Source organism: Quercus lobata, chromosome 10 (assembly GCF_001633185.2).
Source record: "Quercus lobata isolate SW786 chromosome 10, ValleyOak3.0 Primary Assembly, whole genome shotgun sequence".
Classification (NCBI taxonomy): Eukaryota; Viridiplantae; Streptophyta; class Magnoliopsida; order Fagales; family Fagaceae; genus Quercus; species Quercus lobata.
Window position 1 is genome coordinate 13987493 of NC_044913.1, and position 71634 is coordinate 14059126.

The 71634-nt window shown below is 34.0% G+C and overlaps 6 protein-coding genes and 1 pseudogene across 12 annotated transcripts in view; 2 read left to right on the top strand and 5 right to left on the bottom strand.

The window, feature by feature from the left end:
* Window positions 1-4482: 4482 nt before the first annotated feature.
* Window positions 4483-26136, bottom strand: LOC115965463 (serine/threonine-protein kinase AtPK2/AtPK19-like). The gene is made up of 7 exons (XM_031084694.1): window positions 26121-26136; window positions 7287-8057; window positions 6620-6702; window positions 6400-6520; window positions 6085-6258; window positions 5107-5214; window positions 4483-4962 (listed from the first exon to the last, which is right to left on the bottom strand). Exons 2-7 carry the CDS (start codon window positions 8031-8033, stop codon window positions 4678-4680), a joined length of 1518 nt encoding a protein of 505 aa, XP_030940554.1. The 5' UTR covers window positions 8034-8057; window positions 26121-26136; the 3' UTR covers window positions 4483-4677.
* On the bottom strand, window positions 9388-28178 carry LOC115965462 (transportin MOS14). 2 transcript variants are annotated; one of them, XM_031084691.1, is made up of 27 exons: window positions 27792-28178; window positions 25565-25642; window positions 25372-25434; window positions 24227-24274; window positions 23988-24134; window positions 21296-21427; window positions 21127-21167; window positions 19149-19240; window positions 18863-19005; window positions 18196-18271; window positions 17913-18033; window positions 17699-17798; window positions 17121-17202; window positions 15918-16000; window positions 15041-15160; window positions 14660-14711; window positions 14259-14414; window positions 12472-12595; window positions 12297-12378; window positions 12128-12216; window positions 11970-12044; window positions 11811-11865; window positions 11071-11190; window positions 10879-10971; window positions 10580-10725; window positions 10301-10478; window positions 9388-10193 (listed from the first exon to the last, which is right to left on the bottom strand). In XM_031084691.1, exons 1-27 carry the CDS (start codon window positions 27912-27914, stop codon window positions 9915-9917), a joined length of 2898 nt encoding a protein of 965 aa, XP_030940551.1. In that variant the 5' UTR covers window positions 27915-28178; the 3' UTR covers window positions 9388-9914. The 2 variants fall into 2 exon arrangements, with proteins under 2 accessions (XP_030940551.1, XP_030940552.1); XM_031084692.1 differs by lacking the exon at window positions 27792-28178 and adding an exon at window positions 26067-26088.
* Window positions 28179-32394: 4216 nt separating this feature from the next.
* LOC115965749 (anthocyanidin 3-O-glucoside 2''-O-glucosyltransferase-like) lies at window positions 32395-33912 on the bottom strand. Its single transcript, XM_031085043.1, has one exon. The coding sequence runs from the start codon at window positions 33893-33895 to the stop codon at window positions 32525-32527; it is 1371 nt and encodes a 456-aa protein (XP_030940903.1). The 5' UTR covers window positions 33896-33912; the 3' UTR covers window positions 32395-32524.
* Window positions 33913-40042: 6130 nt separating this feature from the next.
* LOC115963078 lies at window positions 40043-42749 on the bottom strand (annotated as a pseudogene).
* Window positions 42750-53627: 10878 nt separating this feature from the next.
* Window positions 53628-56473, bottom strand: LOC115963056 (anthocyanidin 3-O-glucoside 2''-O-glucosyltransferase-like). 3 transcript variants are annotated; one of them, XM_031081944.1, is made up of 4 exons: window positions 56288-56473; window positions 55978-56202; window positions 55329-55394; window positions 53628-55058 (listed from the first exon to the last, which is right to left on the bottom strand). In XM_031081944.1, exon 4 carries the CDS (start codon window positions 55051-55053, stop codon window positions 53680-53682), a length of 1374 nt encoding a protein of 457 aa, XP_030937804.1. In that variant the 5' UTR covers window positions 55054-55058; window positions 55329-55394; window positions 55978-56202; window positions 56288-56473; the 3' UTR covers window positions 53628-53679. The 3 variants fall into 3 exon arrangements, with proteins under 3 accessions (XP_030937804.1, XP_030937805.1, XP_030937802.1); XM_031081945.1 differs by lacking the exon at window positions 55329-55394 and having other exon boundaries at window positions 56318-56473; XM_031081942.1 differs by lacking the exon at window positions 55329-55394.
* Window positions 56474-59246: 2773 nt separating this feature from the next.
* Window positions 59247-66011, top strand: LOC115963755 (polynucleotide 5'-hydroxyl-kinase NOL9). The gene is made up of 9 exons (XM_031082897.1): window positions 59247-59600; window positions 60826-60923; window positions 61063-61096; window positions 62182-62351; window positions 62532-62712; window positions 63195-63375; window positions 63643-63742; window positions 64649-64776; window positions 65593-66011. Exons 1-9 carry the CDS (start codon window positions 59413-59415, stop codon window positions 65644-65646), a joined length of 1134 nt encoding a protein of 377 aa, XP_030938757.1. The 5' UTR covers window positions 59247-59412; the 3' UTR covers window positions 65647-66011.
* Window positions 66012-67452: 1441 nt separating this feature from the next.
* The window catches only part of LOC115963754 (probable myosin-binding protein 5), a 6045-nt gene continuing 1863 nt past the window's right edge, over window positions 67453-71634 (top strand). For 2 of the 4 annotated variants that reach the window (XR_004085908.1, XM_031082895.1), the window contains exons 1-3: window positions 67453-68588; window positions 68990-69898; window positions 70072-70303. Coding sequence is in view for 2 of the 4 variants with exons in the window: in XM_031082895.1 (XP_030938755.1) it covers window positions 67844-68588; window positions 68990-69898; window positions 70072-70280 (1863 nt within the window). In the remaining 2 variants the exon portion in view is untranslated. Of the gene's footprint in view, window positions 68589-68989; window positions 69899-70071; window positions 70621-71540 lie in introns of those variants that run through there. The other 2 variants (XR_004085907.1, XM_031082896.1) reach the window with 2 other exon arrangements.

A 71634-nucleotide genomic window follows, 5' to 3' on the forward strand; every position in this document is an offset into this window, starting at 1 on the left:
TCAGGTAGAGGAGGACCATGAGCCCCTTCTATTCAGCAAGGCATAAAGGTAACCAACAGCAAAAGGAGAATCTAATACACTTTACAAAACACTAGTCATTATCCTATCCAAGCAAGGAAGATACGCCATCTTATTTACTGGTTTATTCTAACCAAGATGACAGCAAGTAGATAAACAAAAACATAAACACACAACACAGATAAAGGTGGCTATTTAAGTACTGCATAAGGTTGAGAAGGTAGTATGCATGGAGAAATCTTTGACGCATCATAATGATTATGGCATTTCTCATGTACCTTCCTAATGTATGCAGAAGCCCTACCATCAATGTTCATCTCTTCGCAGATCACATACGTAGATTCATCGTTTTCACCGGGTTCAATCAAGTATGAAATTTTCTTTGACCTGCTCTGTGGTTCTTGTGACCTTTGGTTCTTGGTTGACGAGTCAACCATGACAGAGCTCATCACAGGTGCAAGGTTCTTATTTACTACTTGATTTCCACGTACTCCAAGACTCATCTTAGAAATACAGAAAGATGATAGCTTAATGATGTTCACTACCATCTTCATTGACTCCTCACAAATGGACTTGTTGCTCCTGCCCTTACTATTCATGGCTACAAATTTTTTAACTGCCACAGCTACTCTCTAATAGCAATTAAGACAATTGAGGTTAATTGGTGATATGATAATGGTATTTTGTATATAAATAAGCAAGTGATACTTGCTTCTGAAGCAATGTAGGGTTGTAGATGGGTGATTTTCTATCTGGGTCCCTCTAGGGTTGTGGAAAAAAACAGCCAAAGAAACACCAACTTTCTTTAGTGGATGCACCCCTTCCAAATTTTATGAAATGAAGTCCTATTCTGGGGGCCATAATGTTACTTAAAGAATATATCCCCCCTACCTATCTATGCTTTAACAAGAGTAAGCGTGAAACATGATATGCCATTGTTTTTGTTGAAAAATAACATGATTTGCCATTGTTGGGGTACTCATCACCAATCATGACTTCTTGTTTTACTTTTCCTACAGATGCCCAGCAAAACTCTTATCACTTGTACAACTAATTCTGACCAACACAGAAGGAAAAACAAATCAAATTTATGTCAATCATTTTCATAACAAAGATCAAGCTTCTGAGATGCCATCATTAGCTAAGCACATATTAATGTGTTGTCTAGATTTTAATGGTTAATTTTCTCGTTGTCTATAAAGTGAGTTGGAACAAGATTCTTCAATGTTGCTTTCCTCTCTATACTTTCTAATTGCATCTCTTACTTTTCACCGTTGCTTTGTGTCAACTTCCTAAGGAAGTTCCAGACAGAATCCCCCCTCTCTCTCTCTCTCTCTGAAATCTGGCAGAAGCCTAGCCATAAGCTTAGTTTAGTGATTTGGATTGGATATTATGATATGCTTCAATTAGTAACTATCTAAAAAGTTTGAAAGCCTCCATAAATTATCACGCTCTGCAACTTAGGTGAGGAATGTAACCGTGATCATTCACTATGCAATTAAGTATATTAGAAATTTAAAAATCTCAAGTTATTGAGCTCTCCAACCTCTACAAGGAGATTAAACATGAATAATTTGCCATCATCACGGGATCAACACAATTTCTTCACAAGAAAAACCAATATTTGTTCCACCCTACCAAGATAAAATATAAATAAAATGGATAAAAGTTAGTGCCCAGTAGGCTCTCTTTTTCTCTGTGTGTGAGTATGCATAATGTTCTATTATTTATCTCTTACTATAAGTATGCATAGCATTCTATTATTTGCCCATATGAGTGGAGATTCACTTTTTTTTTTTTTTTTTTTATATATATATTAATTTATCAAACCTTATAGCTTGACTTCACAATTGGATGGGTAGAGAGGTGAGGAGAGAGGGAGACGGGTGGAGATTTAACCTGGTTTGGATTTCTTTTTAACAGCAAGGGGAAAGAGTTTGAGGGGATTTGGGGCTTAGAGATGTCCAATTTGAGAGAATTTATAGGGGAATGAATTCTAATTTTATAAATTTTATGTATTTTCCCCCATGCGTTTTTTTCCCCTCTTAAATTGTAGAGTTTAACAAAATAAGGATATATTTATCCAATTTTTTACAAATAATCATTTCCTCTCATTTTCATCTTACAATCAACTCTCCTCCACTCTTTTAATTTTTAAAACATCCAAATAAGAGGAGGGATATCTACTCTGCTCTCCACTCATCTCAACTTCTTTGTTTTCAAACACAATTTAAGTCCACCCACTACTTGGAGCTAACGCAGATAATTGTTTGTTATACAATCCTATCCAGCATCTTACTATATAGTCTCTTATACCATAGCCTCACATAGACCAAAATTATTTGTGCTAAATAGCATATTCTTCTCCTTAGATGATGATGATTATTATTATTATTTTTTTTTGATAAGTAATAAAGATTCATTGAAATCAAAAAGAGAGAGACACCCAAGTACACAGGGAGTATACAGAGGTGAACAAATCAAAAACGAACATTACAAAAATCAAGGAAATCCAAAATAGAAGAAAAAGGATGGTTTCTCCACACAGAGAACCAATCAAGTAAGGTTCTAAAAAAAAGAAGCTTGAAATCAGGCATGGAACACTCCTTGTCTTCAAAACACCTACTATTTCTCTCCTTCCAAATACACCACATCAAACAATGAGGAACAACCATCCATATATCTCCATTACAATGGCGACCAAAACGACCTTGCCAGCAAGTCAAAAGCCCAACAATAGAGAATGACATAACCCAGCAAACTCCAAATAACCCAAAAACCATATCCCACAACTCCAAAACAACCGGGCAATGAAGGAAAAGATGGTCAATAGTTTCACTATTACACTTGCACATATAACACCAATCCAAAATGCAAACCTTTCTTTTCCTTAAGTTGTCAATTGTTAGACATTTCCCCAAGGCTGCGGTCCATACAAAGAAAGCCACTCTAGAGGGAATCTTTTGCTTCCAAATGCTTTTCCAAGGGAAAAACTACTCACTATGGCCAACTAGAAGATAGTAGTAAGCACTGACCGTGAACCCCTTACTCTTACAAGGCAGCCAACATCTCTTATCCTCCCCGTTCCCCCTTACAGGAGTGCAATAAATGGAATTGATGAAGCTTCTGAAAGCTTCCAATTCACAATTATGAACCTCCCTGCAAAACTGAAAATCCCAATGGAGGACTCCATTGGTGAACCTTATTATTATTATCATTAGCATCTTTCTTCTACTTCTCCTTCCAGGATCATTATTATTTGTTTAATGAACAGCATCTTACTATTTGATGTTTGACTTCTTCTACTTCTCCTTTGATGATCATTATTATTTGTTTAATGAATAGCGTCTTACTAGTTGATGTTATTTGTTACGATATTGTCTCTTTCTCCACAATAAAAATAACAACCAAAACTTTATCTCAAAATTTTGGGATCAACTATCAATCCTTAACAGACTATTTAGGGTCAACTACATGTATTCTTTTCCATCATTTTATACTATCCAAAGTATTAATCTTCTTTGTTACTTCCTTAATTAATATGCCACTTTTTTTTTAATAAGTCTTAAATTTGTTAAGATTTATTTATTTATTTATTATTTTTTAAATTTGACAATTGGGAGGGGGGATTTGAACCCTGATGTTTCCATTAAAAACACTAGGAGGTGTTAACTAGTTGAGCAACAATGCGTTTGGCCAACATATCACTTATTACTATTATTACTACTAATGTTCAACTCACTAAAGACCAATTGAGCTACAAGGCTTTTGGTTAACATATAACTTATTAAAATTATTACTACTAATGTTATCAACCCATTCTTCCTTATTAGTGCATAATTGCTCTCTTTTGCACATGACCAAATCATCTCAAACAACTCTCCCTTAATCTTTTGATCAATAGATGCCAGTCTTATCAATCTTAATATTTTCATTTTAGCTACACTAATCTTTTGCTTATTGACAGCCCAACATTTAGCATCATAGAACATAGATGTTCTTATAGCAATTTTATAAAATTTTCTACTTAATTTAATAAGAGCAAAACTCCTGATGTACTTCACCACTTCATTTACTCTACTCTTCCCATGATTTACATCATCTTTAATCTCTCCATCTTAATCAATTGTTGATCCAAGATATCATAAACTCACTCTTGGCCTTGGATATTTCTTGCATTAAGTCTTACAACCCCTTCATCTATATTTCCACTTTCATTAAAATTATGTTCCATGTACTTTGTTTTGGTCCTACTAGTAAAAAGCAATTGTGATAGAGAAATTGTCAACCTCGGAAAATAAATAAAACTTGTCATGCAGAGTTTGTATCTAACCGGACATGTTGTACCTGATATGGCTCTAGTGCAGAAGGAATGAAATGAAACATAAATGCCCACACTTCATCTCAAAACATTTTTTAACTGTAAGAATTTTTTAAAAGTTCACTAAAAATTTAAGACTAAGCTGAGTAGGAAGTGAAAATCCACAATTATTTATTCTAAGACGAGTTAGAAATATTGTACATGAGATATGAATGTGAACATATTTGTTTGTTTGATAGCAGGACTTGGAATCAGTTAAGATTACACTTGAATGGCAGCCCTGCTTCAAACCACCGTTCATATCATCCTAACTATGCTCTTGGCCAGAAGCTATAAGTTTATACAGATGAAAGCCAAGGGTTAGGTGCCACATAAGTATATCCTTGGAAATGTTCACCTGCAGTTGGCGTGGGAGCTGGCGAGTCATCTGCAGGCATTGCTGTCCAGCACCGGTCGAAATTGGCTGTACAGTCTTTACCACTCACATCTGGCTTGAACTTTGGTTGCAGTTCTCTGGCCTCTAATTTCTTCCAATTGATTGATTGAAACCACTTGTGACTTTTGATCTCATCCCCTCCATTAGGACCACTGCCTAATCTTCTTGATGGTTCCTTTTGCAGCAACTGGGAAAAAAAAATTGGAGAAATATTTATCTAAGTTTTATTTGACAGGAAAATTAAAATAAAAGATGCGCAGGGTCGGGGGGAGGAAGGAAAAGAAGAGAGACAAAAAAAATCACTTGGAAAGGAATAAAGAAATATACTTACTCCTTTAAGTAAGGAATGAGCGTCACTGGTAAGAAATGGTGGAAGTTTAAACTTCTCTTTGATGATTTTCTCCTGAAGTTTCTTTCTATTTGCATGTGTAAATGGTGGCTGCAGAAAGAAATAAATAGTTTGGGAAAAAAACAATAAAAATTTGGCAATTAATGTAATAACACTTCAGACCCCTAATAATTAGCTATTTGAGCCCGACAGTTCAAAGACATTTAATGATAAATTCCTCAACTATCAATATCAGCCTAGATATTAGCCAAAAAAGGAGTCAACTGAGTTCTATCAGGAGCAACTCGCAGTCCAAAGCAGGTGACTCCATAACATCTGTGCTATATGGAATAATGGTTACTAAAAGGCAAGTATCTGTGCTTAACTCAGGATGACAAGCACGTGGGCATAGGGTATGCACTCAACAAAACAGTTGGATATGTCCTCAACATGCATCTATGACAAAGCAAAAAGGAACAACTTGCTAGCAGACTGTAAGTTACCTCAATCATTCTGAAAATGATGAAGTAACCGTGCCTTACATGCTAGTATGTTACAGAGGCACTTTGTTTTTGCGTGAAGTATGGAAAGAGAGCAAATTCCAAAAATAGCTATTCAGTTAGATTTGTCCATTATCATTTTTTTTTTCTTATCCCCATTTATTCTAGGAATTAATATGCACTCCCTTTCCAGTAAAAGCCATGCTACCTAACTTTTGACCCTTTGACATTGGTGGATACAATTAACAGGTTACTGGTTTGGAAATCTAGCAATTATTTGGGCAACAAGAAAGCCATAATTGTTAAAAGAGTTCCTTTTCTTCAGTAAAGCCACTACTGACAAGAAGACTGAAACAAACCACTCCCAGTGACCACTTGGGATGGATGGATACAATGTTCATATTCAAATTAGGTACTCCTAAGGTCATCATAAGTTAAAATCTGGAAATTCTAAAGCACTAAAATTTTCACGTGGTATTACCTGTCCAGTTAGCATCTCAAACAAGAGTACCCCAACACTCCACCAATCTGCATCTTTATTGTGGCCTTTAGACAGCAAAATTTCTGGAGCCATGTATTCTGTGGTCCCACACATTGAATTTGATCTGCTTGATTCATCAATTTCCTTTGCCAGTCCAAAATCAGTTAGCATAACCTGTATCACAGGTACCAACATTAAGACAAATAAAAGCAAACTTATTTTAAGAAAGCATATCTATGCAAGAAAAGCATATTTCAAGACTTTCAAGCATATTTATATCTATGACCGAAATGGGTAAATGGGCACGGCCATTACATGGCCATCAGCGTTCATGAGAATATTTTCAGGTTTAAGATCCCGATGCACGATCCCGCACTTGTGAAGATGTGAAACAGCAGAAACTATCTCAGCAGTATAAACCCTTGCCTGATCCTCACTACTCAAGACACACCCAAAGCCAAAATCAAACAGGTGAACATACATACATACAATGTGATTAGAAATCCAGAATTTCAAAAAGAACTACAGAAGATACCTGAAGATTCCCTGCCGGTACAGATGAAAAAAGAGATGCCCTCCATTAATAAAATCCAGAATCAAGTAAAGCTTAGTCTTGGTCTGCAATGTCATCCACAAAATAATAATTACAACATTCCACATCCATGTAAATTCATAAGGATTCTCCACAAATGTAGAGGAACCAAAAAGAATCTCAAGCCTATTTTTGGACCATTTATCATGCCAAGCCAAATCTTCTACATGTAATGGCCATTTGGATTAGCTTTTAGCTTCAGCTTTTAAGCTTATTTGCTTATATATTGCCTTTTTAAAACCTCATATTTTCTTGGTTCAACCATTCGTTTGCCCACTTTCAACAAATCAGCAAAAAGCCAATCCAAAAGCAAATTAAGCAATACCCATTTGCCATCTAGGATTTCCTAGTAAACATATTATAAAAACTTTCAAATCATGTTACTAATGTGGGCCTGTAGAAAGCAACAACAACAAAGGTCAAATGCCCATCTCAAATTTTTGTGAGAATCTAGAATCTTTCATTGTTTCCACGTTTAATTTGTTTTGAACCCAATTCACAATTGGTAAACTACGACCAATAAAAATTGAACCTTATATCACAAAAATTGAAACCCATGTATAATAATCTATAAAATTTTGAAATTCACAAAGAAAAAAAGAGAGTATACCTGAAAGGAGTAGCGGAGCTGAACAATAAAAGGGTGGACAACTTTAGTGAGAATGTCCCTCTCAGCCTTCATGTAATCCACATGGTTCTTCTTTATAATGGTGTCCTTCCTCATCACTTTCATGGCGTAAATCCCATCTCTACTACCATCACTATCACTATCAGAACCACAATGAATATTCTCTTTCTTCTTCTTCTTCCTTCTGACTTGGAACACTTTTCCAAAAGCACCTTGCCCCACAACTCTCAGAATCTCAAAATCCAAAGGCCCAATCTTTCCCACACTCTCACTCTCACCATCACCATCATCATCATCAGTTGGGTCATTTCCGGGTTCGGTTTCGGGTTCAGAGTCGGGTTCGAGTTCGGGTTCAAGGGGGAGAGAGCGGGGGAGAGAGGTGGTGGTGAAGCGAGGAGAGGGACCCACGAAGGAGTGGGACCGGTTGTGGATCACAGGTGGGTCCACTGGGATTGGGAAGGTGGTGGTGGCGGCGGCGGCGGTGGCAGAGAAGGAGGGTGATGACGTGGACGGTGGTGATGAAGATGAAGGGTTGGGATTTGAAGTTGGGTTTTGGTTTTGGTGGTGATGTGGGGTTAAGGGACCAAACACTTCGGAGAAGTCGAAGTCATCTTGGGTGGTGGTGGTGGTGGTGTCGGAATACGATGGGATTGAAACTGTGAGCTTGTTGTTAAGGTTGGTGGCTAAGAAAGTGTGCAAGTATTTCTTCTTCTGAGAATTCGACAACATTTTTGAAGAGAGAGAGAGAGAGAGGGGAAAAGAATCTGTTAAGGTTGTGTGTTTGTGTTTGTGTTTTTTTTATGGGGTTAAGAGATTTGAGAGAGCCAGCCAAGAATTATTGATATTCAAGGCGGGCTGAGAGAGCTTGGATTACATCGTAGAGAGATAGAGACTGATGGTAGAGAAGAAAAGGTGACAATTATTGGTGCAAAGCAGTAACAATCTTAACGCAAATTTGCTTTTATAGAAGAACATGGAAGATCAGAGAATACATTGAATTCAACAACAACGTGGATATGTTTGACTGTGGCTGCCAACTCGCCTTTGGTGGCTCGTGTTCAATACTCGCAAGTAGCAACAATTTATGTGTTCATTATCCTACTTGTCGTTTTAGGAAACCTTTGGAGTATTATAGGGTTGAAAGACGGTGAAAAACTAGAGTTTTGAGTACGACATTACTTTGGGATAACACACTAGTAAGGGTATTTGGTTTTAGCCATTTTTGTAACACAAAATCCATGGACCCTACCTAAAAAAAATGTGTTTGGTTTAGTTTTTAAGTAGAATTTCCGTAACTCAAAATTCAAAATTTCGAGTTTAAGCCACAGAAATAGAAAACAACTCAAAATTATAGTTTGAGTCACAAAAATAGGAAACAAGTTTTGAGCGTTTTCAAGTTATAAGTTTCAAATTTTAGTGTTAGTCTTGTAAATAAATGAATCCGTGTGGGGCTTGCATCAGAGTAATTTCTCCATCAACTCAGAACTAACCATCGCTCCTCTCTTTCTTCTTTCTCATTACGCAGTTTTTACTCCAAACTCAGCACACTCACCTCTCTTCCTAACAAACAAAACTAGTTTGATATAGTTATATTTTTTTACCCAAAACTTAATTTTTAAGCAAATATAAATCAACGGAAATAAGTTTCACTTCACAAAAATGTAATACATGAACCCTATACGAAATAATCATCTGATTCATCACCTCTTGTAAAATTTTGGTATCCGTTTCTTGTTACACAACTTTCCCAATGCCGTTTCTTCTTTAATTCAATTTAAGCTAAACCTAATTTCTCGAAAATTAAATTTACTATTATTCAACAAAACAATTTTCTCAACAATCAAATTTACGCAAGTTACTATTAATTTGACATGGATAAAATTTGATACAATTCATTGGGTATATACTTTAAAGTCTTAAATGTTGTACTTTAAATGCTAAAATTAGAATCAACCATGTTAGCTAATTCAACCATGGTTCTGTATCAGCCAATACAGCACAAGCCACGTTATCTTCCATTAACAAAATTGTCTTAATGACCAATGCATTTTGCCCATCTAACATTCTTTCGTTCCTAGCAAAATTAAACAATTTCTTAACCGGAAATTATGAACATAGTCAATCCAAATAATGCAACGCATTTGAGAGGTAACTTGCCTCAATTTAACAAAGGCAAAGACGAGTAGACGACTAGTAAGAATAGCAATGGGTTCAAAAAATTCCAACATTGTAAAGGATGAAAGATCAATGACTCCTAAAGAATGCTTCTCTTTTTTTTTTTTTTTACCTTCTCTTTTTGTTTTCTTTTCCATTACAGTAAATTACAACTCTATACTGAATAAACTTGGTACCCCAAAAAATGACAAAGCCAAGACAAGTGAAACCACTCTATGATCCCAATTCCCACATCTCATCAACAGCTCAACAACGGTCGCTCCTCCAACCCAATGATTCTCCTTTAAAATGGGAGAATGAAAATTAAATACAGAAAGGGTAAAAAAAAAAAGAAAAAAAGAAAAAAAAGAAAACACAGCTAATACACAGACAAATTTGGCAAATTGACTATAGTGGCGTAATCAAAATGGCCCTTTTTTGACACTCACTAATCTCCTATGATACAGGTATCAAATTCAACTCAAGCGGCCTCAGAGCTCCTTGAACAATCTCCTGAACAGTACGATTGCGGCGGCAAACATCTGCCATCTCTTTAATTGCAACAGTCAGATTATTAATATCAAATCCAGAAGCTGCATCAGACAATGCTTTCAGAAATCTTGACCTCTCAACTTCTGTGACAGCTGTCAAGGGAATTAGAGAAACGCTCTCCTTAGCCCACTCCACTGCTCGTGCCCGATAGGCATGCGTTAATGCCAGTACTGTGTCAGTTACCTGGCAAAAGGAGGCAACATAAATTTCCAGAACTAAAAAAGTGAAAATTGGATACGTTCATGTGAAAGTAAATGCTATAACAGATTCAGAGTAAAACTAGGAGCTACCGGTTCCAATCGAGAACTTGGTAAAGCTCCTGTTAAAGAGGCAATCAAAATTCTGGTGATGCTGGCCCCTCGAGGGATAATCACACTGTCCCTGATAGGTAAGTATTGCTCTCCCTTGCTAGAGTTGGCAAGATCAAAGACATCGGATAAGAAGTTCAATATGGAATTGGAGGCCTCTCTGCAAGAGGAAGAAAAAGGTAAAACAACCATGAAATAGAAGTGAGTCACTGTCACTGAAAACATTATTTGGGGAGGGAGATAGATAGATAGAGGCTATACCTATGCTGTACCGTGATCCCAATCAATGAGCAATCTACTAATGGTTGAAATACTTCAGATGGAATAAATAACTGTGGACAATAGCGAATGCACCTTGATGCCAACAAAAAACAATCATCTGCTATGTCTGGTCTGGCAGTAAATTCCTGCAGAAAAAGATTCAAATAGGATCAAGTTTTATTTTTTCTTCCATCGTTATTTCTTTTTTTCCCCCTTCTTTTGATAAGTAGGTCAATTATCAACAAATTTAAAGACAGATCTGAAGAACCAAATGCAATGAACTGCTTTATAAGCTATACCTGAATATTTGTGAGAAGACGCGTTGTGTGTATGAAGAGTGATTCAATCAAGATTTTTAAATAGTTTGCGCAAGAAGGGTCAGAACCAAATATCTGCAACACAATATGAACTCACAGCCCAAATATTAAGATACTTAAAATAAATAAAAAAATACAAAATGAAAGTATCTTATTTTTATGAGGAATTCATACCTTTATGACTTCACTAGAGAGATAAAGAAAGCATGACTGATGATGCTGTTTATATAGGCCTTGAATCTCTTCCAGCATAGCTCCAATTGTGATTCCCATGAACATTCCAGAAGTTCTTACCTAAGAAAAACTTAGATCTTTATACAACCACTAATAGTATTGTTAAATTTCTACTCCCTCAGAACAAATATTATACTAACATAATAATCATTTCACATTAATCACATAATTCTAAAAAGCCACCCCAATAATTAATACATAGTTAAGAAGAAAGTGAGAACACACTTTAAAGAAAAAAATAGGAACAATTCAAAGGTGATACAAAGATTATTGGCACTTATAAGGCTAAGTCATCATTATAGAGAACCTAGATCAACATAGATTCCTTTACTTGAAAACTCAAACTTTATAACAGACGCAAATCAAGCATGCAGTTGATTATTGAGCGGCACACAACAGGAACCAGAACTATAATTATAACATCAGTTATTGGGAACAAACATAACCAAAAGTCAAGTTGCCAGTGCATAATATGCATGAAGATTGAAAGCACACAACTGGGAAATAATAAAATACTAAAATAACATAACATAACACAAAAGACTGGTTCTCAGCACTATTATACTAGGAAAATCTGTATTTGACATCCTAAGTTTCACCAGTACAACCTAATGTTTTAAAAATTAGATTTACAAATTTCATCAAGCTAACATAGAAAATGACATGGTTCAGAAACTCACAGCATATTTGCAAGCTCGGCAAAGAGACTCCATTGTTCGCATATCCCAAGCACGACTACACCAGAATCATTTAAAACATGGATCACATAAGAATGAGAAAATTCAGGTACATTAAAATATGAGCTCATAAAACCTAAGAAACAACATAAAATTACTTACAGGTCAAAGATTGCCTTAAAGATTGGCCACAGCCTATGAATTGCATCTGCTACTGCTTCAGGGTGATTTACATATCTGAAAAGGTTTCAGAAGCATGTTGAGGACATATAAATAGATTAAGAATATTAAAAGAAATTACAAAGGGATTTTGGTCAAACCTAAATATGTATGCAAATCGATCAATATGAACAGTTAATTCACGAGCAGGTTTCTTATTTAATATCTCTGGACCTTGACTAACTGCTTCCTGGATATTGACATTATAAAATTGGTTGAAATCATCCACAAAAGAAGTTTTAATGAATAATTACATTAAATAAAACCAACCTGTAAAGGAGTAATAACTGGCAAGCATAATGCCTCCAGAGCCCTCTTAGCATTGTCGGGAGGAAGTTCTGTAATGACCATGCTGCAATAATATTTAAAGGTTCAAAATAGATGCCCAATACAGACTCTAATTTCACCATGCAATCTTATTATTTCCAGTAAGAAACAAATTTACCTCAAGGCTTCAACTAGATGCAATGAGTCCTCAGCAGCCACTTTAAAACTACTTTCTCCACTAACTGCACTATGGTATATATGGAAGAGACCCTCTATGCATCCACAAAGCTTTTTCCGGCAATCTACAGTTAATATGAACCACTTTATTCCATAAAGAATATTATGAAACGAAATTTTAATTTGCAATGCAGCCACCAAAAGAGTGCAGCAAAGAAGACTAACTGATTAGTATCTTAAGAACCAAAAATAAATATTGAAGGCGTACATTTAAAAGAGAGTCAATACTACAAGAAACATAAATAAATCAATTATTCAATATCAAACAATCATACGAGAAAAAAAATAAAATAAAATAAAAAAGAAGTCGATGGTCAGAACGCACCTCCTCCCACCATAGGGGGATAAGAGGGAGCATACAAGTCATTGAGTTGAAGCTCAATTTCATTTTATCTTTGTTTGAGTGGATGACTGCTTTGGGTGGTATTCCTGTATCTTCTTTGTTGAATTTTCTAGATTTATGTAGTTTTATATAGCGCTTTGTTTCCCTTTGTACACTCTGTTTACCTGGCTAACTGTTTTTTTGCTGTTCCTCTTTTCATTTCCGATAAAGTTTTTTATTTACCGATCCAAAAATGAAAAAAGAGGGAGCTAAGTCCAATCCCTGACTTGGGTGTTACCTATACAAAGAGAGTAAATAATAAATAAGAGTATGTTTACAAGGATAGGAGAGGAGAGGAAAGACAAGGAATGGGGTGGGGGTTATCCTTCCCCTGATTGGATGTTTTGAGGGAGAGAGGATTTGAGGGGATTTCATAATATCATGAGTTGAAGCTTTTCTTCTTTCAGACTTTGTTTGAATGGACAAATACTTTGGGTGCCCTTACTTTTAATTCTCTGCCTGATTTGCTTGATTTTTGCAATTTCATTGTTATTTAGTTTATATTTTCTGTTGTCTGTATGGCACACTGCCTGTGTGCCTTGTTTTCATTGTATTTTCTTATTTTCGATGAAGTTCACTACTTATTAAAAAAAAGGATTCATACCATCCTCAAAAAATATCCTTTTTTCAATTCCTTCAAATTAAATAAATTTGGACAGAGAGGATACTGAAACTTAATAAATTTTTCTATGCTCTCCCTTTTTCCCTTAACAATTTATTGACAATTTAACAACACCTATTCCCTCTCCTTTCCCTTCTCCCCTTGTGCTTTCCTCCTTTTCCTTCAAACTCTCCCCTCCCTTCAAACTCTCAAACAGAATGTAAAACAGAAACAGACTAAGACCTTTGGGGAGATAACTAAGCATAAGGTTTTCTTTTCTTTCATTCCCATCACACTAAGCCCTTTAGATGACTTTACAATATGTCCCAAATATCTTAGACCAAAACAGAAGCATAAGTTATCAAATCAAATCAGGAGAATTATTCTTTACCAGCTTTCTAAAATCGAGGCAACAGCTAATCAATAACATATTTTCAGCCCATACACTGGGGATTCCAGAATTTGGAAGTCAGCTTGTTACAGTCCCACCAACAAATCTTAGTAGCTAAGATTCATCAGGCCTGAAATCCAGGTCTCACATCAGGTTTGGAATCAAGGGCTTGATTAAAAGCATCCAGAAAAATGAGTTTTGTCATCATTAGGTGAAAACCAAAGCACTCACTCACATATGTGAAATCACTGGACACCAAGATGTTAAAATCCTAGCAAGTGTGTTATAGATGATCCTAATGGCAAAAACACAGAAATCTAATCAAATACATACTTTACAAGACAAATTCCTTACCATCACAGATGTGTCTAAATGCCAAAGCTGCAGCAGCTGCAGAATCTTCAGATGTACCCATGCCACTCATGAGGATATCAATCAGTGAAGGCAATATAGCCGGTCCAATTGATGCAGAGTCAAGCCACTTTGAATATACTCCAATTGTTAAACACACTGTTTTCCATAAGCATGAGACAAACATCAATTATAAACAATGAAATTTAGAGAACACATGCTGTGATAAAATAGTAATTGCTATTTGATATGCAATTGCAAAGACATCCCCCTCAGCAGCCAGGTGAAGCAGGGTAGGTAGAGATGGCTCACCATCTCCATGCCATGGTAACCACCATGACCCTGGTCGGGGGAAAAGGTGGAAGGGAAAAGAGCAGCCTATTAAGCTATAACAGAAATATTACCCGTCTGAAGTAGTTGGGGTTGTTGAGGAAGTTTGGGAAGCAATCCCATAACCTGCAAATAGCAAACACACCCAAAAAAAAAAAAAAAAAAAAAAAAACCCTTAAGAGTTCTATACTGATAGACATTGTCAAAATATATATATATATATATATATATATTACAAAACAATATAGAAGGAAGGCACTCTTCAATTAGAAAATTATTTTTTTACCGAATTCCACATGTACAATAGTTAAGCACAGGCCACATGAACAAAAAGAACTTTGGCAGGAAGATATTATTGTAGATTTATGTCCATATTCTCACCAGCAGGGAGTAATTAGTATGACATGGCAAATAGTTAAGAACCAAGAACATGAGGAAGTTGATTGACACTATACCTGAGGCATTACTTCAGCTTCAACAACTGAAACATAATTTGATATAGCTCGAATGCAAAATAGAGCAGCCTCCACTGGGCGCCATTCATTATTTTCACCATTTCCACAGCGAGCTACGGCCTTAAATAATACAATAGATAGTGAATATACCATAGCAAAAAGTAGAAGGATCTTCAAACAACAAAAAGTATAAAATACAGGATATTGAAACTTTCTTAAAGTTTTGACCTACAGGCCACAAATCCATAACCCACCATTTCTAGGAATAGAATTAATGAAAGTGTGCTAAAGAATACTTGAACTTTGAAAAAGTGAGAAAAAGTAAGAAAATGTGAGGTTTTAAAAAGCTATAAATAAAGCCTAAAAAGCAAAAAGCTAGCTTATAAGCTAGTCCCAAACACTAAAAGAATTTTTTTACGCTCTTTCCCTCCTCTCAGAGTCCAAATGAAGGACAAATGGTCACAAAATTTTGAAATACTTATTCTATTTCTCCATCTTTTTTAAAAACATGTCTTCTCAATAAGTTTGACACAACCCCTTTATTTTTTTGTTAGGCCACAACCCTTTTATATATGATAAAATCTATTATCAGAGAACAAATTAGTACTAGCAATTCAGGTTTTCAGCACCCAGAATAATTTATGATGACACCAAAAAGAAAAACAAACTTAGTAATAGTAAAAATCCAAATTGCAGAAAAAAATTTAAATAAAGAAAATAACAGAACAGTTCATCATTGCCAATTTTAGATACCTTAGAAGTTGATAAATTAAGACTTACTTTTAAAATCAGTTCCAAATTTTACAAAATTTAGATCTTCTGTTATAAAGATGGAAAATACTATTTGAGAATCCAAAATAATAATAATAACATGCACCTCAAGAAGCTTCTTGTAAAGGATTTTTAGCGTTGCATCACCACCTAAAACTGATGCTGCATCAGTCAGGACATCGGCAACAGCTAGCAACATTACAGATTCAGTTAGCATTATAGAAGAACAAGAAATGAAAATCAGTTGGTCAAAGACAGGCATTAAAAAAAAAAAAGCTCAACTAATCAATGGAAGGTTCAAGTTTAAAAATCTAAAAAATTATTTTAATGAAAGCATTTCTTTGATTAGGATTTCTTCAGGTTGCCAATGGATAGAATACTCCAGAACTCCAAGCAACAAAGAAAATGGAGATCCAGAGATCTATTTCATTAACCACAAATTATTAATTCCAATCAACTATGATCTCTTTGCACTTGATGAGATGTTTCACCATGACCTGAAATGAAGAACATTAATCCTTTGCCTATACCCTGCCTCTCTTCAACAATTGTGTATAGTACAAACTTAATCATTACTTCATCAACCACAAAATTCTGGTTCATGTTTTTTGAAGATTCTCCACACACACACACACACACACACACACACACACAAAAAAAAAAAAAAACAGCTAGAAATCACTTTAAAAATTTTGCATGCTACCATAAGTGTTACAACTTATGAAATTTCTTTAATCAATGTTGCATGTGCAGATGCAGTGGTGAGACTGTTGATCATCTGTTGTTGCATTGTGAAATAACTTATGTAATGTGGACTTTTATCTTGTCAGTTTTTAGAGTATAATGGGTATCGCCCAAGAGAGTAGTTGAACTACTTTCTGGATAGAGGAATTGGTTTGAGAATTATTCTACATTTGGGTGGAACTTAGCTCCTTTATTCCTTCTGCAAACTTTGTGAAAAGAAAGGAACTGGCATACTTTTGAGGGAGTAGATGCCTCAAGCCCCTCAAGCCCTCGACTATTTAGCTAAGATCTTCTTTCACAAGAACTTTGTTTGAGTGGTATTGTGTTTTGGGTCATAGTGAGACGTTGCATTGTAGATTTCATTCTTTCTCTTATATTTAGATTTTAATTATCTCTTTAGGATACTTTGCATACTGTTGTGTAAGCAAGACAGTTCTTTCAATAAAATATTATTACTTTAAAAAAAAAATTCTTGAACAACATAAGTGTAATATATGAACTTGTATGAATTACTAATGGAGAATAAACAAAAACAAAAACAAAACACCAAAAAGCTGATAATTACCATATCTAGTCTGTTTAAACTCTCTGCGGTCCTCATGTGAGAGATCAAGATAATCTTGAGGATATTCAACTCGGAAGCTAACCTGTGAAGAAAACCATAGCTCTCTCTAAAAATCTTATAGGCAATTAAAAGATACTCGTGAAAGTAGTCTTCAACTCAGTTTTAAGCTTAGTTGAGAGACATATTTGTCAATTCTTCTTCCATTTCACAACACTTGTGATAGAAAAAAAAATGTATCAAACTGTTATTCCATTGTTCATAAGGAATCATTTATTGGCAAATGCAAAAGTGAAGGGGGTGCAAATAGCAACAATTCAAGAAAAGCATGTGCTTCTCCAGACCAAAGATAAAAGACACACCTTACTCTGCTAAACAATAAGATCAGGAAACATTTTACGAAATTATTAAGATGACAATACTACCAATGTAAAGGAGACAAGTGAATGCCACTAAGCTACAAGATTCTTGGCAAAAATGAAGGATCAAACTTTAGATGAACGAATACCAAGAAAACAGTGATTTTATCACATTACACAACAAGAACATGAATATTTGAACTTCTAACCCAAAAGGCTCACCAGAGAAACAAGTGACTCATATGATGGAACAAAAGCACCCTGCCTCCGCTTTCTATCAGCTTCAATGGATGCTTCATTACCAAATGGTAAACTAGTATCCCTGGCAGGTTGCAATTACTGAATTTATTATTTTGTTTTAAGCACAACTGAGTAGCATTGATGTCATTACCAACCAAGTAAATAAGAATCCCTGGCAGATTACAGAAGGATTTACCTTTTGGTCAAGATCACCTGAAGACTGTGCCAAAAATTAAATGTCATTGAAGCGATATAATTTTCTGGGTGAGAAGCAACTTCCAATAATGCATTTACTATTATCATTGATTCATCAGAACCTGAAGAAAAGAAATAATTAACCAGAAAAGAGATTTATCAAATAGAAGACAATTGATAAGATCAGGAGCACTTGGCAACACTACAAGGTACTTTGCTCCAACACGGGAAGAAGCATCCAAAAGTTTCTAAAAAGGGTTTCAATCATTTGTAGATATGCATACCAGTGGCAATCAGTTCAACGTATGAATCGCCCATGTCAGCAAATAATCGAGCAATAGCCTTGACATCCTCCTCATCCTAAAAGTACAAATAGAATAAAAAGTTAATAATTACCCTTAATGCAATAACTTTTTGAGATCTGAACATATATACTTTTTTTGAACTCTTTGATGGGAAAAAAAGGGTCTTCAACAATTTGTTTACCCTCAAAGGAAAGCATAAAAGAGAAAAAGAAATAGAACAAAAAAACCATTTAATTCTCTGTCATCATTTCATTTAGTAGAGCAATTTTAAAATATCTAATATTACGCAATAATCTCATTTCCCATATCATCCATGACAACCATGCTAAATTTCACTCAGATTTAGCAAAATCCCTTGGACCAAACACACCCAGTGTATATCTTTACCAATGTACATTGCCAAGGTCATGTTCCCAGTTTGGAGAACACTAGCAATAAATATATGAATAAGTCAAAACATATCAAATCTTCTGGTTTATAAGATATTCCCAAGTGTGTGTGTGGAGAGGTGACCTTTCAACCAAGAATTGTTACTCAGACAAAAGTAGCCATAAATTGTAAGATGATACGTTCTAAAAAAAAGACCACTAGTTTAACAGGAAGCTATTTATTTAATGCTATTACTTTTCTCAAATACATGTAATACCTTTGAAGAATCTTTAAGAAGTGCCTTTAGACTCATAACGTGAGGTACAAGCACTTGAATCAAGGGTACTTGAATCAAGGGCATCTGTACAGCAACACCACCAGAGCTTCCTGCCGCTGTGTAGTGTATTAATTCAGAAATCACTGCAAAGAAGAGAGGGTATAATGAAAACAACAATCTCATTAGATATTATAGAAATAGACTATGCAAGTTTTAAACTCAAATCGGAAAAGGAACTTTTCTAATAAATTCCCCAAGAAATATTAGTACTTCCCAACTACGATACCATTTACGGATGCTTCTGAAAGAGGCTCAGAATTCAAGCTTGAAAGAGCTGTGAGCACCAATGGGTGAGAAGCAAGCACAGATCCAGGGATCCTGAAACCAAGACAAGATTCACTTTTCATGTTATTCACCCACTCCGCAAAATTCAAAAGCTGTGCATAAGAATGGCACACCAAGGACCCATTTGCAAGTTGAGGCATATTAAGTCAAGTAAGATACCTTCTTCTTTTTTTTCTTTTTCTTTTTTAATAAGTAATAATTTTTATTGATATAAAAAAAAGGACACCCTAGTCAAGTAAGATACATGATACACAAACACAGGAGTACAACATATTTAAATGCATAACAAATGGATTCATAGGATCCAACTCAACAAAGCCATTGTCACAACTATTTCAAGAAGGATAAAAGAAAATGTTATGTCTTATCATTCTGTTCTGAACTTCAACCCATTTCCTTCAGCTGTCTAATCAAGTATACCCTTAAGTATCACAATCTCTTTACATTTTGTCAAACAAAAAATTAAAGTCAAGGCCCCAATATCTCGAGTCTTCATACAATTTCCAATCAGTAAAAGCCTTGAAATCTTAAACCTCTATGATTCACTCTATCACATAATAAATAAAGCACAGTCCCCCGCATCTCATTTGTCAAGTAGTGATTAAGCCCTCCTAGAAAGCCAATATTAGAAGACCCAAAGGATAAGAAAACTTTCCATTAAGTTCAAGGAGACTAGGCCCTACTTCAAAAAATAAAAAATCAACAACAATGGAGCAACAGTTTGAAGTTGTTCGAAGGGCAAGCCACTTCCATGACACTAAGGGTGTGTTTGTTTAGAGGTGAAATAAGGTGGATGGAAAACTTTGGAGAGAAAATAGGAAATGAAACTTTTTTGGAGTGTGTTTGATTGGGTGGGGAGGAAGGAAAATAAATGGTGGGGCCCAAGTGTTTTCTCCCTAAGCCCACCAAAAAGTTCTCCCCAAAATGGAGAGAAAATTGGAGGAGGAGCTTCCAAAAATACCCCTCACACTGGAATTCACCTTCCAAGTCTCCAACGTGTTGGCTTTTTTTTTCCTTTGATTTTTTCTTTCCCTGTACTAACGTGCTGGCTTCCTTTTTTCTTTTTCTTTTTTCCTTTGAATTTTTCTTTCTCTGTTACTAACTTGCTGGCTTCCTTTTTCTTTTTCTTTTTTTCCTTTGATTTTTTCTTTCTCTATTACTAATGTGTTAGCTTCTTTTCTTTTTTTGGTGCTCATATGTTTATTTTCTAATTAATTTTGGTTGGTTTTTGTTTTTGTTCCCTTTTTTTTTTTTTTTAGAAAACAGTTTTGGGTTAATTTCTTATGCTATTTTTTTTTCCTTTAATAAAGTGTCCATCTATACACAATTTTTTAAAAAGTATAATGTGTTAATTTTTGTTTTATTTAAAAGGGACGTGATAGTAAATTTATACAAACTTCATTTTCAACCAAACAAAAAAGTTTTCCATCTCTCCACTTTTCCACCCTCCCAACCAAACACAAATGAGGGAAACTAAAATCTTTTCCATCCTCCCAACCAAATAGACCCTAAAGAAACTTTCCTATCATCTATCACACAAATAGATGGACTCCCGCCTATTAAAAACTTCTTATTCTTTTTTTTTTTTTTGAAAGTGCAATCAATTTAACAATTCTTTCCCAGGTGGAGGATCAGAATTTATCAAACTACCCCATGAACCCAGAAAATGCAAACCCTAACTCTTTACATAAACTCAATGCTAATTTCGCCACCCATGCACCACTTTTAATGAACAATGCCACAACAACATAATTTGTCCCAGAACCTCCTTTAGATTAGAGGGGTAAGAGCCACCAACTGATATTTACTACAGAATACATAACTTGCACGAAGTACTCCCCTCTCTGTATAGAAACAAATTCTGAATGAAAATTTTAATTACATGTATGTACAAGATTCAAAGAAGAGGAAATACATACCCATGCTTCAGTCGAAGCCAAGATGCAAATGCCTCAAGAACCTGACAAAGGCATTAGGTTGAAATGATCCAAAACCAGTTAGTAAACGATCCAAAGTGGGCACCTATCATGTCCTGAACATCAAAACAAACTAAAGAATTACAAAAATTCTAAAAAGAACAGCTCTTACCTGCTCCTTAAGTTCATTGATACTCAAGCAAGCTGTCAAGATACTTAAAGCAACCTCCATTTGAGAAGTGAGCTCTTTTTCAAATTGACGGCGTCTTTCGGGACGAGCTGCTATTTTGTAATTATATACTTCCTGATTGCAATAACAAAACAGGTAGAGAATGCATAGAGGAAGCAAAGTTACTACCTATGCATTATTAGCTTTTCAATAAAGACCACTAAAAGAAGCATTCCTGCGTTTTTTTTTTTTAATGTCCGACTCAATGCTATTACTTTATCTCAAACCATGGTAATATTATTATTTTATCAAATCATTAAATTATTTATTTCTTTTGTAATTGCTTCAATGTTATATTTGTGTTAGTATTTAGCAACAACAAAGTCTTAACCTCAAAACTTTGGGGTCGACTATAGATCCACAACAAACTAATCAAAGTTAGCCACATGTATTCTTTTCTTTCATTCTACCCAATCCAAAATCATACTCTCTATTACGACCTTAATTGACATATCATTTTTTTCCTAGATAAATAGGGAAAGGATTGGTGGAAGTGCAAACTCTAGTGCCCAAGCACCACAAAAGATGTTGGAACCACTAGGGCCTTACAACTCTACTAATGTTATTTTAAATCTTCCTCTTCCTTTTTTCGTTTCCTCAACCTTGAATCAACTCATTTTTCCTCATTGATGCATTAATCTCTCTTCTTTGCACATGAAAAAACTATCTCAAGTAACTCTTCCCCATATTTTCATCAACTGGGGCCACCCTTATCATTAAAAAAATTTCTTCTTTTGGAATCATATCTTTCCCTGTATTTCCACTTATCCATCTTAACATTATCATTTTAGCTACACTCATCTTATGAACATGCTGCTTCTAAATAGCCCAACATACAGTACCATAGAGCATAGCTAGTTTTGTAACAATCTTAGAAAATTTTCCCTTTAACTTAAGAGGCAACTTAAGAGGCATTTTACGATCACACAATACTCATGATACGCTTATCCGCTTCATTTAACCTACTCTCATTATATGATTCACATCTTCTTCAATCTCTCTATCCTTATAAATTATTTATCCCAAGCTATCAAAAGAACTCATCTTTAGCTCCATCATGCTACTGTCAGAACCTTCAAAGGATCTTATTAAGTTCCCCCCAACATAAGATAAACAGGTACAGCTCTCCAAATATCACCATTATCGTGATTAGCAAATCTCCCCTTCCAGCACTCCAGCAACTTGACTAGAGACACTGGCCATAGGCTCGCTCTATTTGGGCACGCAACGTCTGTGGGGGTTAGTATGGGCTGATGACCTTGCAATGAACCTATTGTATCACAGGTCAAAAGAAGATAATTGAGGCCACACAACTCAAAAATTTGATCATGTGAGCATTGTTTACTCCAGAGTCTTCATGTTTTGTTTTTTTTTGAAACATGGAATTCTCCAAGCAAAACCTCAACTACATAGGAGTGGTCTGCAAGACCCAATTGGTCCTCACAACAGGTCTCAATCCCAGCAAAGATCAAGCAGCACAATGGTTGCCAATGGAGTTTTGGCAGTGGTGCGGCATGTGTCTCATGGTGTTGAGGTAAGTTTGTGTGAATCTTGAGAGGTGACAAGGCCAGTTGGTGACTGGGTTTCACAAGAATTAAGTCTAATGGATTTGAGGATAACTGCTGCCCCAGGGGTGGGGGGCGCAAGCAAGTTTGGCTTTCGGCGATCTTCAGTTCAATGATAGGCTTGACAAATTTGGGGCCAACAGGTTTGCTTTAGCGAAACCTAGGTGTTTTGGGTAGTGGCAGTGAATGAGAATATGTTGGAGATTGGGTTTGAGAGAGGTATGACTGGTTTTTGTGGCTTTTTTTTTTTTTTTTTTTTGATGGTGGCGGGATGGGTTATTGCGAATGGTAGAAATCAGATTTCGGCCTTAACTTGGTTGTTGATTTTTTTGGTTGTGACCCCATGGCAATGCTTCGAACGGTCTGATACCAAAACCGATGCAGATAAAAGCCAAAACAAATTCAAAAACAGAAATGGAAGCAGCACCTAGGCTTGGTTGGAGCCAATACCTAGCATGAGAAAACAAATCCAGTAGTAGGTACCTAAAGTTGGCTAAAGTTAGCACCAAACCATTGGAAAATGTCCAGGATAAATTTTATTTTATTAATCATAAACTTGTTTCATAGGAGAAAAATAGCATGAATAAATTTCTTATATAGAATACTAAAACCAAACCTTAATTCTAGTTGACTTGGGAAAGACAATTATTGAGTTACAAAAATAACCTTGACTCTAGGAAATTAAATAAAATTCTTCACACCTCCGGCATCACTTTCCCTACAACCATGTTAAGCAAAGAGTGCTATAATTAATTTATTGTTTCAAAGTTTTCAGGATCTGCCTTACACTTAATCATTTGTTTTCAAGATATGCTAGCAGTTGTTTAAAATTTTGGAGTAAAAAAATTTACCTATAACAACCCTACCCCCCCGAGCGCAAAAAAAAAATTCCAGTACACTCTCAAACCAAGCACATTCTACTTGGACTCAAGGGCATTACTTAGCTTTTCTGTGGACAACATTCTCATCATTTAATTCTTTTGTAGAAAACATTTCTGTCTTTCTTCTTCCTAAAAAATGCTGAATACATCACAGATATAAATTCCCAACACGCGTGATTTAATATATACCTCAGGCAAAACTGTAAGTAGCTCCAAGAATCCTGGTATGTATTCTGGATGAGAATTCATCTCATCTCTAAGCCAATTCACAATACCACCATCTCCCCAATCTTCTGCAGGAACATATACAGCCAAAGCAGCCACCGCAATGCTAATCTACAAAGCAAGCCATTTGAGCATAATAATATCCTCTTGGTTTCATAATATTACAAGATGGATATGCATGAGAAAGGAATTTCAAATAATACCTGAGTTCTAACTTTAGGAGGCCCTTTGTGAAATTTTTTCAGTAATGTCTGCATTTAAAACATCCATGCAGCCAAATTTCATGAATATGATAAGAAATTCCTTAAGTATTTTGTGTGCATGCATATGAATGCTTGTGTATACGGATAAAAAAATAACACTGCTTCTTCATTGACTAAATCTAAACAAAGCAGTAATAGGAGACAATAGCAGAAAAAACTACTACAACCCAATCAAATATCTGGCAAGAGAAAGGAGTGGTGAAATCCACAGCTTGACAATAATGAGATGTGCTACTGCTACCACAAGATCCAAAGTCATAACCTAGATAGCATTATTTACTTGCACTTCTTCCTTTGCTATTACACATGAGCTAATCAACTAGATTTCTATCACTTGCTTCCGTCCATAAAAATGCAACATCCAGATAATGATTGAACATTTTTCAAAGTGGTATGGACACCCAAAAATATTTTTTTGATGCAAGGGATCAATAATCCCGTTTCTCATGCTAATACTAGTAAAAACATGAAATTCCAGTATATGTTTCACAGGCATGTAAAAATGGTCTTAATTTGCCTCACAGTTGCCACAATCTCAAAGATTAATAAATAAGGACCGATCCAATTCAAGTGCTTCATTAGAGAGATACTGTCTTCTGTTGAAAACAGAAGCATATAACTTACAAAAACAAATCATTAAGATCTGTAACATCCATTGATGAGATGTTCACCCATCTTAATTCTTTTACTTATTGAATTTATAAGAATCAAGGGAAGATAAGATTTTCTACCATTTTATACGCATAAAAAGTGTTTCGCACAATTGACTACTATTAAGAAGATGCAGCAAAAAAAAATTCTTTGTTTTTTTTTTTGGGGGGGGGGGGTGTTGTTCTATTAACTAATCTAATGATTACACACACACACACACACATCCAACTAATGAAACAATTCAATAGCATCTTTGTTTTGTTACATAGACAAAAGAACACGTATCATATATTTCAAAAGGGAAAAGTAATGTTCCTACTAGCACAACCAGCAATTCATGCTTTATTTATCCAGCAACATTAGTAGTAGTAAATATGATATCAAAATCCAAGCTTCTTCCATGGTCAAAGGTATAAAAAAAGATACTCACTCACATTTAAGGAATCCCGCAATGGACGAAAAGCTTCAGAAGGTAGTTCTTCAAAATCTCGTTGTACCTAAATCAAATGCAAAGTGCATGAAAACTCAAAAAGAGCCAACATCACATGCTAAACAAGTTTTTTCATTGTTTAGAGTTTCACATATCTATAGAATCAAGCAAAAAATATTCACAAGTGGTAAGCTTACCTTGCTTCTAAGGGTCTGAGAACAAAAGATTAAGGTTTCTAGATTGCTTGTGGCGTCGTGAAGCAAATTATCAGCAACCTAAATAGGAAAACAAAATGTTATTCCATCTAAAACAGAACACTGACACATATGGCTTGATGGGCAGAAAAGCCAGATAACAAGAAAATAACTATATCACATAACAAATTCTAATTAGAGTGAAATGACATATAAATATAATAGCATCTAATATACTTAATAAATAAATAAAAAAACCATGTAATAGCATCCAATACAAATGGAACCATCACACAGGAACACCAAAGCTTTTTGAAAGATTCCATTTCCTATGTACGGGGCTGTGTTCTTTCAATAAAATTTTAAGTTACTTAACAAAAAAAAAAAAAAAAGATTCCTTTTTCTTTTTCTTTTTTTTTTGGGGGGGGGGGGGGGGGGGGGGGGGCAGGGATAACAACTGCTAGAATTGACCATTTAACTTCAGTCTATAAATTAAAAAACATGCCTTAAATATAATCCAGGAGGAGGCAGTTCTATTAGAAAACAGGAAGCTTGCTACAGAGAGAGAGAGAGAGAGAGAGAGAAAGTTAACTGCTACAAATAAATCAAGTCCAAAGCAATTTTCATACTAAATAATGATTTCAGAGGGTAGTGTTTGAAATATGATGAGTTGAGCAGAAGAATGAGATTCATCTTTCAACTGACTTTGAGAATATTTGCTTAAAAGAACTCATAATTGATATGCTGTCATCATAAGTTGTAAACCTTTAACTGACTAGAATTAATGTAGTGCCCGAAGTCAGGCCAAGCCCAGCCCAAGCCCAAGATACCAGGCTTTGATAGTGAGCATGAGCCTTCAATCTCAAGCCAAAGTCAAAGCAGGCAACACTGTGGCTCATTTGCAGCCCTATACCAACACATATCAGTTAAAATTTAAAACTAAACAAGTATGGAAGAAACAAATTTCTTTGATAATTAACTATTTGGAATTCAAATTCTTCTTCCTAAAACAATTCTATAGCAACAATACATTCTCTAGTTGATGCACAAAATTAAAATTACAGTGCTAAATTACATAAATTTTCATCGGTCAGAAATATACAGTATGAGATTTCAAACACTTCCAGTATATTATTTTTCCCTATTTCTTTCTCAGAAACCAAACATAATATAATTAATTCCGGTATACAACATGAACTTCATGACATTCCCAACATAAATTCTAAAATTCAAACTTGCCAGTTTCTTTTCATTTCTCCACATTTTCTCAGTAACCAGACAAAGCATATGTTCATTTCCTTTGCCAGGCATATAACCAAAATTGACATACACACATAAAAAATACAAAATTCAAAATAAAAAACAGTGAAGCACTACTCAAATTTCAAAAACAAACCCTAAATGAAAATTCAACTCCTTCACATTTAAAAATAAAACACATGTAAAATTTGAACGTGTGCTTGTGAACTTCTTAGAATCCAATTCTCATCGAAACCAAATATAATACAATTAATTCCAGTATAGAACATGAACTCCATACCATTCCCAACATATATTCTACAATTCAAATTTGCCAGTTTCTTTTCATTTCTCCACATTTTCTCAGTAACCAAAAAAACCATACCTTATTTCCTTCCTAGACATATAACCAAAATTAACATACACACATAAACAACACAGAATTCAAAAAAAAAAAAAGAAAAAAGTGAACTGCACATAATTTGAACATGTGCTTGTGAGCTTCTCAGATCCAATTCTCATCGAAACCAAACGTAATACAATTAATTCCAGCATACAACATGAACTTCATACCATTCCCAACATATATTCTACAATTCAAACTTGTCAGTTTCTTTCAATTTCTCCACATTTTCTCAGTAACCAAACAAAGCACACGTCCATTTCCTTTCTAGAAACAATACAAATACAAATTTCAAAATAAAAAATAAAATAAAATAAAAGGAAAGTGAACCACTACTCAAGATTTCAAAAAACGAACCCTAAAAAAAATTCAAATTCAAATTCAAATCCCTCACATTCAAATTCTTCACACATGCGCTTACGAACTTCTCGAAATCCAATTCTCAATCCACAAAACAGTAAAAACATCAACCAAATTCATCTCGCAACAAAAAAATAAATCAAAAACACACAAATTCTTCGCACGAATCGAATCCAAAACCCTTCGAATCTAAGAAGCAAAGCAAAAAAAAAAAGTCGAGAGCAGTACCTGCCACGCATCGAGTGTGCGCTGAAAATCTTGCAGCCACCGATCGGCTTGCATACGCAAAGTATCGCCTGGGTGATGGTACAGTGCATTTAGGGCTTGTTTCACTGTGTTCTGGAGCTCCATTTTTTGAACTCACAAAATCAACCAAAACCAAACCAGTAGCTATTCGATATAATAATATACCAGTAACAATATATAAATATTTCTCTGTTTGTTTTTTTTTTTTTTCTTTGTTTGTTCGTGTTTGATTTTTGTATTTTTTTAATTGGGCTTGGGTTTTTGGATAAAGGGGTTTTTGGCGCCCGGGGAGTGAGAGTAATGAGGATGATGATTGATTCACGATCAGGAATGGTTTTTTTTGAAGGGAAATGGAGGTGATTTAGGCCTCGTTTGTTAGGCAAGTTTAAACACACAACATTATACATATTTTTACACACTTTTTAAATCACATTTATTTTCAAAAAAACTGCCAAACGAGCGCTTAGTTTTAGCCGTCAGATCTGTGCGTGTTTTTTGACTATTGGTCAACTCGAGCTGGGAGTATGGACACGTGCCAGTGATTAGATTGGGGTTGGGTTCTTTGGGTCCCACTCAACAGCTTGTCAATGTTGAAATCCTCGAACATTTGAACTAGAGAAGAGGAAGCTTTTTAGTTGTATTTTTCCAATAAGTAAATGTGTACATAATTTAAGTATGCGTTTGGGAACGTGATTAGATGAGTTTGTTTTTTATTGATTTATTTTAAGTAAATAATTGTGTGTAAACATAGTTATACTAAAAAAAAAAGATATTAAAATACACAAAAGAGCATTGTTTGTACTTGACATGTTCGCAGATTGACAATGTAGCAACATTTAAATTTTTTTGTAATTTTGTTTTGAAGTAATGACAATGCCAAAAAAAAATTAAATATTACTCCTAATTTCTCTTCCATGTAGTAGTGTGGTAAGAAAACTATAGCCCTAATCCACATCTCATTGAAAAACAGAACAAAACAAAATTTGAATTATTAGAAATCGAATCATTCATGAACCATCAAACTGCTTAGCTCACATGGTACTGCTTGACTCTCCCTTATAAGAGAGCTTAGGTTTGATCCCCAATAACTTGTCCCCATTAAATATTATTATAGAAAAAAAAAAATTCATGATCTAGTTAAGGGAAAATGCATTGGTTCGTAATAATTGTGAACTAAACATAGAGAAACTATTTTCCTTCTCATTTGCAAAAAAAATAAAAATAATATATAATATATAATTAGATACAAATATGAAAATTTTGACTATATTTTTAGCGTGGTATCATGTAGATTTAGATGTTTATTTTGAAAGATTTTATTAAAAAGAAAATGTGTGGATCATTTGAATTTTGTCCTTTTTATTTATTTGCTAAAGCTATATTTGTGCCATCAAATCTTAATGCCTTGACTGTTAAAAGACGTTTGTTTGCTGTGATGTGTCTTTAATGTGATACACATTAAGATAATGTGAACATTAATATTTTTGGTTTATTTTATTTTTTCTAACATTACCATAATCTAAAATTACAAAATATTACATCACCTTAATCTCACTACCTTCCTAAATAATGTAATATTACATTCTTATATTGAGATTATATTAATTTAAGATTATAATAATGTAATATTACAATGTAATGTAACATTATGGCAAACCAAACACCCCCTTAATAATTCTACTTAAGAAAGAAATGGAGAAGGAGAGGAAGATCATCGAAATAAAAGTCACATCAATGAAATCCAAATAGAATTGGACATGCAATGGATGGAACAAGTTTTAGTATTTAACATGGTGTACACTGTACAGATCTAGTACTTTAATTCTACATATTTTGTATCTCATTCAACATTTTTAATTTATAGAGCATTCAAATATTTGAATTTTTTATTACAATAAAAGTTATAATGTATGAATTTTATTCCATTCATTGCTTCGTGTTTTTTAATATGGTGTCAAATGCCAATAACCCTTATCATTGGATAGCACAATTTTGTGAGTGATTGATGTGTTTGATGTGCACCAAGGATTTTGTGTCAAGTGAGACTCTCCTTTACCAACAAAATGAAGATTTGAAGACTAGTGATTATTGGGAAGTTGTTGAAACTTACACACGGTCAAGTTGTTGCTTTGAGAACATTCAAATTGATACTTGGAAGTCATAGACCTGAGTTTTCGTGTGAAGAGATCCATTGTGGAAGAGTTCAACGGAGTTAAAGTTACATGCCTGGGATCACGGCAGTAAATTCTACTGGAGGTATGTAGCAAATTAGTATTGAATAATTCTAATTGTAAAATGTCAATGTCATTGATGGATTATTTTGTTGGGGATGACTATTATCATTTGTTGATTCTACGAATAAAGTGAATGGTGCTCTGCATAGAAAAATATGAAAGTCACTTAACATTTGTGGAAAATGTATGTTCCACCTTATTAACGTTGTATGAGCATTTCCAAATGTTATTATTCCAATCATGTATTTTATTCCTTATTTCAATTTATTAAGAAATAGAGAAAGTTCAAGAGATAAATTTTTGTGAATTGATTGCCTTTAATTGCAAATTGCTTTTCAAAGTAGTTCTTCACCTTTTGTTTTTTATTTCATATTGTATTAGAGGTCAGATGTAATTATAGTCATGTTGGGTATACATGTGTGAGAGCAAAGTTCCACATTGAACAAAAATAACAAGAGGTAGTGATTAATATAACATAATTAGTAGGGGTGTCCAAACTCGATCGGAGCTTGAAAAACTTACCAACCCACCCAACGTCAACCCGATTTTAGCCCAAACCAAAGATCCAATCGGTGGGTGACGGATTTTTGATTCCAAGAATTGATGCCGACAGGTCGAGTGGCAAGTTTGCTTCTCCAAAACCTGAGCAACACGAACCCGATTGGAGCTATATAAAAAATCCGGCCAAATCAAGCCAGATTCGGCAAGATCTTGACTAGATCTAGTGACTGTTTGGATAACAATGAATCTCACGTCTGTGTTTTGTGTTGCGTTTTCTCTTCTTCTTCTTTTTTTTTTTTTTTTTTTTGTCAGCTGTAGTAGGGGACAGCGGCTACTGTTCATGAACAGCAGCCGCACTTTTCCTACTTTTTCGTCACTTTTATCAGTCCTATGGGTCCCGTGAACAGTATACGGGACCTACAAATATCACTTTTCAGCAACTTTTTCATTAAAAATTGGTCCCACAGCACTATTCACACATTTAAAAATTATTTTGCTATAGTATTTTCAGTTTTTAGTTTTCAGTTTCAACAAAATAAGTTTAATCCAAACAGGCCCCTAGTGAGATCTTGACCAAATCTAGTGGGATTTAGCTAGATCCAGCTAAATCCCAGCAATTTTTAGAGAAAAAATGTAGATTCCAGCAACATTTTTGCAGATTTTAGTGATGTTTTTGCTTATTCTAGCGACGTTTTTGTAGATCCCGGCAAGTGACCAAACCAACCGACGCTCACCCTCACCCAAAACTGACTCGATCGATTGATTCTAGTGGTCGAGTTCCTCTGCCCTCCACTTGATGGTGGCGGGTTGAGTCTGGGTTAGGTCCAAAACTAACTCGACCCGACCCATGAATAGGCCTAATAATTGGGCTCAAACTCATGAACTAAAATCTTTTAGGCCAAGTGGTCCATATATGTTATATTAACTACTCAATTAGAGTCTCCTCAATATATTTTCTTTCCAACAAGTCAAAGAATGGTGAAAATTGTTTTCCAAGCATTTTTGTACTATGTCTTCTGTTTAAGATATCTCATTTTTGTAGCAATATGAGAGATCTAATATCTCATCTATTTGGTTCTCCTTGCATGTTTTGTAGAGTATCTTGCAACTAAATGTGTAGAGACTTTAAATTTTGCAAATGAAATGTAATAATATAGAATTATTGTTAGCTTAAAAAGCTAGTGCATATATAAAACTAGCCTCACCACACGTGCTTTGCACGTGTGATGAGCAATAAAATGATATAGAACAATCAAAGAGAAAGAAGCAACGAAAAATCATATAGAACAATCAAAATCATATGAGCAATAAAATGATTTTTTTTAAAAAGCACTAAAAGAATTACCTTGTAGGAAATGACTACTCCTTCCTCTGAGAGAATAAAGAAAGAGATTAAAAAAAAATTTAAAATTGAGGAAGAGAGGCATTTATTTATGTTTGATTTTAAAAACTGAATTGACGGTTTAGAAGGAATAAGGAGAGATGGAACTGCCTAATTTAAAGGGATATGGATAAGTATCTAAAATTTAGGGGTTTAAATTAGTATTTTTATATATCTAACCTTATTATTTAAACTTTTTAAACATATGAATTTGAGAGTATTTTGGTAAGCAAAATAAGAAACCCGAACATGGAATCATGTTCTTAATTAGTAGCATAGATACAAGAACATTTATCACACATTCAATCCAGTGCATAATTTTTAGATTAAATTATTATCTAAATGGTACAAATTGCAATTAATCCTTCAATGATAATCATTATTAGAAGCCGCAATACAATATAAGTCATCTTTACCTTCACAGCTTCGTCACTCAAATTTAAAATCATACATTCATATGTCTTGCATGTTGATTTAAACCAAACTAAATAACTTCAAACAAGATCACTTAGCAGAAATTGGCTTAAGAGCAGTCATGATGAAATAGCCATTCATCTTACATATATATAGCTAACTTCCAAAATAAAAATACCATAAAATCATTTGAGCAGATAGTGCAGCTTTTGAACAAAGTTATCTATGTAGGAGTTTTCAAGACCTTTGCTGGACAAGAACTCTCTCCATTTAGCATGGTTGGCTCTCACCTCTTTCCCCACTTCACTATCATCATCCATTACAGCTTTCACTGCCTTGCACACACCTTCCCTAGTAAACAGCCCATCTTCCTCACCTTTCTCAACTTCAACTCCCACTTTTAGATCTTCACTCATCAGCCTTGCATTGATAATTTGATCCCCAGCGTGTGGTAGCAGCACCAATTGGCACTCAGTCACCATGGCCTCTGATAAAGAACCAGACCCACAATGTGTCACAAAGCACCCTACAGAAGGATGCCTCAGTATTAATTGCTGCTGAACCCAATCCCCATGAACAACCCCTCTTCCTTTTACTCTCTCTTCAAACCCTTCTGGCAATGCAGAGTCAATTGTTTCAGCCTGCATTGGTTTTTTAAGCGCAGCCAAAAAAGGCAAGCCTGTTAGCTCAAAACCAAAAACCAGTTCTTGAAACTGATCTTCCTTTAAAATGCATTCAGTTCCAAATGCACAGAATATCACAGTTTTGGCCTTGAAGCTATCCAACCACTTTGCCCATTTCTCTTCTAATGCTATAGTTGGTGGCTTAGGCACTGTTGGCCCTGCAAGAATAACGGGTTTTTTGAATTGTTCTGCAACATAGTCACAATAAGGCCCTTCCATCTCCGTGCAACTTTTGAAACTAATCGCATCAGATTCATTGAAAGACATCAATTGGCGTTCCATGAATGTTATGCCTCGGCCATATTGTTTCACCCCTCCAAAGGTTAGATGTCGATTTTCAAAAGGAGTTAACTTGATCGATGAAGGTGGGAAACTTGGTGGAGGTTCCTTATAACCAGCAGCTGTTAGGGGTTTTTCATTTTGTCTTTCTGGACTCAGCAAAAACCCTACAGTTGCCGGGCTAATGATGCAATGAAGTACCGACTTAATGCCTAGCCGGCGTGCCAGTGCTGGTAACCAGTGAGTGAAATCATAGAATACAAAATGGGGTTTGAGGTCACGAAGAGAAGCTTCAATGAAGGGTGCAGTAAGGTCCATAGCAGTCATGAGGAGGGGATGCATTGGGAGAGGAACATCAGCGGTTGTTTCAGCACCAGGAGGGAGGCCATCTACATGTGGAACACTGATTGGGATGAAAGAAATGAGGTCTTTGTGAAGATTGAGAGGTTCTAGCTTAGCTTGAGCTTTGGTTGGCAGGAAAAAAGAGATTCTGTGGCCTCTCTCAGCAAGATTGTTGGAGATTTGGAGGAATGGAATTAGATGGCCCATGGCAAACCATGGGTACATAACTACGTGAAAGGTTTTGTCACTCATATTTGCTGCAAAACAAAAATACACGAGCATGAGTCAACTATATAGAATTCTATCCCTTGATTCCTTTCTTAAAATATGCAACAACCAAATAACAAATGAGCGGATTTTTAGAGCGGTATTGTGATATTGTCACCCAAAAGATATTTTTTGATGCGTGGATCAAGAAGAAGTAATAAAGTATCCTCTATTGTTATGATATGAGAGCCTCCTATATAGTGTTGTGACATTTAAAATTCTAAATGACGTGTAGGAGGCAAAAATTTATTCACCCAATTATAAAATCACACGACACAAAATTTAATAACAAATTTCAAATCTATGTGTCATTAAATTAAATAATTTTTTTTTTGAGAAGGAAAATTAAATAAATTAAGTATTGACATGTATCATCCAAGATGACATTACATTGGTAAATTAAAATTTACCATGTGTCATTTGGGCCCCATGATAATTAAATTTTTTTAATCAAAATTGTGGATAATTATCTTTATTAAAATGAATAAAAATAGAGATAAATATTAACAAGTCTTAGTGGACTCTTTGATTTTGGGCCAATCAAAATATACTATATAACCTCAAAGAGATCAATTTAAAGTGGAACTCGTCTTAAGAAACCACTATAAATAGACGACACCCCTTTCATTCTACATCAATTTTTTCTAAACATTGAAATTAAATTTGGATAAATTCTACCTCAAGAGCACTTGAAAGACATTAAAAAAAATTCATTTGAATCTTTCTTCTAAAACTTGAAGTTCATTAGAATCAAGTTCAAAAACCTCCAGAAACTTCAAAAAGCCCTCTATAAATCAAGCCTCTAAAACCCTAAAAAACTTCCACCCAAAAGCCTTCAAATACAAAGAATCTTTCAAAAACTCGAAAAATATTCAAAGAACTTGAAGAACAACAAATCTCTATCAAGTTAAAAGCCAGAGATTCATTATGAAGATTGTTCAATCCATCTTCCAAACAATGTAGAGAAGATTTCATGTTCGAATCAAGACTTTGTCTACACAAATTGTGGAATGAAGAACTTTTTAAGTAGACTAAGTCATGGGATCATTCTTTTGCAAAAGAATAAAAAATAGAGAAATGTACTCATTTATCCATATTTGTAAAACATTTTCGATTGTTTGATTTTCAAACTTGAGATTTTGTATCCGTTAGGGAACAATTTATTTAGTTTTTTGCTGAAATGTGTTCAAATTTACTTGTACTTTTGAATTAAGGTTTTAAAAAATTGTATATAAAAGCTAAAAATTAAAAACTGAGTTTATAAACTCTAGCCAAACAAACACTTTGTGTTTACAACGTGTCATTGGACACTTTTTAAAATTTGTAACATTTTAATTAGAATCATAAAATAAATCCATTTTAAATGGATGTGATTAGTGGCAAAGCTAAGATTTGACTTGACAGGAGGCAAAATTTATATTTGACATATGCACATTTACGCATATGTATGCAAACATGCATATTTGTATAGTATTTGGGGTCATTTTGAAAAATAACAATTCATTTAGATAAATGCTAACCGGTACTCAATTGCCCCAAAAAAAAAAAATTTCACATTAAAATAACGTATTCATTATATTATATTTATCGGTGAGGGGTTTATGCACATGAAAATCTTTTTTCAAAGTCATAATTCTACTTACAAATGAAAATTAAGGTTTTTAAATGTTAGAAAGATATCACGTACAACTTACATAAATTTCTATTCTTTTAGCAAAGTTATATTGTAGATCTATTTATTTTAGCTTAATTATCATGTCATCTTATTTTTATCTTTAACTATTGTATACTCTAGTTTTTAAAAATCTCATTCTTTTTCTATATATATACCCTTGTGCAATTACATAATTATTTTTTTTTTTAAACAAAGTATATCAAGGAAAATATTCTCTTCCAAAAAGTAAAGTGAAAAACCCACCTTATAATTATATTGACCATTTATTCATATTTATCTGGCAACGTAATTAGTAATTTAGTATACGTAGTAGTAATTAGAAAATATGATATTTATCCAAGCCTCTTCCATGGTCAAAGGTATAAAAAAGATACTCACTCATCTTAAGGAATCCCGCAATGGACTAAAAGCTTGAGAAGGTAGTTCTTCTAAATCTCATTGTACCTAAAATCATATACAAAGCTCAAATAAAGCCAACATCACATGCTAATTAAACAAGGTTTTCATAGTTTAGCATTTCACGTATCTATAACATCAAATTTTAGGATTATAATAAAATGATTAAATTCATAATTTTCTAATAACTTAATCTTTTAAGATTATTGATAATTTGGCATTAGGAAATATTCACGAGTGTTTAAGTTTAGGTAAGGGAGTCTAGCTGTCTAGTTCCACATGTGAGACGGTGAGGGAATGTTAACATCATAATTAATTATATGAGTAAACAATTCACTATTTATTAACTTGTCCAAAAAAAAAAAAAAAAAATCACTATTTTCTTATTTCTTTAAGCTTTTAAGACAATCAAGAAATATTCAATTGTGTGTAAATTTACTTGCTATTAAACGTAGGGTCTAGGGGTATTTATGAACCACATAAAAATCCAGTCCAAAGAGAAAAATCAAGGATGGAGCCAGAACTTAGAGTTGGGGGACGGCTTTGCTGCTAGTTGTGTATAGTGACTTCGGCTTCTGTCTCTGCTCCTACTTAGTTGTTGGTTGTTTAAAGGGTCAAATTGTTTGTTTTAGGTAAAATTAGTTGACTAGGCTTAATTTTGTTTAGTTTTACTATTGGTAATTTTGTTGTTGGACTAATTTTTTTTGGCTTGTCTATTTTGTTTTAGATTTGGTCTTTGAAATGAGGAAAATGCTAGAGTTACAAACTTTTTTTCAAATTATTGATGTGATGAGTGATTATTGGTAAGTATAAAATAATGTAAGTGGTAGGCCTAAATGCGGACCAATAAGAATTTGCTATCTTAACAATTTGTAAAAATATTGTAAAAAAAATGGTGACTATAACAATAATCTTAAAAGAATCAACGATATTATTAAGGAGTCAAAAGTGTAATTTTGATAAAACAAAATTGCTAAAATTGCTACCCACATATATAAGAATATATTTTTAAAAAAATTTGGGGGGAGCCATTGCCCCCAAGTCAAACCATGGCTCTGTTCATGAGGAAAATCCTCTTATAGATAGTATAGATTAGTTATAACTCTAGTGGAGAGCTTAATTTGATAAAATTATTTAAACATAACCATTTAATCAATAATAAATTTTAAAATGGACAAATTTTAGTTACAAAATTGGTTGTAACTTTAGGCTACAACCTTACTCAATATCTTTTTACTGGAGGTGAATTTTGATAAATCCACCATTGGATTATATCTTCTTCTTATATCCTTTATGCTTGCAAAATTTCTAGAAAATTAAAGATCAATAGCTATGTCATTAATAAGTTGTTTAAATTGCAAGTTTTTGTAGCTTAAAATTATGCATAAAATATAAACTTATAGATAATATAGTAAATAATATCTGATTGACACAAAATTTGACATGTGTATTAAGAGCGTAAAAAACATGCAATTTAATGATTAAAATTTTAAAATATGTGATAATGCTTATTTTCAAAATATAGTAAATAAAATCTAATTTTGTAGCTAAACTTTGTCAAAAAAAAAAAAAAAACCAAACGGGTAGTTTAACTTCTTTTTTTTTTTTTTAAGAGAGTTTCAACCTATAGCGTACGCTCCTGATAATAGCTCTTTATCATTAGACCAAGACATCAATTGGTTTTTTATGTAAGTGGGGATTGAACCCAAAATTTCTTATTCAACTATGAAAGATTTTACCAATTAAGTTAACTGGAACCCACGGTAATTTAACTTGTTTTGACAAAGTCTGCAAAAGAGAGAGATGCAATTAATGCTTGAGAGAAATCAAGCCACAATAAATGGTCTTGTGATGATTCCTGCGAACATGGTGCCCGTGTCACTTGTGTGGCTACTGTAATGCCCTGTTTCCTTGCATAGTCTTTCATTCAACCATGTTTATATACCAACCACTTCCCAAAAGAGCTACTCAAATTATAATTGGAGTTCCTCATAATTGTTTATATAACCCAATTTGCCAAATATTTGATGTGAGACTTAAGACATACATATAGAACACCTAGTTATTCAATCCAATCCAATTCAATCCACACAATTTTGACCATAACATGAAATTTCTTGTACTAGTTCTCAAATTGGTATAAGTAAACCTTAGTTTTTGCACCAGCTTAATTAATACATTCTCACAGATTTCTAGCTAGGCGCAAAATGCATTTTGGAGAAATTTTAGGTGCTTGTATGACCCTTTAATGTTTTTGGTTTGATGGAAAATGTTTTTCAACCATAAAGAAAATATTTTCAGGTGTTTAGTTGCATTTCGAAAAATACTATGTAAAATCGGTGGTGATGGAGACCAAAAACTACCGACAATGGCAACCAGAGATCGGGGACATTAGTGGGTGGGGGGGGGGGGATGGTTGAGGCGGAAAATGATTTATGGAATACAAAAGTGTAAACAAATTTCTACCATAAGTTCCATTATTTTACAGTCAACCAAAAATTGATTTCCAGTTTAATTACCAACATTTTCAGTCACCTCAAACACCTACAAATGCTAAAAGTATTTTCCAAAAATTACATCAAACCAAACACATCCTACAATGCATTTTGCAGATCTCACATTCTAGAGCATAAATAAGTCCAAAGTAAGGTAAAAATGTGACTTCTCGCTCTAATTAGAACCCACCACACTTTTCTCCCTATTTTTCTTCCTCTTTTAGTTCTACGACTTTATCCTCTCAACCCAAAATCATAACAGCAACAAAATTCCAAAATCACAACAACAACAAACAATAACAAAAATCTCAACAACCAAAAGAAATCCCAAAGTCATAAGAAATGATTGTTGGCTCGAGTATATAGATTTGAAAGCCAGTTAACATTTGATGAAAAATGAACCACCTTATGAACATTGAAGGCGCATTTTCTCATGTTACTATCTCAATCACGTATTTTATATATCATTTCTTTGATTTTGTTTTACAAAATATAGAAACTCCAATTAGGAACAAAGCTAAGAATTGGAATTAGGTAGGTGGCTTTATTGTTGATTGTGTGCGGTGACTAGCATCTTACTATGCTATTTAGCCACTGAGGGTTTTTATTTTTATTTTTTTTAAGTGTATTTGATGGGTATTGCTGGGCAATGACAAAATTATTTTGTTTAAATTTTTTTAAAGGGTCGGATTGTTTGTTTGTTTTTAGTGAAATTGGTTGATTGGGCTTTATTTATTTTTTCTATTGGTAATTTTTGTTGCTGGGCTAATTTTTTGGGGTTGTTTATTTAGTTTTAAATTTTAGATCTATATATTTTTTTCGGCCATTAAAATGAGGAAAATGTTAAAGTTACAAATATTTTTATAAATTACTAATGTGGTTAGTGACTATTGTTATGTAAAAAATTTATGTAAGTGATGGACTTAAATGTAAACCAATAAGAGTTTACTACCTCAAAAGTTTGTAAAAATATTTTAGAAAAGTTTGTAGCTATAGCTTCACTCTTAAAAAAATTAATGATATTGTTAAGGGGTAAAATGTAATTTTATAGAACAAAATTACTAAAATTAATACCTATATATAGTATTTAATAATAATTTTAGTCCACCACTTAAAAGAATTAATGCTATTGATAAGGGGGGCTAAGTATAATTTTATAGAACAAAATTACTAAAATTAATACCTAATATATACTAATAATTTATGATAAAAAAAAAAATTTTGGGGGGGGGGAGAGGATTGCCCCCTATTTTCCAAGGCTGGCTCCAAGTGCATATTTTACAAATTCATTGCCTTTGTCAATTGCTTTCCAAAGTAGATCTTCACTTTTCTTTTTTCTTCCATCTTGTAACCCCCCGCCCTGGGGGGTGTTTTGGTGGTGGTGTGAATATTGTTTTATAGATCATCTTGTAATGGAAAGGATTTCAATCCTGTAAATGAAATGCCATGATGTAAACTATATTGAAAACTTTGAAATTTGACCTTTCTTTGTAAGAAGATTCTCATGTAGATGTTATCTCATTCTTGTGAACTTAAAAGGTGCATAAAATGCAAAGAACATTTCCATATGGAACATAATCTATAGATTTAATTATTATCTAAATTGTACAAATCAAAATCAATCCTTCAAAGATAATCATTATTAAAAGCTTTAATACAATATATTTCATCTTTACCTTCCTATCTTCATCACTCAAAATAAAAATCATGCATTCATGCCTAACATATATGCTTCTTTAAACCAAACTAAATAACTTCAATCAAGACCATTAGTTAGCAAATATTGGTTTGATTCATGAGAACAGTAGTCATGATGAAAATATATATAGCTAACTTCCAAAACATGATCATCATAAAATCATTTGAGCAGAGAGTGCAGCTTTTGAACAAAGTTATCAATGTAGGAGTTTTCAAGCCCTTTGCTGGACAAGAACTCTCTCCATTTAGCATGGTTGGCTCTCACCTCTTTCCCCACTTCACTATCATAATCCATTACAGCCTTCACTGCATTGCATACACCTTCACTAGTAAACAGGCCATCTTCCTCACCTTTCTCAACTTCAACTCCCACTTTTAGATCTCCACCCATCAGCCTTGCATTGATAATTTGATCCCCAATGTGTGGTACCAGCACCAATTGGCACTCAGTCACCATGGCCTCAGATAAAGAACCAGACCCACAATGTGTCACAAAGCACCCCACAGAAGGATGCCTCAGTATCAACTGCTGCTGAACCCAATCCCCATGAACAACCCCTCTTCCTTTTACCCTCTCTTCAAACCCTTCTGGCAATGCAGATTCAATTGTTTTGGCCTCCATTGGTGGTTTTAGTGCAGCAAAAAAAGGCAAGCCTGTTAGCTCAAAACCCAAAACCAGTTCTTGAAACTGATCTTTCTTTAAAATGCATTCACTTCCAAATGCACAGAATATCACAGTTTTGGCCTTGAAGCTATCCAACCACTTTGCCCATTTCTCTTCTAATGCTGTAGTTGGTGGCTTAGGCACCACTGGCCCTGCAAGAATAACAGGTTTTTTGAATTGTTTTTCAACAGTCACAGTAAGGCCCTTCCATCTCCATGCAAGTTTGGAAACTAATCGCATCAGAATCATTGAAAGAGATCAATTGGCGTTCCAGGAATGATTTGTCTTGGCCATTTTGTTTCACCCCTGCAAAGGTTAGATGTCGTGCTTCAAATGGGCGTAACTTGATCGATGAAGGTGGGAAACTTGGGAGAGGTTCCATATAATCAGCTGCTGTTAATGGTATTTCATCAAGTTTTCTTTCAGGGCTTATCAAAAACCCTACAGATGCCGGGCTAATGCTGCAATATTGTACCGACTTAATGCCTAGCTGACGTGCCAACGCGGGTAACCAGTGAGCAAAATCATAGAACACAAAATGGGGTTTGAGGTTACAAAGAGAAGCTTCAATGAAGGGTGCAGTAAGGTCTATTGCATTCCAGAGGAGAAACTGCAATGAGAAAGGAACATCTGCTGTTGTTTCAGCACCAGGTTGGAGTCCGTCAACATGTGGAACAATTATTGGAATAAAAGAAATGAGGTCTTTGTGAAGATTGAGAGGCTCTAGCTTAGCTTGAGTTTTTTTTGGCAAGAAGAAAGAGATTCTGTGGCCTCTCTCAGCAAGTTTGTTGGAGATGTGAAGGAATGAGGTTAAATGGCCCATGGCAAACCATGGGTACATGACTATGTGAAAGGTTTTGTCACTCATATTTGCTGCAAAACAAAAATACACTTCTATCACTTGATCTCTTTATTAAAAAATGCGACATCCAGATAACAATTGAACCGTTTTTTAAAGTGGTATGGTTACCAAAAAGATACTCTTAGCATGGGGGATCAATAAGAAGGAATAAAAATCATCTTATCTCATTAGTGTTCTGACCTAAGAGTCTTCACAGTGTCATGTTATATAAAATTTTAAATATATAGTGTTGCTAGATGCATATTTATATTTGTAATATTTAATCTGAATCAAGAAATGAATCAATTTTAAACGAAGATGATCCTTACACCATATGTTCTACCAACTACCACATAACATGTGTGAATTTTTTTTTTCTATTTTCAATGTTGGTAATTACTTTATAAAGGGAAAAAAAGAATTCATAAGTTGTGATTAGTAATCCATAAAGTATCAAATTAGGACTGGATTTTTATTCAATAAAGAGTAATATATACTGTTTTTTAGGCTATCATTGCTAGAAACATAAAATTCCAGCATATGGTTCTCCTGCATATATACGGCTTGATGAGCAGAAAAGCCACAAAACAAGAAATTAACTACATAAAAAAAAATTCTAATTAGAGTAAAAAACATGTAATAGCATCCAATGCAAATGAATTATGGAACTAGCACACAGGAACCAATAAAGAACTGTACAACCTGAACTTTGAAAGGGCCTTGAATATCATTAACAAGAAGGAGGTAGTTCTAGTAGAAAAACAGGAAGCTTTATAGAGAGAGAGAGAGAAGAGAGAGAGATGAATAAAAAGTTTACTGCTAGAAATAAATCAAGTCCAAAGCATTTTTCATACCAAATAACTAGCGATTTCAGCATATATAGTGTAGAAGAATGAGCTTCAAGTTTCCATTGATTTCGAGAATATTTGCTTGGAAGAATTCATATTTGATATACTGTCATCATAGATTGAAAACCTTTTATGTTCAGTTAACAACTGAACTGATGTGCATAGCCACAGATGAAGAGGGAGATCCCTTATATGACCTGTGATTTTGCAATGTAAAATCAGAGTCTTCTGGAAATTTGAAGACAAGTACTTTGTGGTTGTTGGGTGCAAGCACCGTGTGGGTCCAGCCCACTTGCTTGCCACTCTTGTCAAAACTGAGCATGCATGGGAAGGTCTGACTTTTCTTAATGAAAAGTGATGCAAAGCTGAGCAGGACACGCTGCAGGAAGAAAAAGAAAAGAAACAAGCAAAGGCCATCCGGCCTTGAACAAAGAGCTGAATTAGAGAGCCACATTTGGCCATTTGTTGTGAGTTCCAGAGGGAGCAAGAAACCCAAAAGGAGAGACACAGTGTGAGTGTGAGAGAGTGAAAAAGTAAAATGATGCATTTTTTTTTTTTGCTCAAGTTATATATAAGGAAAATAAATTGGTGGAGTTCTCGTGGAGTTTTTGATTACTATATCTATGGAGAGTTAGAGTATTCATAGGAAGATTTTGTTACTGGCTTTGTGGTAAGATTGTATTTACTTCCTAAGATTATATCCAATTTATTTTAGACTCAAGTTTAGCATAAACTTGATAGTTATAATCTCTATTTTATAGTGGATTTTTTCGAAACTGCCCCGTGGTTTTTCCCTCTATACCGGAGGGTTTTTCACGTAAGATTAGATGTTCTTATGTGGTTGTGTTTATGTGGTGCTTGTTGGAATTTTTTTGTTTCCATAATATTGATATTGCTTGATAGTTATATATTTTAATTCATACATAGACATAGAGGGGATTGAGAAATTTCCCCAACAAGTGCTATTAAAGCTTTTGGTTGCTTGGGTTTGACTGTCTTGTGTTGGATTAAATGGAGAATATGACTATGAATACTATGGTTAAACTCTCGGCATCGAATTATTCGATTTGGAGGTCGATGATGGAGGATGTCCTTTATTGCAAGGATTTGCATGACCCTATTGAGGGTGATAGTGTCAAGCCTAGTGATATGTCAGATAGAGATTGAGAGAAATTAAATAGAAAAACTATCGAGTGTATTAGACAATACATCGATGTTAGTGTTTTTCACCATGTGTCTTAGGAAACAAATGTAGAGGCGCTTTGGGAAAAATTAAGGACTTTTTATGAAAGAAAGACAGCTCAAAATAAAGCTTTTATTGCTAGAAAGCTTGTGAATTTGAATCTTAAAGAAGGTAAGTCCATTGTCGAGCACCTTAGTGAGTTCCAAGACTTGGTTAATCAAATGGTTACAATGAAGCTAGTAATAGATGATGAGTTGCAAGTTTTATTACTTTTAAGTTCCTTACCTGATAGTTGGGAGACTTTGGTAGTGTCATTTAGTAATTATACTTTGAATGGTGTGTTACAATTTGTCATGGTTAAAGATAGTTTGCTATATGAAGAAACTAGAAGAAAGGATATGGGTAAGGATATTGCACATGCTCTTACCACAGAGAACAGGGGGAGAAGTAAGAGTAGAAGTTCTAAAGGGCGAGGTAAATCCAGAAGTCGATTAGAGTCAAAAGGAAAATTCAAGTGCTTTTACTGTGATAAAGAAGGTCACATAAAAAGAAATTGCAAGGCTTGGAAGAACAAACAGAATGAGGATAAAAATCAGAAAAAGGCGAATGATGAGAACATTGTTGCTGTTAGTGTTGGAAGATGAGGTCCTAACCATAGGACAAGAGCATTGGTGTTTGCTAGAGGAAAAATTTGTTGTACACTTTACAAGACACAAGTAAAGTTGTGCAAGAATGTTGTTAGTGCAGCTCAAGAGGATTCTTTGCCTAACTTGTGGCATAGGCGGTTGGCTCACATGAGTGAAAAAGGGTTGCAGATTTTGGCAAAGAAGTCTCTCATTCCCTTTGCCAAAGGTACGTCACTAAATCCTTGTGACTTTTGTTTATTTGGTAAACAACATAGAGTTTCATTTAATATATCCTCTACTAGAAAACCCAATGTATTAGATCTTGTTTATTCTGATGTATGTGGTCCCATTGATGTTGAGACTTTATGTGGTAATAAATATTTTGTTACATTTATTGATGATGCTTCACGAAAGGTGTGGGTTTATGTTTTGAAAACTAAAGACTAGGTTTTTTAGCACTTCAAGAAATTTCATACCATGGTGGAAAGAGAGAAAGTGAAGCCTTTGAAGTATTTCCATAGTGATAACGGAGGTGAATACACATCTAATGAATTCAAGAGTTACTGCTTCGAGAAAGGCATTAGACATGAGAAGACAGTTCTTAGTACCTCACAGCAAAATGGTATGGCAGAAAGGATGAACTACATTATTGTTAAGAAGATCAGATGTATGTTGAGAATGGTTAATCTGCCTAAGTCATTCTAGGGTGAAGCTGTTGTGACTGCATGCTACCTAATTAATAGATCTCCATCAGTTCCTTTGGGTTTTGATATACCAGAAAGAGTATGGACATGAAAAGATGTTTATTACTCTCACTTGAAGGTATTTGGGTGCAAAGCATTTATACATGTGCCTAAGGAACAAAGATCAAAACTTGATAGCAAATCCATTCCTTGTATATTTGTTAGATATGGAGATGCAGAATTTGGCTACAAGCTATGGGATCCAAAAGAAAAGAAGATGATTAGAAGTCGAGATGTAGTTTTTTATGAGAATGAAAACTTGGCAGACTTTGAGAAAATTGAAAAGCCTAAAGCTACAGTTGGAGGTGTTCCTGATCTTACACCTACTTCCCTCCTCAAATAATGCCACAAATATGGAAGAGGTACAAGATGAGAATTATGGTGATGAACCAACTGAATTTGATGTTGATGAGCGAGCAGGTGTTGATGGTGATGATGTGACAAATACAAATAGTGTTGAGCAGGGGGAGCAGCCTCCTCCACTAGAAATAGTAGAACCTCAGGTGAGAAGGTCTACTAGAGAGCATCGTCCATCTACTAGATACCCCACTTTTGAGTATACTATGATTACTGAAGAGAGGGAGCCAGAAAGTTTTCAGGAAGTACAGTCTCATAAAGATAAGCAAAGTTGGTTGAAGGCTATGCATGAAGAGATGAATTCTTTGAATAAGAATAAGACTTACGACTTGGTGGAACTTTCTAAAGGCAAGAAGGTACTAAGAAACAAATGGGTGTTCAAGCTAAAGAAATATGATGACAAGTTAGTGAAGTATAAAGCTTGATTGGTGGTTAAGGGTTTCGGTCAGAAACAAGGGATTGACTATGATGAGATATTCTCTCCAGTAATCAAGATGAGTTCCATTCGGGTAGTTTTAGGATTAGTAGCTAGCTTGGATCTGGATCTTGAGCTTGAGCAACTTGATGTAAAGACTGCTTTTCTTCATGGTGATTTGAAAGAAGAAATCTACATGGATCAACCAGAGGGATTCAAAGTGAAAAGGAAAGAACACATGGTTTGCAAGTTAAAGAAGAGTTTGTATGGTTTGAAGCAAGTTCCAAGACAATGGTACAAGAAGTTTGACTCATTCATGGTGGGTCACGGGTACAAAGGGACAAATGCAGATCATTATGTGTATGTTAGAAAATTTCCTAATGGTAAATTTGTTATTCTTCTGCTATATGTAGATGATATGTTGATAGTAAGACAAGATGCAGGTGTGATTGGAAATTTAAAGAAGGACTTGTTCAAGTCATTTGATATGAAAGACTTGGGTCCTACACGGCAAATTTTGGGTATGTAGATTCTACGTGACAGGAAAGCTAAGAAGCTATGGTTATCACAAGAGAAGTATATTAAGCGAGTTCTTGAAAGGTTCAATATGAAGCATGCCAAGCCAGTTAGTACACCTCTTGGTGCTCATTATGCATAAAAAATAAATTTATTGATTGAATAGTAAATAACATCCAATTTGAATAAAATTTGACATATATATTAAGAACATAAGGAATATGAAATCTGACAGTTAAATTTTCAAAATTCGTACTCAATAAAACGATATATGAGGAGTTTGAAGGGAAACCTTATTCAAAATAGGCCCAAAAAAAAAAAAAAAAAGTTGCATTGCTCAATGAAATGGCTTGTGTTTGCATTTCCAACTTGTGATCATAATCAAGGAGACGCAAGTAGGTGCATGAGAATCACTAAAGTCTCTTATGGTTAAATAAGAGATCTGACGTTCAATCCCTGTTTACACAAAAAACTATTAGTGTCTTTGTTTGATGATAGTTCTATCATCAAAAGTCGATGCTATAGGTTGAAACTCTCTTTCAAAAAAAAAAAAAAAATCACTAATTTCAACAAATTCCTATATGGTAACGTAAAAATTCATTGCATTTAGTAGCTGATGTTGTAAACTTCATTGCAATAGGACAAGGCAACAAATATCCGTTGCCCTTTCCTTTGTCTATATTTATTGTATATGTTTTCCTTATGATTTACACATGCATTAATTGGTATTGCGGACATGGTGCCTAACACTGGTGTCATTGTGTGATGCAATGCTCTTTTCTTAATTTTCATTGTCTTCATTGAAGCTCTTTCTACTATGGTACAAGAAAAAAGGGTACAGTCTATTATAATCCTCTATCCTCAACCACTCTTTAGTCTCTAGCAAAGCTTTTGAAAGGCTTTAAAAACTTTCACTCTTAAAAATTGGTCTCATTATTAGGATATACAAGTCATTATTCCGTGTAATGCATGAAAAAGTTTAACGTACTAAGATTTCTTTGTTTTTCTAATTATAAAATTTAATAATTATGAATTTTTAATTGTTATAATTGTGTTTGTACATGGAACCATATATTTAACATTAAATATTTATTATAATTGTGTTTGTATATTGAAAATCAGTTATTGAATTACAAAAATAACCTTGATTCTAGGAGATTAAATTAAATACTAATAACCTAATTAAATCTATGAAGGCCTGAAATAAAATGCAGTTGACCAATAAAAATCTAATTGATTTCCAAAGTTAAATAAATTTGTAGCCAAATTTTGTTCTTTTTTTAAAGAGCACAAGCCAAAGGATCTAAAACGGGGAAAAAAAAGTGCATAAAAAGAAAAATAATAAAGAAGAAAACCAAAGAAAAAAGGAAGAAGAAACAAATGGGTTTAGGAAAAGACAAAATATTAAAGGAAGGAAGAAAAAAAAAAAGAAAATAAATGGGTTTAGAAAAAGACAAAAATTAAAGGAAGAAGAAGAAAGAAAAAGAGGCCAAATAATTTATGACAAACTCATGTACACTTAAACATGAATTTTTAATCTTTTTCTTCATTCGGAGTTTCCCCTCTAATTTTCTCCATATTTTGGGGAGAAAACATTTTGGTGGACCAAGAGAGAACACCTACACCCCACCTAAGCCTGTAAACGATGCGATGTGGCTAGTTATGGGGGGAATCTTTGCACCACACCTATAAGGTGTGGTTTCCCCTCATGCTTCACCGCACCTCACATGTGGATGGTAGTAATCAGTCTACACCAGGTTCAGTTCACCATAGGAGTTGCGGTGCGGTTAGTTCAGTGCAAAAAAAAAAAAAAACAAATCCCATTTGAATCATCAAACAACCCACACAAAAATTTCAAAAAACTATTAACAGACAAACATGTTCAAAATATTTCTCTAATATCACACAAAATTTCAAACAAATTTACAATCTTTCTAGAAACCTTAGCAAGGAGAAGATAAGTAGCCTAGGTCTTGAGCATTATATGACTTCACATACCTATAGAAAGCATAGTAACTAGATATTGACATTTGAGCTTCAAAACATTCTCTAAAAATTTCTAGATAATAACCACGATAGAGAGAAGAGAGGAGAGAGGGAAACTTGGAAAATAGTGGAATCAAGTTGCAGTCGATGGCAGTGGCAGGGAGTTGCAGACGGCAGTGGCGACGAGTTGTAGACAGAGGCGGAGAGAGAGAGAGAGGGAGAGGCAAACGACAAAAAGAGAATCAATTGATCTAAACTAGAAATTTCAGAATTTAACCTAGACTCTAACTAAAGTAACGTCGTTTTGAAGTTGAAATTAAAATTAATATTATGTCCAAAATGACATAGTTTTGTATAAGATATTTTTTTATTTTTAATTTAATGAAACTACGTCATTTTATAACTCACTTAACTTAACCCTATTTTATCCTCTTCTTCTTCCTTCACCTTTCACACTTCTCTCATTCTCCTTTTTAGAGTTTCTGTTTTCATGCCTCCCCTCTCAATCACATTGCATAGGTACTCTCTCTCTCTCTATGGAAACTTCTTACAACTAAAACTTGATTATAAATTGTATATGTATATGTTAAATATTATACATACATATATATATATATATATATATTTATATATATGGTGGTCAGTTTGGTTTCTCATCAAAATGCAAAATCCACAACCGTTCACCACATCGTCCGTTGTCGGCACTTGGAAACGCCTTTAACCATCGTGCCATACACCTCCAGTGGAGCATTGTAAGGTGCAGTTCGGATTGGTGTAGGTCGGTTTTGTCGATTGTAGGTGGAATCTGAACAGGCCTAACCCCACCAATTTTTTTCCTTTCCTCCCTCCAATTAGACACCTAATAAAAATATTTTATCTCCACTTTTCTCAACTTTTTTTTTCCCATTCCCCCCTATTCCACCTTCAACCAAACAGACCCTTACCCAACTCCCCCAAACCCAAAATACAAAACTTTCTATCCACTATCTAACAGAGCATACTCTACAACTTGGGCTCAATGGCACTATATTACATAGCTTTTTTTGTGGACATTGTTCTAATCATTTAATTTATATATCTACATATCTAAAAGTTGAAGCATAATATTTATTATTGTTACACTCCTATTAAACCACATTAAAGGTCACATCATCCACCCATTTCCAACATTCTCTCTCTTCTTTTAAACTCTTTTTTTTTTCTTATTAATTTCTCAACTTAATATCATACTTTCTCCAACATTTCACATCTCTTTTACCTTTTCATCTCTCCACTACTATCTATCTTAATATCATTTTTCCTCTATCCCTTTATCTTCCTTTATTTTTGGCTTTTCTTATTCTCATTTACTATAAATTTACAATTCTCCCTCTCATTCTATACATAGTTTTCCCACTCACAAAATGTTATTTCTCTCTCTCCATCTCTCTCTCAATTTTATTTTTTTCATTTTTTGGTGGATTTTTTTTCTTGCATCTCTACTTTAGGTTGATGAATTTTTGTATTATTTGGGAACTCTACTTTGGGTTGATGTGATTAAGTTGTGTTTTAAAGTCATTATATTTTTTCTTTTCTTTGATTTCATAGATGTTATCCTAATGCATTATATATAAAGATAGTATATAAGAATATAATGTTATTTTTTTACATAACCTAACATAACATGACTTGGATAATTTGGTATTTATTACAATATTTTTTTATTTTTACATTTTTTTTACTTTCATATTATTTTTTATAAATTTTTTTATTAATTCTGTCTTGAGAAGTGGTTATTCTCTCTCTCTCTCTCTTGATTTTTTATTCTTTCTTGCAACTCTACTTTATATTGATGAATTGTTGTGATTTTTAAAACTCTATTTTGGGATCATACATTTTGGTGTTGTATTTTTTAGTTCCCCATTACAATTAGAATATCTCTCTCTTATAGTTCTCGTTTGATTTTTGTTTGAGTTAATACTTAATTATTTTGGAAGTAAAAATTTGAGTTTATATCAAAACACAATCTTAACTATGCTAATAACTGCTCGGCATTTGGTCCATTTCATTCAATTTTGGTCCAATTCGGTCTACTTTAGTTCAATTAGGTCCATTGATCTACTTCGGTCAATTTAGTCTACTTTGGTCAATTCAGTCCTGTTCGGTCCATTCCGTTCAATTCAGTTCATTCGGTCTACTTCAGTCCATTTAGTCCAATTTGGTCCATTCGGATCACTTCAATTTATTCAGTCCATTTTTGGTCCATTTTTTATCACTTCGGTCAAATTTGTTGTAGCTACTTAAGAATGACAAAATACAAGTTTAAGTTGAGAGTACTATTAATTATTTGAGTAATATCAATTGTAATTATATGATAAGTTTTGGTTATCATAATAATCTCCTTTTGAAACTTAAAAATTTTAATTGTACCAAAAGAAATTAGAAAAATATAATACATAATAACAATAATTAGAAGAATATAACCATTTCATAAAAGAATAATATCAATCAAAAACATCAAAAATGATAAAATTATATATTTGTAAAAATAGAGTGATGAAAATTATTTTTTAAAATTGTTTAATTTTTAAGGAGAACAAATTATCTACAATAAAATTTAGAAAATAAATTATACATATTTAGTATAAGTTTGTTATGAGTTTTGATTATCATAATAATATCTTATAAGAGAATGAAGAATTTGAAGAATTTATTTAAATTAAAATTATACATACATACATACATACATACATACATACATACATACATACATACATACATACATACGTTTATATATATATATATATATATTTATCTATTTAGTTATTTTTCTTGAAGGTATAATCAACCTCATGCAATTCATTTAAAAGTAATGACATTAAAACAAATGAGTAACTACCCTAAAGGTTAGATTTGTATATTCCTAGCCTTAATGTTTAGAAAGATTTTCACTTAAATTTAGTCGAATTGAAGTGGATTGAATTACTATATTAATGTGGCTCAACAAAAATGTAGCAACAATAAATATTATGTTTAAGATTTTAGATATTGCGAGTTTGAGATCTATATATATTTTTAATAAATTTGATTTAGAATAGGTACTCTTAACCTAAACATGTCTTTTCCTTCCATGTAAGTGCACAAAAATGGACCGAAATGGACCAAAGAGGTTCGAATGGACCAAAGTGGCCACAAATGGAATGAAGTGGACTGAATGGACAGAATAGGACCCTATGGGAACAAGGTGGACCAAATAGGACTGGTGTGGACCGAATAAGAACGAATGGACATATTAGGACTAAAGTGGAAATAATGGACCAAATAGGAACAAATAAGACCGAATAGGACTATAGTAGATCAAATAGGACCAACGTCCACTAAATAGGACCGAAGCATACAGAATTGACTGAATAGGACTAATGTGGACCGAACAGAACCAAAGTGGACAAAATGGACAGAATAGGACTAAAGTGGTTAGAATAGGACCAATGTGGACCTAATGAACCCAATAAGACCAAATAGAACCAAAGTGGACAGATTATATTAAAAAAAAAAAAAAAAAAAAACCAAAATGGAGTGAAGAGGTCAGAATGGACCGAAGCAGAAAGAATAGGACTTTTAAATATGTATCATTTTTATTGCATTTTTAGGGCTCATGTTTCTAATTTACGATATCTTTTTTTTTTTTTTTGGTTGTATTTTTTTAACTCAAAACTAAAGAGTTTAACCCAAATATAATAAAATTTCATATTTTTCAACCCAAAAATTAAGGAAAAAAATGAATTTTTGAGCTAAACTTGAAAATTCAATCTACAAAAAGAATCAATTTAAGACCCAATTAGCCCAAAATGGAGGGAAGGGGAGTGAAATTGACTGAGTGGACCAAACTGGACCGAAGTGGACTAAAGTAGACCTAATTGGACTGAAGTAGACCTAATTAGACCCAATAGAAATTGTTTTATTTTTAAGGAGAAAAAAATTATAAATTATAGGATAAATTGCAAACTACGCCACTAAAGTTTGGGAGTGATTGGATTTTACACTTTGAAGTTTAAGAATTTGGATTTTACTCCCTGAGGTTTGGTGATGTTTGGATTTTACTCCCTAAATTTTAGGAGTGTTTGGATTTTTCAGATTTGGAGATGTAAAATCCAAACATCCCAAACTTTAGGGGGTAAAATCTAAAATTTGAAATTTCAGGGTATAAAATTTAATCACCCCAAAACTTTAGGAGTGTAATTTGTGATTTACCCTAAATTATATTACAATTACAAAATAATTATTAATTTTCACGCATTGCATGGGTTTATGACTAGTTCTTAAGTAGAGAACATTTCTGTCTTTCTACTTCGTAAAAAATGCTGAATAGATCACAAATATAAATTATCAACACGCATGATTTTAATATATACCTCAGGCAAAACTGTAAGTAGCTCCAAGAATCCTGGTATGTATTCTGGATGAGATTTCATCTCATCTTTAAACCAATTCACAATACCACTTGCCAATTAAGCATAATAATATCCTCTTGGCTTTATAATATCACAAGATTTCTATCACTTGCTTGTTTCATAAAAATATGCAGTACCCAGATAATGATTAACGATTTTTTAAAGTGGTATGGGAACCCAAAAAGTTATTTTTGATGCAAGAGATCAATTATCTGATTCTTAGGCTACCACTACTAAAAACATAAAATTCCAGTATAGGTTTCTCAGACATGTAAATGGACTCAATTTGCCTCAAATTACCACATTCTAAAAAAATTAATGAACAAGAAGGAATGGCCCAATTCAGGTGCTTGGTTAGACACAAATTGTATTCCGCTGTAAGCACATAACTTATGTTACGATCCAAGTATCTCACATGTCTTAAATGCATGCTTAACCATGTGTATATAAGCTCTTATACACCCTCCCTTTGCAAGCTAGTTTTCAAGGGTAAGTTCCTATCCATAAGTTTGGATCAACTTACAAAAAAATATTATTAAGATCTGCAACACTCACAAAGAGCTCCCAACTTTCAGCACAAACATAAATCCAACCTGCCAGTCGAAACCCTTTTTTCATGCTGTTGTAAGATGTTTTTGAAATTAATCCTTCAAAGATAACCATTATTGGAAGTCCCAATACAATATATTTAATCTTTACCTTCACATCCTCATCACTCAAATTCAAAATTATGCATTCATGCCTTACATGTTTGTTTAAACCAAACTAAATGAGTTTTAACAAGACGACTTAGCAAATATTGGCTTAAGAACAGTCATGATGAAATATCCGAGCTTCTTATATATATATATATATATATATATATAACTAACTTCCAAAATATAAATACCATGAAATCATTTGAGCAGAGTGTACAGCTTTTGAACAAAGTTATCAATGTAGGAGTTTTCAAGCCCTTTGCTGGACAAGAACTCTCTCCATTTAGCATGGTTAGCTCTCACCTCTTTCCCCACTTCACTGTCATCATCCATTACAGCTTTCACTGCCTTGCACACACCTTCCCTAGTAAATAGCCCATCTTCCTCACCTTTCTCAACTTCAACTCCCACTTTTAGATCTCCACCCATCAGCCTTGCATTGATAATTTGATCCCCAGCGTGCGGTAACAGCACCAATTGGCACTCAGTCACCAGTGCTTCTGATAAAGAACCAGATCCACAATGTGTCACAAAGCAACCTACAGAAGGATGGCTCAGTATCAACTGCTGCTGAACCCAATCCCCATGAACAACCCCTCTTCCTTTTACTCTCTTTACAAACCCTTCTGGCAATGCAGATTCAATTACTTCAGCCTCCATTGGTGGTTTTAGTGCAGCCAAAAAAGGCAAGCCTGTTAGCTCAAAACCCAAAATCAGTTCTTGAAACTGATCTTTCTTTAAAATGCATTCACTTCCAAATGCACAGAATATCACAGTTCTGGCCTTGAAGCTATCCAACCACTTTGTCCATTTCTCCTCTAATTCTATAGTTGGTGGCTTAGGCACTACTGGCCCTGTAAGAATAACGGGTTTTTTAAATTGTTCTTCAACATAGTCACAGTAAGGCCCTTCCATCTCCATGCAAGCTCTGAAACTAATCGCATCAGAATTGTTGAAAGACATAATTTGGCGTTCTGTGAATGATATGTCTGAGCCAAATTGCTTCACTGCTGAAAAGGATAGGTGCCGAGTTTCAAATGGAAGTAACTTGATCGATGAAGGTGGGAAACATGGTGGAGGTTCCTTATAATCAGCTGCTGTTAATGATTTTTCATTGAGTTTTCTTTCTGGGCTTAGCAAAAACCCTATAGACGCCGGGCTAATGCCACAATAATGTATAGACTTGATGCCTAGCCGGTGTGCCAATGCTGGTAGCCAGTGAGTGAAATCATAGAATACAAAATGGGGTTTGAGTTCACAAAGAGAAGCTTCAATGGAGGGTGCTGTAAGGTCCATAGCAGTCATTAGGAGAGAATGCAAAGGGAAAGGAACATCTGCGGTTGTTTCAGCACCAGGAGGGAGGCCATCTACATGTGGAACAATGATTGGGATGAAAGAAATGAGGTCTTTGTGAAGATTAAAAGACTCTAGCTTAGCTTGAGTTTTGTTTGGCAAGAAGAAAGAGATTCTGTGGCCTCTCTCTGCAAGTTTGTTGGAGATGTGGAGGAACGAGGTTAGATGGCCCATGGCAAACCATGGGTACATAACTATGTGAAAGGTTTTGTCACTCATAATTGCTGCAAAACAAAAATACACATCAGCTGGTTAACTAGATTTCAATCATGTTAGAATAATAGTTAAGTGATTAAATTTACAGTTTCTTATCAGTTTTGAAAATGCTACTTGTAGATAACAATTGTTTCCCACATGCTACCACTACTAAAAACATAAAACCTCAGTATATGTTTCTCCCGCTTGTAAATGACCTAGTTACTACAAGCTCAAATTAATGAACAAAGACTGATCCAAAGTGCTTGAATCTAGAAAAAAAGATTAAGATTTCTTACGGCCTGAGAACAATAGATTAAGGATTCTAGAATGCTAGTGGCATCAAGAAGGAAATTATCAGCAACCTAAATAGGAAAGCAAAATGTTAATTTATTAAAAACAGAACAGTATGACACATATGGTTTGATGAGAAGAAAAGCCACAGAAGATAAGAAAATAACTACAGAAAAAATTCTGATTAGAGTGGACTACAGAACAAATTATAATTAGAGTGGAAAAACATGAATAGCAAACGATAAAAATAAACCATCACACAACACCAATAAAAAACTGCATAACCTAAACTTTGATTACTACAAGTTATTGAAATAGAAGGAAACCAATAGTTTTTGAAAGTTTTTTTTTTTTTTTTTTGGGGGGGGGGGGGGGGTTTGAAATTATGAGTTTACATTGAACTATCAATATAAGATAGTTATTGTAGCAAACAGGAAGCTTGCTAGAGAGAGAGATAAAAAGTTAACTGCTAGAAATAAATCAAGTCCAAAGCATTTTTCATACTAAATAATGATTTCAGCATAGTATGATGGATTGAATAGAAGAATGAGTTTCAACTTTTAATTGACTTGGAGAATATTGTGCCTGGAAAAACTCATAATTTATATGCTGCATGCATAGCCACAAATAAAGAGAGTGATCTCGTATATGTACCTGTGGTTTAATTTTGCAATTTTAAACCACAAAGTATTCTAGAAAACTTGAAAACATGAAATAGCTGGAAGTTTTGATAAGTCCAGCAGTTAATTTGTTGGTGCCGAATGCATTAATTTGGGTTCACCCATTCTAGCAGGTTCCTCCTAAAATTTGGCTTGATGGAACTGATTTTCAGTTTTCATATTAAGGAGGAGCCCATAGGTTCCCTGGCAGTGAGTATATCTGAAAGAGACCAACATTGCATTAGTAATATCAATATGACTATTTTGGGACAACAAAAAATGGCTGTTCTGTATGCAGTTTTCACCTGTGATCATAATGAATAAGGGAGACGCACCTAGGTGCACGAGAATCACTATCAGTATCAACTGCTTCGTATACACAACACAAGGGAAGAGTAGAAAATTTATTGCATGTAGTTGGAAACTTCAAAAGGGGACAGATTCATTTCCCTTATCTCCAAATTTATTTCTTATTTTTAAAAAAATATTTTTTTCTCCATGACAACACAAGAAATGATCTTTTGATGATCCTATTTTTACGGCTGTGGTGGTTGTCAAACTATCACTTGAGTGCCTATTGTAGTGCCCCTTTTCCTTGCATAGTCTCCGATACGTACACAATATTTTAACAATATTTTTGCAACAATTATAAGTGGTAAGTTGTTATTATTTCTAATTTGAACCTATCACTTAAATCACTTCCATCAAAAACAGCTATCACTTTTATTGTTTCTTGTACTTGATTTTATTGAATAAAGTTTTAGTCTGTTCATAAAAAAAAAAAAAATAAAAAAAAATAAAAAAAATAAAAACAGCTATGGTCGAGTTCTTCTAGGACAACAAATTTTGCTACCAGTTTAACTTGACAAATTATGACTAGTTATTTATTACTTTGACTTGACATACTATGACTAGCTATCTATTACTTTTAAATGAACTCATTACTTTTTCTCCACTATTCATAATTAGGGTTGCACTCACCATTTTTTATCCATTATTCACAATCGTAGGGTTATGGCAAAAGTCATGGCACAAGAATTGTGTCCACAAATTTTCTCAGTATGGTCCTCCACCTCCAAATACTCTTCTTCAATCTTCAGTCTCCAACGAAGCTTTAGTGTAATATATCAAATATGGTGTAAATTTACTTGTTTATTTTGAAAGAATTTATAAAAATGTATGGATTGTTTGGATTTTGTCTCATTTATGATATTTGTAAGGACTAGGTTTGATACCTCAACCCACCAAGAACAATGGATGATGGCCTAACATACCCAAAACAATATATTTGTAAGAGAATGGGTTAATTCAAGGTACAGTCTTACAAAAAGAGTAGATCATAGTTGACTGGATTCAAGACAGTAAGACAAATTAATGAAAATAGAGCTCCTCGGTCAAGTCTGAGGATGAGATGTTCTTATATTAAATCAAGCTTATTCCCATACAATGTGTTCTTTTTTTCTTCCTTCACGGATTATATGACCTTTTTTTATGGGGCCTTTACCTTATATGGTCCTTCCATCCTTCATCCCAACTTTCCACTTGTTGACCTTATAGATGATCTCTTGGATGCTTGTCCCATCTAAAGCCTCCTGAAAGTTTTATGAATAGCTATAAACTGAGATATTACTGTTTAGGTGTCATTTCCTCATAAATGTGGCCAGTTGGTTAGGTGCAGAGCAGTTAATGTAGTGGTAGTAGCCTTCTTTCCAAATATTTCTTCCTTTGTTGTTGGCTACCTTCCCTGAAACCTATTCTCAAAAGACTGATTACCTTTTGTACAGCATTCCCAAGGTGGTTGGGTTCCAACCTTCCATAAGCTTTCTCAAGGAAGCTCAGCTCCTCGGGAACTACCACCAGTTTGTTATTATCCTTCCTTGTCCTCGGTTCGTTGATCCCAAAACTTAATAAACCTTGAGACCATCCTCAAGTTTCTATGTGTTATCGGGCACGGCCCACGGCCCAACTCAGTTACTCGCCCTATTTATCCTCACAATATTTATTAAGCTTATTTTTTTACCCTCAAATAAAATTGAGAGTCAAAACCCATAGCTTGATTGTTAGGAGTTCCACTTAATATGCAATTGAGAGAGAGATTAAAAAAGAGGCTAGGCTAAAAAGGCACATGTCCAAATAGGATATGCAGTGCAAGTTGACAAGTTCTATAATTTTTGTTTTTTTTTGGGTTGATAAATTTGATAATTACAATGGGTAGGAGATATTTGAATCATGTATGTCTCCATTAGAAATGTCAAAATATGATATATGTGCTACAAGGCTCTTGACATATAGAGCTAATAATTTATTTATTTTTTCTTTATCTACATTTTAAATTTACATAACATTTTCATTCACATAAAAATGTTATCCCATTATATCCAAATTGTGCTCTCTAATAAGGTGTCAAATGGGTGGGTATAACAAGTCATCTTCAATCAATTTCCATTTTGTAGGATTTGAAATGTTACATTAAAAAATTTTTAAAATAACAATAGCAACCAAGTCTAAGATTTAAAAATTTTTGGTAAGTTATAGATTTTTGACAGATTAGCCTGAGTTAGCTAAGACTTTGATATTATTGTTGTTCAATTTATCTTATTTCCATGTCTACAATGAGTAATATTATTTTATTGAACATCTTTATTTTTTGTTCAAACTTGGTTTTGCCATTATATAGTAAGGTTTTAAGACAATTTGATACTAGTATTCGAATATGTAATGAGATGAGACTTCATAAACATTAAATATTCGTTTTTTTTTTTTTTTTTGTTAGTGATGATATTAATACTCCATAATGATTAATTTAACCATTAAATTAAAGATCCTAAGAGCCAATAGCTCAACCGGTTCTTTTTGGCATTTTCAATAAAGACGTTAAGGTCAATAAAAGATTGGTGATTAATCCTCGTTTAAACTAAAAATTATTAGTATTTTAATTTAATGATAACGAATACAATTATTAAAAGCGAACATCTTAAGTCGAAACTTTACGAAGACATTAAGGTTCAAATCCAATTACAGAATTATTAGAACGAAGAAAAAAAAACATTAAGTTAAGACATCTATGAGTTTCATTTTGATATAGTTCAGATTCAATTTCAAACAATTTATATAACTATATAAAACTTTTATTTATTTATTTTTTTTAAGAATCATAAAACTTTAAAAACTGAACTAAAAGCAATCAATCTCCAATTGATTGTTTCTCAAAAAAATAAATTCTCCAATTGATTTGTTCACATACTCAACGTGCCCATCTTCACTCATTCACGCATATTCCACCACCATAAAAACAACAACAACAACAACAATTCACACATATTATATTGTCGCCAAGCTTATAGAAACAAAAACAAAAAAAAAAAAAAACAGAAACAGAAAGAGAACACAGTGAAAGAGTTTGAACTTTGAACTCTTGAAGTTGAAGTTGATGGCTTCGCTTATAGAACCCGAAACCCCATCAGAGAACATCTACATACCAGAGGAATGGTCCGATGCCGCAGACTCCATAGCTTACGATTCTATCACTTCGCCGCCTCCCATTGCTCTTGTCTGCGGCGCCAAAAACTCTGGCAAAACCACCTTCTCTCGCTACCTCCTCAACATCCTTCTCCAAAGGTCCATTCTCATTCTCTTTTATTTATCTTTGAATTTGTATGGATACTATGTTAGTGAACCTTTAAGTATGTATTTGCTACTAAAATTTGTTTCTTTTTGCCTTTTTCTTTCATGGGTATGCTCTCAATTTCACAACTTTTATGCCTGGTAATATTTGTATGACTATTTAAGTGTGTATTTGCTAGTGAAAATTGTTTCTTTTTTCCCTTTTCTTTCATTGGTATGCTTTGAATTTCACAACTTTTATGCCTGGGAATATTTGTATGTCTATTTAGCATGTATTTGCTGGTGAAAATTGTTTACTTTTTTCTTGTTCCTTAATGGGTGTGCTTTCAATTTCACAACTTTTATGCCTGGGAATATTTGTATGTCTATTTAGTATGTACTTGTTAGTGAAAATTTGTTTCTTTTTTTCCTTTTTCTTTGATGGTTATGCTTTCAATTTCACAACTTTTATGCCCGGGAATATTTGTATGTCATCAATGAAAAGCTGCACTGAAATTTTACTATTCTTATTTAATATGTTTTTGTTAATTTCTTACCCCCAAAAAGGGTTTTTGTCAATTAGATTTAATATCTGGTAGAAACAGTTACCTTGATCTTCATTTGTTATTTTATTATATTGGATTTGTATGTGATATTGTGAAAAGCCATCCATGTACTACATGATAAGTCTGATGTTTCTTTGTTGCATTGCTTTATTGAATTCAGTGATTTTTTTTATTGCAAGATTTCCTCGCATATATTTGACTATGAGTGATGTCGCGGTATTAAATTTTTTCTACATAAGCATTACAGGCTAAAGTGTCAACTTCTAAACACAAAATAAAAAGGTAATTAAGAAATTTATTTATTTTGTTAATGTGGCACCAATCACAGTAAAATTGGTAGTACCTTTAATATTTTCCATTTGATTATATTGTTTTAATTCAGAATATGATCCTCATTAGTAGACCTGTGTGGATAAATTGAAGATGTATTGTCTACATAGCCTGTGTTGAAATTTGAAATATATCCCAGTTGTTATTTCTGCCAGTTGAAGTACCGAACCAGGTTTATAATCTTTGATATTGATGTTTTGTTTTCCTTTTTCATTTGTTTGTGAAGGGATGAGGGTTTGGGAAATAATTTTGTGAGCTTCATGCTGCCTTTCTTTGACTGATATTTTCATTTTCTTACTTTTAGTTTTCCCCCCCTAAAATATTCAATTTACGTCTGTTTATAGGTATAAGAAAGTAGCTTATTTGGATACAGATGTTGGTCAACCTGAGTTTACACCTCCTGGTTTTCTATCCCTCACAATAGTTGACCAATTAACTCCAGGTAAATATTTATGGTTTTAAGTTAGTTAACAATCTTGTCAATTCATTGTGTTACTATAATTTCACTGGAGTATTATTGTTTGTTCTTTGTAATTTTTATAATTATTTATCCAGATTTCTCTTTTGTTTCATTGAATTAGATTTGACAATCCCATGTCTGAAGACTCCAGAGAGGTATGAACTTTTGAACCTTGTCCTCCTCATTATTAACCTCATTCTTAAATATTAAAAACTGGCACTGTTGCTAGTGGATCAATTATGTAACCATGTGTTATGGTATAGAGTTGACAATCTGCAATGAATAGGAGTTATGGGGCTAAATGATACTGACTGGAAAGTATTGTCTTTAATGAGAAGTAGGTTAAACGGTTGCTTGTTGTCTAGTTTCTGAAGGGCATTGTAATGATGGCTTTTTCATGGTCCTGTCAATAGGCCTTTCTGGCCATAACCCTTGATTAATCCATTGCCATTGTTATGATAACATTCACATAAGTTATAACATTATACCTGTTATATGCATTATAATTACTTTTTTGCCTTATAAAAATATTTTTCTTTGTAACTTATCAATATATATATATATATATATATCTTTTTTTTTCTTTGCTATTGATATAATATGTGAAAGCCAGCTAAGTGATGAACTATGACAAAAGTGTGATAATGTGAAGATTGATATGGTTTATCCCTGATTCCCTGATTTGGTAAATGCTGTATGAGGGAATTTTGAGGATCAAGTGTTTCAAAGTGGGCACTATAAGCTTCTTATAAAAAAAATAAAAATAAAAAACAAAAATAAGAAGAAAAGTGGGCACTATAAGCTTAGAGTTTGGTTTTGGTAAATAACTTTAATTTCAGGGGAATTGGAAACTCTAAATGGAGGTTCCTAATATTATGGAGAAGTGTATAAATTGTTGTTTGGATTCCCACAATCAGTACAAAGTTTGAAACTTTTTTGGTCTGTCGAATTTAAGATGGGATTTTGCTACTTTATGAATGTAGATCAAACATTACTTGTGACCTATTACATGAGCACCGTTTGTTAGATGCGAGCTTATACAGTTTTTTTTTTCTTCCCAAAATGTAATTAGTCTCCAAGGGTTTACTATCACATGCTATCGATTAACTGTTCAACTATTTCTCTCTTCCGCCCCTCTCTTTCAATTCCGCCTTATGTTGCAAGTAGGCATTTCCATGTATATGCTAGATTCCATTGAAGAAAATACATGTGTTGACGTACTATTTTCATTTCCTCTCAGATGCTTCTTCTTCGGTGATGTGTCTTCAAAAAGGGATCCAACAGTGTACTTGAATGCTATATTTTCCCTATGTGATTACTATCAAACGGAGTATTGCTTGTCGAACAAGAGTAAAAACCCTACTAAGACTGAATTGCCTCTTGTCATAAATACTCCTGGCTGGGTGAAAGGTAGCCTTATTTAAATGGTTAATTGCCTCTCTTTTTTTCTTCTGATTTGCAATGTGATAAAATTTTCTCCAAATTCCAATATTTTATTACTTCTTTACTGGGTACTGATGTATTTACATGAATATTATTTGATTTGTTTCTGTAACAATACCATTTTCTCCAAATTTGCTCATGTGACAGGTGTTGGTTATGACATATTGGTGGATATGTTGAAATACATTGCTCCCACCCATGTAGTTAAAATAAACATATCCGCCGAGAGTAAGAATCTACCAGCTGGGGCATTCTGGTTAGATGAGGATAAGGAGATGGTTAATCTAATTGAGATCAATTCAGCTCGTCAGGATTCTTACAATAGATCGTAAGTTCTTAGCTGTCTCCTGGTTTATTACATTGTGAATGCAGTTTATTTTCTACATAATTGTAAATCTTGATTCCTTTGCGTTATCAAATATATATCACTTTGTCTTATGTTGGTTTTCATTCTTCATACATGAGGATCATTGAAATTATGACCTTGTTCTTCTCTTCTGGAGTCTTTCAATGTAACCTATCCATAATAGAAAAGTGTGTTCTACTGATCACATTAGTTTGTTCTTTTACTTTTCTCTTTTTTGTAATCTTTGCTTTGCTTTGTGCCTTTTTTGCATAATGAAGCTTTTTGAATATACATCTTTCTTACTTATCCCAAAAAAAATAAAAATAAAAACCTAAAAGTAATTGCGGTAGGATACTATACAATCTGTTGCCTTGATGAGTGGCATATTTATTGCTACAAGACATGGATTTTTGTTAGAGTTGTGGCTTTTCTTCTTTACATTTTATCTTCACTTTGTTTTCCAGGGTGCTTGTGCAAAAGGATGCACGTTCTTTGCGGGAATTTCGTATAATGGCATATTTCAGGCAGTGCTTTCCTAGTAACCTGAATATTACCACAATCAAAGAACTTGCGCATGCATTAGCTTCGCACCCTCCTTATGAAGTTCCAGTATCAAGTGTCAAGATCAGGCATCTTCATTGTGAGGTCAGTTCAAGATGTTGATGGAATTGCTGCAGTGTTGTTTTTAAAATTTATTTTTCAGTGCATACCACTTTTATTGTAATATTACCTTCCTATTCAGTGTAGCCTTGGATATATTAAGGCAGAATTCAGAGAAAAATAGATCATGTCATTAGAATTTGGTAAAATATTGCTATTAACTTTTTTTTTTGATCCATGTCACAGGAATGTATACATTTATTTGTTAAATTATTTCAAGTTCTTAAAAATGTTTCAATTTTTTAATGCTAGGTCCCAAGTTCTGAGGTATTCTACAGTTTGAATGCAACTCTCGTTGGCTTGGCAGTTAGCTCTGAAGGCTCTGAAAATTTACCTTTGAGTGTTGGCCTCGGTGGGTCACTTTTACTTTATTGTGTCACCTTGCTAAATCGATCATTATTTACTTTCTCTCAGCTGCATAGCTCTGGCCAGTATTTGTAATCAGTCATGATTTTTTCCATTGTAATGCTAGTTTGTCTGGGGAGATGGAGGGTAAAGTTTTATAATATAAAATAAGCTAGAATCATTTTTCGTAATAGATGTCTGCAGATTTGTGGTCGAGTTGTAGTACTAAAGTATATTCTATAAATTGTTTCTTGTCTGATGATTGCATGTTCTTATTATAAATTAATTACATAAAATCATAAGAGATATTTCTAATTTCCACTCACAAAAATGTTAATGGAAATTTTAATGTTTTAGCATACTAGATGGTGTATTTACTATCCTAGCATGCCAGAAGCTCCTCCTATGAGATTACTTCTCTCTCTCAATTTCATATATGATATTGCAAATGCTATACCTACCCCTCTTTGGAAGATAAATTCAAGGAGATTTTTATCCTTCATGGTCATCATCTTATTGTTCTTGGTTGCATATCATCTAACAATAACACTTTTTTAGAACTATATCCCATCATCAATTTCCTGCAAAGCATTCCATGCCTTTTCATCCTTAAGAGTCACATTGGAAATATTAATTGCAATATAAACGATATTCTGATTGAAAAAGGTTTTTACTTGTGAGCTTTAACAAGTTTTGAGGGAGTGATAAATGTTTCATTGCTTTCAAAAGATGGCAATGTTGCAGTATTTATTTAAGATAGCAGTTTGTACTTCCAATTTTTTTTCCTCTTGGAATTGTTTCCGTGAACCATTTTATATCCATTATCATATTATGTTTCCATTTCCATATTCATTGTAATCCTTAAATTTGATGACTCTGACAATCCCACGAACTTAATTCCATTTTGTACCAGGGATAGTGAGAGGCATTGACACTTTTAAAGGTTTGCTATATGTAATCACACCTGTCCCTCAGAGCACTCTGGAAAAAGTCGATCTCTTTCTGCAGGGATTTATCCAAATTCCTACTGGCTTATTGCAGGTAACATACCACCCTCCTCTGTCATATCTTGTCCTGGAAAAGAAAACATGTTTTTTCTGCTAATCATTTACGTGCTCAACTTTCTGTACCATATCCTGCTTGATTTCTGTCTGCATGCATTTTTTTGTGTGAAAGATTTGGGTAATTTTTAATTTTCTTTTGCATTTTTCCTGCTGCAAAGTGGTCTTTTAGGATCAAAAGATGCTTGTTCATTTTTAAGTGTACTAGTTACCCTAATATGCTTGTTGCATGTGTTGATGAATCTGTTGCTGGGATGTTATGAGGTATGCATATGAGGATGAGTAGTTTAGGACAGACTGCCACATGCTGGTTACTGCACGGGAAATTCATTGGGGCAAAAATGAAAAGGGAGGTGTATTTTGCTGAATTTCTCAGCATCATTGCTAAAGGAAATGTGGGTGCATGGGATGTTTGTATGCAAGCTCAACTTGATAAAGCTTTAAATCTCAACTATTCAATTGTATACGTGATCCCTTTTGCCATATCATTTGTCAAATCATAAGCTATCTGACCTTTCTTATTGCAATAATCTGCGCTCTGTTCTTTAAAACCATAACACAGAACGTGCCTTACTATTCTCTAAACCATAAATGGGCCATCTGTGCCTCAATTAGCTCATAAGCATTACATGATATAGGAATGACCAACTTGCTGTGCTTACTATCTTATTCATTCACATTTTATTTAAAAGCATTCAAGGAATCCTTTTACTCATTTTATTCTTGTCATGACAATTAGATCCTTAAATTTTGATTACTGCTGTAGTTCTTATTTGAACAATTGACTTCTTTTCAGGTCCAGGGATGCGTTTCGCCTTACATGTCTGCAAATGTTTTCTCTACAAGCTAGGTCTTATTCTACTGATGATATCCAAGTATATTATTTTCGGATTTCCTTTGTGGTTATCTTCTTTTAGGATCTCCTTTACAGTTATTCAGCTAAGTTATGTCCCAACCACGCAAGAGATGGGTTGCATAGTGGCTGCAGAAGCCAGTCTTAAATTATTTTAATAGACATCAAAGACTTTGTTACTCTTTTGTTTGATTAAAATTTTGATCTTAAGTATTATTTTAATCTCTTATATGTAATGGTCATTAAATTTATTTATCAAAATTACTTTGGCTCAAAAAATACTCCTACACTTGTTTGACGCTCGATGAGCATTAGCCATTGCTAGCCTTGCTATCTTTTATTAATTACAAGATTATCTTTAATTGTTAGGAATACCTGTATTCACCGGTGTTTCTGTATCCCATTATTAATTTTAGCCAATATGATTTGTGAAAGCTGTGTTTTAAATTTCTAACTTTCATGTGATGAGTAGAATGTATGAATCATGTAAGAATAGTTCAGTCTTTTGGCTGGATGATTTGCCAAAAAAAAAAAAAAATTAGCTGTCAAGAAACCAGAAATGAGAGTGACTGTTATGTATAGGTTGCCCTTCCATGGTTTTTTAAACCAGGTTTCAGTGGTGTGGATGCTGAACTGGCTAGTTAACTACTTGTTTGTTATTTGTTCGGTTGAGCTACTTAATAAGCCTCATGGGCGTTATCTCTCTCTCTTGGGAGGGTTGTTCTGGACTCTGGATGTAAGGCAAATTAAATTAAAATTGTGAAATGATTGTGATGGAGACTGTGGAGTCAAGTTTGGACCAGAAGAAGATTTCTTGCATTTTACTTCTTGGAGTTAGACAGTTGACATGGTGGAGCAATGTTAAGATTGGAAGCTAAGCTGGGAATAGAAAAGTCTAGCGAACAACCCTGTTTCTGTCAGTAAAGGTTTTAATATTCCATTTGTATCAGAATCATGCCCTTGGGATAAAAGTTGTTAGTACAGTCTTAAGGCATACTTAACAAAAGTCACCTTTATAATATTTAATAGAGAAAAGTTTATGAATGTCCTAAAGCATTAGTTTAAAAAATAGTTCTAGAAACTTTTTTTTATGGGGAAAGAAAAAAATAATTGTTATTTTTTTTTTTACTGCTTTTTATATTTTCAATGAAAGTGATGTTAAAATTTGCCAAAAATGTTTTATTAACAATGGTTCTAAAGTCATGAATTTCTGCCTAACGTTATCAACACTTTATTTAATATACTTATCTCCTCTTTGAGAAATGAGATGTTCTGCTCCTTTTTGTTAAAATATAATGTCAATTATCTCTAGAGCATACTTACCATCATTTATGCTTCTCCTCTCTTCTTCTTTTTTTTTTTTTTTTTTTTTTTTTTTTTTCTTGTTAAGTTATGAGACTCCATGCAAGGACTTGGCGTACAGTCTATTACAGTCCTGGACTTTTAATTTCTAATAAAAATTTTATATAAAAAGATAATTATACCTAAAAATAACTCAAGTCAAAGATATCAATTGGTTTTTACTTTTTAGTATAGGTAGGATTTAATATAAATCAGATAAAAAGATAATTGTACCTAAAAATAACTCAGGTCAAAATATCAAATTAGTTTTAGATTTAGATAAGATTTTTTGAAGACAAGAAAATTTATTAGTTGAGATATAACTAAAACACATAAGCTTGTCAACTTATGGAAACACATTAATCTATATAACTCTCACATCTAACCCACCTTTCCCACCAAATATCTACTGGCCCCAGATTCAAGTGCCCAGATATGTGGCCAACGGGACATGCAAAAAGTTTCCATGAAATAATGTGGATTGACTGTTATTTGGTTGGTTGGAAAGTGCATGATAGACCGTTATTTCAGCTACATGATCTGCCTAACAACCTTGATAACTTTGTCTATTTATAGACCAATGAAATGCACCACCCAAATTTAGAAATCTTTGCTTTGAAACATCAAAATCTCCTTCCTCAGACATAAAATCTCACAAACAAAAAAAGGTCATGATCTCGGTTCGGTTCATCCCTCCAAGGTCATGATCTTTCATCTCACCAACCTGTAGGCACTTGATTTCATTTCATTTTAGACCCATTTCAATTTCAACAAAATAGATTAAGAAAAAAAGAAAGAAAGATAAGATAAACATTATTGTCAGTATTATTTCATTTCTGTGTGTTTGGATCCAATGGCGAAGCGGTCATTTACACGTTTTGTCGAACAAGAGCTGGGAAAATTCCCACACTTCCTGGTCTGTGCTGTGCTCGAATGGGTGTTAATAGTTCTGCTATTCATTTATGGATTTCTTGTATTTGTTGCAAATGAATTCGCCAAGCACTTTGAATTGCCAATGCCTTGCTTGCTTTGCACGAGAATTGATCATCTGCTTGTGAATAGAAAACCTGATTCATACTACAATGATTCAATATGTGAAGGTCACAAGAAGGAGCTTTCATATTTGGCATATTGCCACGACCACAACAGACTGTCTGATATAAGAAAGATGTGTGAAGGGTGCCTTTTTTCATTTGCAACTGGGCAGCAATCTGATCGCGATACATATAAGTCTCTAGTTGGGATTTTGCATAAGGATCTTGAGGGCTTTGTTGAGGATATTAACCCAATTCATCTCAATTTGCCTGCAGTAAAGGAGGATGATACTTTGGAGGTTGAGAAGAATAGCATTAATCGTTGCTCTTGTTGTGGTGAGCCATTGAAGGAGAAATCATCGTATTCAAAAGGAAAAGGTGCTGGTGCATATTCACAAGCTCCTGCTCCTTCACCTCGAGCATCGTTTGTGACATTGAGAAATGAGGAATCTCGCAATTTGGATTTGCCTCACATCCGATACAAAGAACTCAAATTTATGTCTGGCAATGACTCAGCTTCGGAGGATGAGGATGGCCTTAGTGCAACTAATTCCGATATTCTATGTGAGTTTGGATCTAAATGTTTGTTATTTTTCTTAATGAACTCATAAACTGATTTCTAAAAACAGAACTCTTCATACTTTGGAGTAATTTTTAGTCTGCGAGAAATTTTAGGTAATTAGATATAACCCAGAACAATATGCCAGTTATAGTTCAATCATTTAGGAATTGTTTATTGATATTGTAATTATTCTCAGTTGCTTTTGATTTGCTTTAGCTCGATTATACTCCTTTTTTCTTTACTGTCTGCAATGCTTCTTGCATTGCTTGAAAGTCTTGTATCTCTAGTCTGTCATCTGTACTTTCTTGCTTTGCCTTTGAAGTTTTCATTATTTTCCCCCTAAAATAAAAAATCCAAAATTTTTTTGTAACCATCTCATTGATTTAGTGTCTGGATTTTGTAGTTCCAGTTAGGGAAGATGTCAAAGCTGCTACGGTGCCATTATTGACAGAAACTGTGGATTTGAATGATGATGCCTCAAAGACTCCTAACTTTGATAGAGGGAACAAGTTTTTTGGGATCTCGCTAACAGATTCACCTATTAATAGTCCTAGGTGGGCTCCTAAGATTACAAGAAAATCATCACTTTCAAAATTAGCATTTGCTTCGGAGTCTGTTGAGGGGAAACTGCCAAATGAAGCTGAAAGTGATTCCATTTTGCATTATTTGACGAAACAGGTTCACTTGGATCGCAAGTCACTGGTGGCTTTGTACATGGAACTGGATGAAGAAAGAAATGCTTCAGCTGTTGCAGCTAACAATGCAATGGCCATGATTACCCGGTTACAAGCAGAAAAGGCAGCTGTTCAGATGGAAGCCTTGCAGTATCAGAGAATGATGGAGGAGCAGGCAGAGTATGAAGAAGAAGCCCTAGGATTAACAAATGAGTTGCTTACCAAGAGAGAGGAAGAGATCAAGATTTTAGAGGCTGAACTTGAGGCATATAGACAAAAATATGGATGTTTAAGTGAAGATGATTTCAGGCGATGTGAAATTGAGGCTGCTGAGGATTACCGAGAGGATACATCTTACTCACCTGATGGTGCAAAATCTGAAAGTGACAGCTTTAATGTTGGTGTCAATGAAGGGGATATTAATGGAGAAAATAGGCACAATAATTATCTAGCCTTGTCAACTCAGGAGGCAAATGGAGAGGGTACCCTAAGTGCAGTATTGAAAGATTTTAAAGCGGAGAGAACCAATTCTCTGGGACGGTTAAAAAAACCAGACAGGATAAAGCACTTGTCATCAGAAAGAATTCATTTGTCACAGTCTGGCAGTGATGGAATTGAGCATACAAATGATAAGACAGGTAACATACAGAAAAATCGATATACGTACAATATGAGCATGTTATAAGCGTATTGATGATTGGATAGGTAACATTCAAAAATCCATGTACATGCAACAAGGGCATGCCTGTAATAATATTTTGCATTTACAATGTCACCATCAGATGATCAGTTAGTCTTTCTGATTTTGCAGGAAAGCAAAGGAAATCTATCCTAACAAGAGAATTATCTCTTCTTAGTAACAGGGTGAGGGCCCTTAAAGCAGATGGTGGATTCATAGAGAATGCTGCTCAGAAACTTGGAAAAGAGAGTGAAGGAACAAAACTTTTGACAGAGATTTATCAAAATCTGCGGAAGCTTCGTCAGATTGTGATAATGCCCCCTGAGGAGAATGATGCATGATTGTCATCGTAATCTTTTTTATGGTAAATGCAATTTTATCCTAATTAATTGTGCTCAGTTGACATGATATGTGTGATGGGTCAAGATTCTATAGCTATCCTACTAAGAAGTAAAACAAAATAATGAATGCAGATAGGATGGCCAGTCTCTTTATTCAGAGTTGATTAATAGGACTAATAGTAGGGTTTGGGAATCGAAAATCAATCCTAACATATCTTAAATTCGAGTAGTTTTGCTAATGGCTAAAAAGTAGTAGGAAGCCTGGTGCTGGCCCCTATTACTACTACCGATTGTACACGTAGTTTTGCTAATGGCTAAAAAGTATTTTTCTTTTTCCTCATATTTATGCGACAAATCTCAATCAATTTGGGTATTTATTGAAGGCCTTGTTTCCATTACATGTGAACACAATATATATTTCTCATTACTAGGTGAGCATATTGAACTAGCCAACTCTGTCATCATGGATGGTTAGAAGCACTTGTCAGTGTAAAGTATTGTTTGAAGTACATCAAATTATTGACTACACAACTGTATCCACAATAATTTGATTAGTTGATTGGCCTCCTCCTGATACCATCCAATACTTCTAGACACAGTCACCATAACACAATGGACATGTCACCATGTTAAAAAGTGCCCGCCACATTGCATGGTGGTGAATATGGCTTCAAGGTACTGAGTGGTACCTGGAGAAATCCAGATCCTAGGATGAATTTCTTTTGTAACAGAGATTGGAAATTTTTTTAGCCTTTTTGGTTTGTGTCAGTCCTCACAAGATTGAATTACTGAAGGTTGAAGATATTTGGTTAAACTCTTCAGTGGCTCCATGGTCATAGAAGTTCTTTCCTGAGCATGAGTTTATGGTGTTAACCAAAGCATAACATGGGATTTGCAGAAACGAAATCCCCTTCTACCATATGAAGCACTACCATTATCTCTAATTTTCATTCATCGTCTAATATCTGAAGATTAACAGAGTAAAGCTTGTGTCAGCTATGTAGTTAATCAGCCACAAACGTCAAAAGTTGTACAGAAGGATACTAACCTCACAAAATGATGATATAAGAAAGTACTTACTAACCATACCAAATGCATGTATTACTAAGATTCAGGATATTGCTCCTTGTAGTTTCACCCACGATGGTGTGTATGCTCTCAAAAATGTGTTTGCACTTTCCCCATACATACTAAACTAGCAGTTCTTAAACCAAATGAGTCAATTTATAAATTTTTAAAAGATTGTCTTTTTGGTTGCAGTTTCCTTTTTTCTTAGGATGTATATACTTTCCTTGCATGCTGGAAAGGTATTTTTATTTTAGCTTTGAGGCCTCAAGAAGCTCTTGGTCTTGCT

Bases quoted from the DNA above. Each gene is read 5' to 3' on its own strand.
- LOC115965462 (XM_031084691.1), bottom strand. From the start codon at position 27,914: ATGGAGCTCCAGAACACAGTGAAACAAGCCCTAAATGCACTGTACCAT. The intron at 15,161-15,917 runs GTGCATGTTATT...GTATTATTTAAG, and splicing joins TTTACAAGAAGCTTCTTGAG to GCCGTAGCTCGCTGTGGAAA. The intron at 11,191-11,810 runs GTGAGTTTCTGA...AGTTTTTCTTAG, and splicing joins GCCGAGCTTGCAAATATGCT to GTAAGAACTTCTGGAATGTT.
- LOC115965749 (XM_031085043.1), bottom strand. From the start codon at position 33,895: ATGAGTGACAAAACCTTTCACGTAGTTATGTACCCATGGTTTGCCATG.
- LOC115963056 (XM_031081945.1), bottom strand. From the start codon at position 55,053: ATGAGTGACAAAACCTTTCACATAGTTATGTACCCATGGTTTGCCATG.
- LOC115965463 (XM_031084694.1), bottom strand. From the start codon at position 8,033: ATGTTGTCGAATTCTCAGAAGAAGAAATACTTGCACACTTTCTTAGCC. The intron at 6,703-7,286 runs GTATACTCTCTT...ATGACATTGCAG, and splicing joins AGCTCCGCTACTCCTTTCAG to ACCAAGACTAAGCTTTACTT. The intron at 6,521-6,619 runs GTATCTTCTGTA...TGTCTTGAGTAG, and splicing joins TACCGGCAGGGAATCTTCAG to TGAGGATCAGGCAAGGGTTT.
- LOC115963755 (XM_031082897.1), top strand. From the start codon at position 59,413: ATGGCTTCGCTTATAGAACCCGAAACCCCATCAGAGAACATCTACATA. The intron at 63,743-64,648 runs GTGGGTCACTTT...ATTTTGTACCAG, and splicing joins ACCTTTGAGTGTTGGCCTCG to GGATAGTGAGAGGCATTGAC. The intron at 64,777-65,592 runs GTAACATACCAC...ACTTCTTTTCAG, and splicing joins TTCCTACTGGCTTATTGCAG to GTCCAGGGATGCGTTTCGCC.